Genomic DNA, 60,439 nt, shown 5'->3' with positions numbered 1-60,439 from the left:
GCACGCCCCTTCCTTTGCCCTTTATTTGATATTTGTAGAATAATCAACAGGTTTGTTGGGTGTTTTCAACAAAAATCTTCAAAGAATTGGTTATGGTTTAGCTCAACTGTAGAATAACAAATTTTTGCATGCCTTTTTATTTTTTCTGGATAAGCTTAATTCTGACATGATATTTCTTAAAGACATCAGAGGATCAAATGATAAACATACTGGTGATACAATTTGGCTCTGTCCTAGTGGCCTACTCAATTAAATTTCATATCTTTGGTTATACTGTGTTTTTTTTTTTTTCTGAATATAAACATTATATTTGGTTATATGTGGGACCTTTTATATAGCATCATGTGTGGCATTGCTTTTTTCTTAGGGTTTGTTGCTGGAGCTTTCTTAATGGCCGGTCTATTTCTTCTCTGTTACTTTGTTCGACGCCGTTCCACTTGCTTGAGAAACCAGATGAGTGCAAGGCGCCTTCTAAGTGAAGCTGCAGGCAACTCTAGTGTTCCATTATATCCCTATAAAGAAATAGAAAGAGCCACTAATTGCTTTGCTGAGAAACAAAGGCTGGGCACAGGGGCTTTTGGTATAGTTTATGCAGGAAAACTCCACAATGATGAGTGGGTTGCCATAAAAAAGATTAACCGGCGAGACACCAACAGCATTGATCAAGTCATGAATGAGATCAAGCTCCTTTCCTCTGTGAGCCACCCGAATCTAGTACGCCTCTTAGGTTGCTGCATAGAGGGAGGTGAACAGATCCTTGTCTATGAATATATGCCTAATGGAACTCTGTCTGAACATCTGCAAAGAGAGAGGGGCCAAGGACTTCCATGGACCATAAGGCTCACGATCGCTGCCGAAACTGCTAATGCTATAGCCTATCTCCATTCTGCGATGAATCCACCAATCTATCATAGAGACATCAAATCCAGCAATATACTCCTGGACTACAACTACAAATCAAAGGTAGCAGATTTTGGTCTTTCTAGACTTGGGATGACAGAATCATCATACATATCAACGGCACCACAAGGGACTCCGGGCTATGTAGATCCTCAATACCATCAAAACTTCCACCTTTCTGATAAAAGTGATGTTTACAGTTTTGGGGTAGTGTTAGTAGAGATAATAACCGCGATGAAGGTGGTTGATTTCGCTCGACCTCAAAGTGAGGTTAATTTGGCTGCACTTGCTATTGATAGGATTGGGAAGGGATGCGTGGATGAGATAGTGGATCCCTTTCTTGATCCAAACAGGGATGCTTGGACTCTTTACTCAGTTAACAAGGTGGCTGAGCTTGCATTTAGATGCCTTGCTTTTCACAGTGACATGAGGCCTTCTATGATAGAAGTGGCAGAAGAACTAGAGTACATCCGGCGCAGTGGGTGGGCAACAATGGAGGAAAATATATGCATGGAATCATCTGCGGCATCCACTTGTTCATCGCCATATAACGGAAGCGAGAAGTCATTGGGAGGTGTGACGACTAAGAAGGCTGGCATACGAAGCCAAAGATCAATTGCTTCACTAAGGGTGGATAGTTCTCTAGCTACCATGGAGGAGGACAACGACAAGGATAGCTCCCCTGTTTCTGTACAAGATCCTTGGTTCAGTGAACAGAGTTCACCTTCAACAAACAGCTTATTGGGTAATGTAGTTCACTGACATAAGATTAAGACAGACTCAACTCTTTTTGTGTGCTTAACCTCATATATATTACTATCGTATAAAAAAGTACTGTTAATAGTGAAAACCATAGAGGTATTTTTGTCTGGTTTTTGTGCTTTGATTCTCCTCTTGTTTACTCAATTATAAAGTAGAAAAATGTAAAAAAAATAAGATAAAGGAGTGCAAATTGATAAAATATGAATGCTAAACTTGTGATGTCTAATATACGGCCACCGTTTCCGCACGAAAATAAAAATTACGGCCACCATAATCTCTGTATTTGACATACAAATTTCAAATCACACATTAGTACTAAATACATTGTGGATTCATTAATAAATTGTGCATTTTGTTGGATTCAAAAACATCGCGAGTCTCTATTGTCCGTACTATTAGGCCATTATCCGAGTTTTTATTGTCCCATTTCGAGTTTTTACTTTTCCAAAGTTATTATCTGTATAAAGTATTTAGCATTTTCACATTTAATACTCGTATTATATATGTACGTACATATTTTTCATGTTTAATACACTTGTTTTTTACAAAATTTTCAATAATATAGACAAAATTAACGTATTATTCACAAAATGCTTACATATTATTGAATAAAAATAAAATATATTTAAATACTAATTATTCACTAAGTAAATAATAATTAAAACATAACTACTAATTGAAGTAATTTTAAAAGAGAAATTTAGGGAATGCTATTCAATGTGTATAGCCGCGCGGCTATACTTAAAAAAAAATCTATTTACAGAGTAGGGCCGAGCAGCTATACTGTAAAAAAATATTCTATCTAGTATTTACAGAGTATGGCCGCTTGCGGTAGTTTAAAAACAATTATATTTACAGAGTATCGCCGCGTGGCTATACTATTGAAATATTATATTTATAGAGTATAACCGCGCGGCTATACCCGTTTCACCAAAACACGCGCTAGGCGGGTCATGTGTTTTTTTTATTTATAAATAGTATAGCTATACCCCGGATTTTTTAAAATAAAAAATAGGCCATACTCTTTACATAGATATTGTGGTCGTTTTTTTTTTAATTCTTTTTTGGGTAAACTATAGTAAACCCCTCAACCTATAGGGTTATTTACGAGTGCATACTCGATTTTGGGAATATTTATGAGTACATACTCAACGTCGCGAAAAACCTACAATTTGCTCCCTTCGTTAGCGAGATCGTTAGAAAATCCGTCATCTGCCTACGTGGCATTTATGGGACCCATTTTTTAATTAACATGGACTCCACATAAGAAATAAAATAATTAAAAATCTAAAAACCCATTAAAAAAAATTAAAAAAAACTCATCTTTTCAAATTTTCCCTGCCTTCCAGCCTGACCTCCAACCCACCTCCTCACAGCTCGGCCCCACCTCCATTAGATCTGACTCTCTCCAAGCCTGACCTCCAACCCACCTCCTCACAGCTCGGCCCCACCTCCATTAGATCTGACTCTCTCCAACCCAGATCAAGTAGCCATCTCTCTCTTTCTCTCCCCCTCCCCTAACCCCCAAAACATTTCCCGCCTTCTAGCCTGACCTCTAACCCACCCTCCCCAAGCCTGACCTCTAACCCACCCTCCCCCCAGCTCCACCCCACCTCCATTAGATTTGACTCACTTCAACCAGGTCGCCATGTTAATTAAAAAATGGGTCCCACAAATGCCACGTAGGCAGATGACATATTTTTTGACGATCTCACTAACGAAAGGGGCAAATTCTAGGTTTTTCGCGATGTTGAGTATGTACTCGTAAATGTCCCCAAAATCAGGTATGCATTCGTAAATGACCCTATAGACTCGTTATATAGATACTGTGAATTTTTATTTATTTTTTAATAATTATTTTCCCCCAATTTTTGCTTATTGATAAGAGTAGTTTAGACTCATGACTTGCATTTCCTTTAAATCATTATATATATATATATATATATATAAGATATGGCTTTATATGATTAAAAAAAATAGATGCAAAAAATACAATTGCACAATGATTGGTTGCTTAAGAGTATCTTATCAAAGGATAACAAATTAAAATGATAGATGCAAAACCTTCAAACGGGCTCACGACAATTTATTATAATTATTATCATTTTGCTACATGCAAAACCATAAATTTATTATCGTTGGTGATCAACTTATAGGCAGCCTAAGCCTAAATTATTTAGGGTCACAAACTTTATGACATTCTTGTTGAGTTGGCCAGCATTCCTGGTTAATGGCGCAGCACCAGCATTGTTGTCGCTGATGAGTTACTGCACATTGTTCTGAGCAAAACGTCAGTTTGCTCCCCCATACTTTCACAACATCACCTCTCACCCTTAAACTCTCAACCACATTGCTTTGCTTGCTGCTAGTCTCCCCAATGCTGCTTTCATTGCCTGTTTAGAAACAGTGTCACATGGAAAAATTAATTAATACATAAATTAATAAATAAATCTTGATTCGAGATGTTAATTAATCTTGGTTTGACAAGCATGAAGTGGAGATAAATCATGTGCTTACATTCAGAAAGAGCCAAGAGGGCTATGAAGGCCATGCAAAACAGAACCAACTGCACCTTGATTGCCATTGATGATTTGTTTGAGAGAGTGATTTAAGATGCAAACTTTGTGGTGATATGAGGTCAAAATATTGTTGGGTTTTTATAATAAGATGATTTAAGCCTGAATTTATTAGTGAAGATCCATGGTGATAGCATAGAATCCAACAACACTAGAAAAGTAGTGAGCTAATTGGAACTACTTTAAAGTTCTTAATTGTAATTACCTTTTTATAGTAAATCAAATCTAAGGTCTTTTTTCTGTTAATTTTGGGTTAGGTGATCCCCTCCACTTGTAATGGTTTTACCTTCTTTTTTAATTACAGTTGAATGCAATTAGATGTGGATTACATGGTTACAAATCCAATAAAATCCGATTCAATCTATGATTCAGTGTGTTTTTACCAAACCTTTCACATTTCATTCATACATAATTCCCTTATGGCGTGTTCCCTTATGACACCAGAAAAAATAAAATAATATCTGTGGTGCAGTACAGAGTAAAATCTGTGGTTGAGAGGTTGGTGATCATTCTTTTTTCAGTAAAAGAAAAGTGTTCGTGTGATAAGAGCATGAACATGCATTGAGCAAGAGCCAAGAGGGTTATGAACACAATGCAAAAGAGAGCCCCTTGCACTCTGATTGATTTACCAGCCTCCATTGACGTCTATAGAGACAACTTCTTAAATCGTAGGGCAGTTTCACAAGAACTCAGATTTCAGTTTACTATCGAACAATCTGCATTCGACAGATGTCGGTTTTTTTAATTATCTTTTATTTTCCAGCAAACGGGCATCCATGGTTATATAAGTACAGAGCACTCTGGTACAGCTACAAATATTTTTAGTTTAACTCCATGCATTATGCATATTGCTCTACATATTCAGTCAGTCTATTATTCGGCATGTTATCTTACACGCAACATAACACACAAAATGTGCATCAACATGTGTTAAGTTTATGTAAACATCCACATTTTGTTGGAATTTTAAAAGGTTTTAAAAAATTTAACCGTTTTATTTATTCAATTATTTTGATTGTTATATTTTATTTATTGTGGGAGTTATACATATTTAATTTTTCAGGTATTATTTCTATATTGAATGCCTTAATTTTCTGGTTTAATGTGGTGAAGGTTACATATTATTGGATGCCTATAAAAGGCCACTCCTCCTTCACATTTGAACAAACACAATACACCATCAGAATATCACATACAACAATATGATTCTCTCCTATTCTACTTCTATATACTTTCTCTATTTATATTATTATTTTGGGCAATGATTATGTGATTTGGATACCTATATCCGTCTATGAACGTGTTCATAGTGGATCTTGAGTTTGTGTACAAGAGGTCGTATTTTGGAGACTGTCAGTACCTGCACATAGGGAGACTACAAAGGCTTTAGGACAATGTCTTTGACATGCTTCACCATACCGAACTCACCTTCTTATTTATTATCCATTTTGCTTTTACTTACCTATTAATCTGTTTTCTTCAATTTCATTGTACCTTAAAAGCTTTCCAATTTGTTTATACGTTATTTATAATATAAATATTTTTGTATTTGGCTTTACAGAAAAGAAAAACTATATTTTTTTTAATAACACATTTAATGTAGCTAATTGGAGCAAAATAATTTTGTGAAAAACAAAAACTATAAACAAATTTATAATTTTCCATTGTTATACATATACAAACCCTTTTGAAAAGTCTGCATTCAGAGAGGGGTTTTCACACATACACTACTGAGACCACTAGGGCTAAATCCCGTTTGCAATTGAATACTACTTTAAAAGTCTTAATTGTAATTACCGTTTATAGTCACAACTTGGAAATCAAAAGATTAAAGTAAACGCAACTTGTAATTACCGTTTAGGTCTTGTTGGAGAATTAATGGGTTTGTGATTTAAATTTTATTATTCTTTAGAAATGAGTAAACGCAACTTGCAACTTGTGATTACCGTTTAAGAGTAGCATTATTCAAGATTTGACTAATGGTGTGCCCGAAATGCTCTTAAATGCAATAAAACACAAATTATCATGATCAATTCCTGATTTTATGTGGGTTTCTTTTACTTTTTAATTCCTTAATGTGAAGTAAATGCAGGAATCTTCCATAATTGGAATTCAATTCATGATTAGTGAACACACCATAAATGCAATGAAACACAAATTGCATAGTTTTTTAGTGCCGCAAACATATCATAATCCTAATTCATTTGTCTCACCGTCCGTCACCACTTGGATTCAGGGCGGAGACACATGGTATCTTCTGGAGGTGCTAGAAGCGTATATACTTTAGTACGGAGTGTTGGGGGAGAACATTATATATTTCCCAAAGTTTTTCATGAATTGTAGAAAATGTTCTTAAAATTACCCGCCAAATTGCTTGACCTAACCTAAGGGCTTAATTGTAGTTACTCAATTGGCTCCCTAACACAGATAAAGTAAAGCAGAATGATCTAAGATTCATACAAAAAGCCTTCAAATGGGCTTCTGAAAGTTTATTATTGTTTTATTTGTGCCAAAACTGCGCACCAGTACAAGTCTCTGAAATTAAGTTGATAACGAAGAGCAGCTGCCTGAGCTAAGGTAGCTAGGGGTGGCAACCTTGGTCACATGCTTCATGAGTCTTCCAGCACACGTCACGGTGGAAGGCGCAACACCACCAATCCGACCCTGGTGGTCCGCTCTTACCTTCTTGAATGCAAAATGTTAGTTTGCGTCCCCTTATATCATTGTTCGCCATTATATTCTCAACACCATTGCTTTCCTTGCCTGTTTAATTATCATATGATGTCACATGGAAAAAGAAAATATAAATAAAATCTGTGAAATATAAGAAGTAAACTTGGTTAGATGTTGATCAATATTTGATTTGACAAGCATGGAGATGATAGATGCTTACATTCAGTAAGAGCCAAGAGGGCTACGAAGACGATGCAGAACAGAACCAGCTGCACTTTGATTGCCATTTGATGTTTTGTTTGAGAGAGAGTGATTTGATGCAAACTTTGTTGTTGTGGTGATATGATGTCAAAACATTGTTGGGTTTTATAACAATAAAATTTATTAGTGAACATTCATGGTGAAATATTAGAATCCAACAATACTAAAATGGTTGTGATTGTCTTAGTTTATCAGTTTCTTTTGGGTTACGGTCAATATCTAATGCAAATCCAATCTACCTGTCGTTTTACCATTTGTAATTGAATGTCTTTATTTACTAAACTTTCCCCATACAATTAAGCCCGGTTTGGTAAGTTGGATTATGTAGTTGGATAGGATTCATAATCCTAGTTAAATGTTTGGTGCCCCAAAAACAACATGGATTGGATTATTTCTAATCCTACTAAAGCCGAATGTAGTAAGATTATGAATCCTACCACACTAATTCAACCCTATTGAATTAGTGTTATCATTTCCAATCCAATGTAATCCAATGCAATCCAATTCTACCTCATATTCCAATCCAATTCTAGTCACCAAACATGGCATTGGATTAAATTTGCAAGAACTAACTAACATTTAGTCTAGTGGTATTTGTCTCTACTTGGTTGGAGGAGGTCTCAGGTTCAACTCACATGAATGACGAGGACGATATATATTTATAATGAGTTCGATACTTAAATATAAATAGCCTTATTGTTATGACATAACTTTGTAGTGTATTGGCCCGTTGTAAAGATTAATTTATGATACTTGGATTAGAGTCGCGGTGCAGTAGTCACGCCTAAGAATTTTTCTATACTCAAAACAAGCCATTGTTCGAACGCACTTTGTGTTGTCAAATTGCAAAAAAATTAAAAAGCCTGATGGCTCCCAAAATACTTTTCAAAAGTGGCTCAAGCCAGTTTATTATTTATTGATTTATTGTACCACATTCAAAAATTAAGCAAAATTCAGCCGAGGCACAAGTCTCTTTGTTGAAGATCCAATTACAGAGCCTAAGCTAGAAGAAGGTATAGCTAGGCTCAGGGGCTAAGGGGTGGCAACCTGCGTTACATTCTTCCCGAGTTGGCCAGCAGTCATGGTGGAAGGCGCAGCACCAGCATTCTAGACCTGTAGCTTCTTACATTTTTCTGAGCAAAATGTTTGTTTGCGGCGCCTGTTGCTCTCAATATCAACAGTCTTGTGGTGATATGAGGTCAAAACATTGTTGGGTTTTTATAACAATAAAATTGGAAAGATCTTAATTGTAAACAAAATCACCTTTTATTTGTAACGGATTAATTGTAAATATATACATTAGTTTTGGCAAGTGATCAGTTGTTTCAATTCAAATCTGTAATTACCATTTATGGAAAAATCAAATCTGAAGGTCACAGTTTCAGTTTGGTTTTGGGTTTTACCAATGTCACGGAATCTGCCATCCAATTCTGTTTCAATCGGTCTTATAATTTTTCTCCAGGTTGTGTTTGATTCCCCCTCCCTCAATAGCATTTGTACCAACCGGAAGAGAAACTCTGCTCAGAATTCATTCGAGGAAGGTGTATATTATTAATGATTTCTAAGCAAAGTATCAAAGTTACAATACAGGGACTCTTCCTTGATAGGACTTTACAATTGCAGTACAAATTTAACCTGTAGAGAAAGCTATGAGCTTGCAGGAGTTAGCCAATAATGCACTGGAGGCATCTGTTCAGGATCAGCAATCGCTATCATTTGCGATATTAACCTGCAGGTTGAAATTTTTCAAGATTCAGTCTCACATGAAATGCAATGGCAATATTGTCAGAAAGATTATACAACAAATATATGTACTTGGACAGCAGGGTGAACAACTCAATATTAATCTATCTCTTCAAAGACACTTGAAGTATAAGTTACTCAGCTGGACAGTTATTACCTTTATTATATGTCCTTAAGAACCAGGTGGGTTCTTCTCTAAAAGAAGTTAGCACCTATCCATGACTTCTTGGATCGGCAACTTGGTGAACCTTTCTGGCTTCAGCACTTGAAAACTGCCCCACTACACGAGCGTGCGGTATGGAGGCTTCTCCACGGGCAAGGGCATCCACATTCTCAAGCAGGTACTTCTCTGGAAGCCTGCCTACTACGTTACCCTCTTCATTGCCCTTTTTATCTAGGAATGCGAAGTGTGGAATACCCTCAACACCAAACTCGTCAAGCTCCTGTTCCCACTTTGTGTTGTCAACATTCAGCAGAACAAAATTTACACGACCCCTGAATTAAAAGAGTGGTAAATGTGAAAGATGATAACAGATCTATGGTAAAAGAAGAAACTGTGCATGAGGTAAACATTTCAGGAATGTGTGAGCTTTGAGAATCGAAGATTGTGAAGCTCTTACATATTTAGAGAATCTTAAGGATTTCAAACATAAATACCCACGAAGGAACATTCACTATTTTCAAGCTTGCAGTAGAGATGTAATTTTAATCAAGAACAAGTTAGAACTTGAAGATCATACTTATACTGCTGCTCAACTTTATAGACATCTGGAGCTAATTCCTTGCATACTTCACACCAATCGGCATAGAACTCAACAACAGTAGGCTTCCCATTTGACAGAGCCTAATCAGCATAAATACAGAAGATCATTAGCAAAAACAGCAATGATATCACATTGACGATTATGTAAAGATTCATTCACATGCATGTACATTAGGAAAACACAAATAGCTGATTGAATACACGGGGAAATAACAAATCAAAAAAAGCTTGCGTACATAACTTGAGAACTTAGAAAATATAAGTAACAAAAGATATGCCTTGCTTTTCTAAGAAAGGCATGAGGGAACCTGTTTGTACTAATTAGTGCACTGTCTAAGAGCATACAAATCCGCTAAAGTTTAAATTCCATTATGAAATAAGGTTTGAACCTCATCATTGAAATAGTTCATTTGTACTGAAATATCTAAGGTGTTGCTTGAGGTTATAGAAACCTTTTTCTAGTTCTCAACCATGCTCATCACAACCGCCTACCGACCCATCTACATAACCTGTTACACGAGACAAAGTAAAAAGAGCATAGCTAATTGAACACACCTCTTCATAAGGTAAGGCAGCAACAGATAAGTCCTTCAAAGAAACACCAAAATCTAGTCGTCCTGATAAGAAAAGTGCTAGTGCTGCAAGAGTAGAAACCAATGCTACTTGCTTGTTGGTATTTTTGTTCGGAAACTCTGGAGGGCCAGAGTCTCTTGAGGAACTTGTAGCTTGGCTACTGCTATCATTGCCTGAGCCTGGCTCAACAATCGATTTCTCCTGAATCAGAATAGTTGATGAAGATAACACTAGTCATACGATAAAATAAACTTGAAAAACTTTTCAAACAAGAAATTGAACCAACACTGGCTCAGATATACAACAATCCATGAAAACAAGGACAAGCACCATAATTCAGGAGAAATTAAGTTTTTTTTCATATATAAAGAAACAATTTTTCAGACTGTGAACTAATGGGCATGCATACATACTTTGCCAGATGATCAACTTTGCAGTTTCCTTCACTTGTGCAACAAAATTATGACATTTTGCTAAACTTAAAGCTCAAAACTTTGGATGCCCATATAGCAAAAATGGAGGCACTAAACTATTTTCAATGGCACAACTCATAAATTTCAAATAAAGTATATATAATCATAAACTCCACCTTTTATCAATAAAAAAACAACTACTTTGACCTTAACACCTGAAACCCAGTAAAAACAAATTGGCAGATATGCAGAATATTGAAAGGGAACACTTGTAGCCCTCCAACTAGTGCTTTTCAGCTTCTTCAGAAAAGATTAGAGGCAAAATTTAAGCGTACCGTTGTGGAGGTCTCGGTTGGATCTGGGGTTTGTTGGCAAGAAACGGTTCGAAATCTGCGGTGCTCGTTTCGGAAGTGAAGAGAGGTTCTAGCATGTTGGGGAAGCTGAGCAACCTGGAAACATGGCCGGAATCTATGGAGACCAACTGGGTTTGAAGCCACGCGAGCCATTGCAGATAACTGGTGACACTTCGGGTTAAATTAATTAATCACTATGCCGTACAATGGCTTCTTTTATGGATGAGCGAGCAAGCGAGACTAGAGTCTTTTCACGTTTTAACTATATTTAACGACTTTTTACATTTTTCTATAATAACGACTTTCTGATTTTAGATATTTTTTATAAAATAAAATAAAGGCTTACGGTGCTCGTCATCTTTCGTGGCACATTGAACTGCCGTACAAATTGCAGGCCGGCGGGTCACGAAAGCTCAATCTTTTTTTTTTTGGTTGCTATTTTGGTATGAACGCCAACCTGAATTTATTCTCAAAAAATTTCACGTATATAATTAAAAACTCGATGATATAAATTAAACTGGATTTAAATTTTACAAAGCCACGCAGCTAATCAGCACTATAAATTAAGGTTACAACAAGCTCACGATTTCTAACTAACTCTCTGGCCCCAAAATCCCATTCACGACCGAAGTCGCCACCAAAATCCCCACAACCTCCGCTCCCGCCACCGCTCCAGCCTGCGCTAGCCCGCCAAAGCTCACCGCCGCCTCCACCCCTTTCTCCGCCGTTTCGATCCCTCGCTCTGCTGTTTCCAGCCCCTTCTCCGCCGTTTCGAGACCCTTCTCCGCCGTTTCGATGCCCTTCTCCGCCGCCTCGAACCCTTCTTTCACTATCACCTCCGCCTCCCTCTCCGCCTCCTTCAGCTTCCTCTTCAGCCCAAACAGCCCGATGTCTTCCGCCTTCGCCTCCACCGCCACAGCCGACAGCGCCGCTGTCCAAGTCAGCGACAGCGCCAGCTGTCTCCGACCGGGTAATGCGAGTCCACGTGGCGGCGCAGGTTTGGAGGCAGCCGTGGGGGAGTTGCGGGGCGCATTGCGCACTGGGTGGAGAGCTAGAACTGAGGCTCTCGCAGCAGCCATGTCTTTTCTTTCTGTGAATTTTGTGAATTCTGATACCACACGCTAACCAAATCTTCGAGCTACTTTTCCTTTATTTTATTTATAAAATAAATTTTTCAAATGACGAATACACCCTGGACAACAAAACGCACCGTGTTGCTGTCTACATAGACGAACAAACGGTGCTCTTTCCATTTTTATTTTCCCTCTATAAAATTGGGGGTTTCTAAGCGTGCTCTGTACATTTTTTGCGCCAGAACGAAGGTTTTTGATTTTGAAACCATGGTTGAAGAAGCGTCGGCATCGGTGGGCGAAACGCTACCCCAAAACGCGCTGGAGACTCAGAGGTCCAACGAGGCCACCATCACAGATGGAGCTCAGGGAGGCGCCGAGTCTACTTGCAACAACGACAACGCGGAAGCTTCAGCTGTCACTTCCGATGGAGATCGCGAGAAGTCGCTGGAGTTTGCCGACGAGTTGATGGAGAAGGGTTCCAAGGCCATCAAAGACTCTGATTTCGGAGAGGCCACCGAGTGCTTCAGCCGTTCCTTGGAAATCAGGTTAGGGTTTTTGATTTCCATGCTTTTTCTTGCTTGCCTGATTCCACATTCTTTTTGTTTGCTTTGAAATTGAGCCCTTTTGGAAGTTATTTGTTTGTTGGGCGTCTATGATGCTGTAATATTGTTACCCTTGTTTGCTTTCCCAAACATTAACCCTAACTGTAGGTCAGTTAATTGATTTCTTGTGCTTCCGTTGCCTTGGTTTGCATAGTCTTTTGCATTTTCAGAAATTGGTATTGTGCCCGTGAGCCCCACGAAGTGTACAATTTAGTTTCCAAATCATGCATTCGTAGAGTACCAATTTCTTTATCTTTCATATCTTGTTGCATTTGCTTGGTGATACTAAGGTGTCTCGGGTTTTCGTTGGGCTCAAGTGGTGAGGGAGGGTAGCGAAATGGGTTAGGACTTGGATAGGTTCGATCCCTCCAATGAAACCTGAAAAAAACATGTTTCTAGGCTTTTTCATTAAATGTTTGCCATCATTTCTACTCTCACTTAAACTCAGTTGCTTATTAGCAGATGATGAATATTCTAAACTATTATATTTGTGTCAACAAAACCAGGGTTGCACATTATGGCGAACTTGCTCCTCAGTGTGTCAATGCATACTATAAGTATGGATGTGCATTGCTTTACAAAGCTCAAGAGGAGACTGATCCCTTGGGTGTTGTACCCAAGAAGGAGGATGAATCTCAGCAAGGATCTGCTAAGGTTGGTTCTGTTAAGAATGTTGTAAATGGTGAATCTTCTACAGCTTCTGCTTCAAGTGATGCTGAACAGGATGGTAGTTTGAATCATGAGGAGGGAGCAGCTGATGAGGGTGGTATGTCACTTGTGATGCTTATTGATTATAATCATCTAATATAGAACTTTCATCTGTTGGCAGTCAATCATGAACAAAGCTCATGCTTTTTGCAGAAATGTTGCACATTTTCGAATGTGATATCTTTATTACATATAATGCAATTATATTTTAATAATTTTTCTGTGATGACACCATAGTTGCTTACATAGTCTGCTTTACTATCATTATGCCACCTCAAATCCATTGGAATAATCAAATGAATCATTACGGGACATATCATGGGTACATTACCATCATGAGTACTACATCCTATTTAAATTTCGAGATGCAAATCTGCAAAGAACACTGTTCTGCAAATATATCAACCGGGAAAAAAAATCAACTTTATCCATTTGTGTGTGCAGGTTCTCTCATAGTCTGGTTTAGATCTTTGTGGAATTGAAGTATCGTATAATCGATATTTTAGTTTTTTATTTGGTCTGCATTTAGAAACTCATTTGACTGTCTGTTCTCGGCAAGATACTGAGAAATACTCTGTCATGCACACACATACACAAGTTTAATAAAGCACCATTACCTGCAAAAATATGGTGCAGCCTGAAAAGCATATAAGTGACATAAATTTAGGTATACAATATTGTGTAAGATGATGCTTTCTGTCCCAAAACTGATGGGTTGAGAATTATTTGATTCAAATTACCAATGTAACTATAAGTTTACAGTGTTTATCCTTATTATATCGACTGTATCATAAAACAGTTGTTCATTTCCTTTTCTGAGGCAGCTTCTGGTGAAAAAGACCAGGAAGAAGAACATGATGATAGTGATGTTGAAGACCTGGCTGAAGCAGATGAAGATGAGACTGACCTTGATTTGGCATGGAAAATGCTAGATGTTGCAAGAGCAATTGTTGAAAAACACTCAGATGACACAATGGAGAAGGTGGACATATTATCAGCTTTGGCTGAAGTTGCATTGGAAAGAGGTTTGTTATGTACTCAATTTAGTTGAATTGAGATCTGTATATCTTTCCTTTGGCGAAAGAGGTTCGTGAACTTCCACACTACACTTTTGGTGCGTTTGTTTTGAAAGCATCTTATTTGGCTTTGTTGGTATTCCTTGTAGAGGACGTTGAAACTTCTCTCAGTGACTACCAGAAAGCACTATCCATTTTGGAACGGTTGGTTGAGCCAGATAGTCGACGTATAGCTGAACTGTATCCTATTCAAGATTGACATATTTGAAATGCTCTGTTGGCTTTGCCAAAATCTCTTAAAAAGATTTTGTTCAATGTATTTACTTGGTCAGTTGGGAACTTGGTTCAAAAAAATTAGCGATAAGAAGTTCTTTTCCATAGTTTTTATTTATTACATTTTGGTTTCCCCCATTCCACTGGGCCAGCAGGGGCTCATGACCTTAACTGGAGAATTCAGAAACTTTCGAATATGTTTGTGTTTGGAGATTGGTTCCAAGCCTGAGGAAGCCATTCTGTATTGTCAGAAGGCTATATCAATCTGCAAGTCTCGTGTGCGGCGACTCATGCTCGAATCAAGGAGTTTCTCAGAATCTACGACCTCGTCGGCTGCTTCTGTATTGGAGCAGGGTGTCACGCTCTCCTCAACTGTGACCGAGTCTGATAGTACTGTGACAGATAAGCAGGCAGAGATTGAAACACTAACTGGACTCTCTGGAGATCTGGAAAAGAAGGTATTTGTTAATTTTCTAACCCTTTTTTTCCAGTTTCAAACATGTTTTTCTGATTTTTAGATTCTTGAGTTGTAGCTTGAAGATCTGCAACAACTGGCCTCAAACCCAAAATCCATTCTCGCTGAAATTCTGGGATTGGCGTCTGCCAAGGCAAAAGGCACTGAGAAGAGTGAATCTTCAGCAGGGCAGAGCTCTTCACGGATGGGAGCTGCTGACAACATTGGAGGCTTTGACTCCCCAACTGTTTCTACTGCTCATACGAATGGAACTTCTGGAGTCACACATCTCGGTGTGGTAGGAAGAGGAGTAAAGCGAGTATTGATGCACTCAGGCACTGCTGAATCAAGCTCAGCGAAGAAACCTGCTTTGGATTCATCTGAAGATAAGGGAGAGGGCAACACATGATGAAGGTTATGGATTCCGGTAATTGTATGAATAGGATTGAGAAATCTTCGTTGGATTCTAGATTCTAGTATTCTATGCAGTGATTCCTAGTTCAAACTAGTAGGCTAGTAGAGTGTTTGTATGGTGATAAATCTTACTATCTAGAAATTGAGATGAACTCGTCACTGACAATGTGTTTAGTTGGATATTTTCCATGTTATCAAGTCATGCTAGTTTGTGTCCATGAAATGGTCTGTACAAATTGAAAGGTAGCATAATATGTCTTCTCATACTAATCATAGTTCTACAAGCACTCCAGAAAAGTCATCATATACTCTTCCCTTGTGAGGTGCCAGACGATTGTTTTGGAGTGTCAATAGGAGGGAACTCATTGCACATGAGGTGGCACCATAGTGGAAAAGTGAGCCAAGGAAGCCAGGCTTTGGAGCCAGTATTGTAATATAGGCATTATCGATTGGCCAACAATGATCGATCTTTGTTTTCTTTTTCTAATCTACTTTAATTTTAAATGTTTATAAAAGAAAATATAAAATAATATATAGAACAATCTTGAGATTCAAATATCATTGAAATGACCTTCCAATGTTTAAGAATGGAATTGCTCAAATCTGGTCATATTATTCGATTCGATTTGTTATACGTTCAATCTATCACCACCGCAAGTTAGAATAACGATGTAGTTTTTTTTGTTGTTGGGGGGGAGGGTGTAATTTGATTTCAAAATTTGCAACTCAAAGTGATCCCACAAGACAGCGAGCCAGTAAGAAAGCATTAATTTACAGCCAAAACCGTTGAAACCTGATTCATTAATTTATGATGATGAAATGTGAAATGTGAAATTGGCTTGGTTGGTGGGTCCATTTCACATTTGGCTTGGTTGGATGGGGTTGGGTTGGGTTGGGTTGGGTTGTTCAAACTGGTCCTCTAATATTATTGTGTCTTGACATCTAATCATCCGGAAAAGGCATATATATATATATACAGTCCCCTTCTATATATATATATATTTTACTGCACATTAAATTAGATTTAAGCTAATTGGCTACGATATCAAGAGAACATGCGGTGATTGAAACCTAACAAAGTGATGATGGAACAAGAGCGATTGATGTTTATTGGACCTGTCAACTGATGAAGAATCCTAATTATTTCTGATAACGATGTGTTTGTGTGTTTTGTTTTGACTGGTTTAACATTAATCACCATTGAAGCCCATCTTTCATCAGCTTGGGGCTGTTTTCTTCTTAGTGAAACGAACGAAACAGCAAATAAAGTTGACCTAATTACATTGGTTTTTATGACATCACTGATTACAACAATATAGAATTGGAATTAAGCTTCAACAATCAAGCCCGAGAGGAAGATAAACTTACCTGCATTCAGAATGTCATTATAGCGGTATTTCAAGGCAATAAAGTACTGTCATACGTTCTTAATTTTCCCACATAATAGTTTATCACTAACTTGAGATACCGTCATAATCATAGCCTCATTAAGTTCATAACCCGTTCAATGAAAGTTTTCTCGTATGCGAATCATGAAAGCATCTTGACTAGGCCGCATTGTAAAATTCCAGAACATGTGTCGAAATTTCTCACAATGAATTGGTTGTTGACAATGTAAAAATGTGTTTTTATTTTATTATTCTTTATTTTTATTATTAAAAAATAATAGAAGGTAGGAGAATTACTATGCAGAAAGCGAATGAGCGATACCTTCAACACTAAGTTTGAGTGGCATTTGAGACAAAACAAGTCGATGATATCAGAGCGACATTGATTGTATTTATACCTTGAAATTGGATAAGGAGAAAGCCAAGCCAAAGCCAAAGCCAGCAGAAATCAAGAGTTTTCCCAAAACGATGTGTTTCAGAGTGGACTGCAAGCAATGTGGGAAGTACTCCTGGGGAGGATGTGGAAAGCACTTGGGCACCCTGTACGCCAGCATAGATGAGGGGAAGCATTGCATGTGCCGCTCATGGCCTGGTGTGGCCATCCCCAAGCAGGGGACACCTGCTCCCCAACAATCTGTGGCCTCAGCCGCAGGTATTTTATTATAATATTTGGTATGTTTGTGTAGCTAACCCTAATGTGATGCATGTGTATGGCATGTATGTTTTAGGGTTTATTAATTAAATAGGTTCATGTTTTCTTGTTGCACAATTTGACATGTGTTTTGTGAATTCGAACCACATGTTTCAACAACAATCAATCTTATAGTCTGACAATATAACATCGATGTTATCCTTAAAAAATCAATCACAGGCTTAATAGCTTCGTTACTTCAATATTCTCAATGAGCACGAGTGTTATAAGGTTAGATGTTCGACAAAATGCCTCAAAGAGTTTTAAGTCTGAGGCGGAGGTAGGGTAGTGGGACAAGGGCAAAGTGGCGTGCAACATGAAGAAAAAGAAAATTCTAAATCTGTCTCTTCTTGCGTTGAGTGGCTTAAATTAATAACCTTTTATGGCTGATGTAGATCACGAGCCCATTGATTGATCCTCGATGTTGCTTTGTGCAGAAAAGTAGCAACTCTGAGATGTGTCCAATGCTGGCCAGCAGTAGCCGCCTTATCAGATTGATAGTGGTGCCAGCATAAATAATGGACAGATGGGGATAATTTGAATAATGGCAGCTCAAAGCCACAAGATGAATACCGTCGTATCCATTTTAAGGGGTGTGTTTAATTAGATGTCGTCTGTCTAAGTTTAATAATAATAATGTCAGTGCTGGTGTGTTTATGGTCAAGACAGATTTGACCAATTCAAACCTGCCTTTTTTCCAGTGTAAGGATTGAATAAAACTAATGGAGTGGGGTTGCACCAATCTTCACAAAATCAAACCCTGTGACCCACATAGTCTTTTGTAGCCAACTCAATGTTCTTTATTTTTTTTCCTTTTTGTTGAAAATTTTGGATCTTTATAGCTTGGCATCTTATTGTCTTTCTTATGAAGATGGCTGAGTGGGTGTGTGCCCAAATACGCCACCTTATCCTTATTTTGTGCATTTTGTCAAATGATTAGTCACCAAACCACCATTTGTATGAATAATTCTTCTTTCACTTGAAATCATTCAAAGGCAAGAAATTACTATTAAGTCACAAGATTTCAGTCAGAAGCAAGTGGGGTGAGGAGTTTGTTTGTCTTCCCATCCCAGTACCTCAATGACTGACATTATCATCTCCATCTCCATCCCTTCTAACAATAGTTAATTATGCTTTAATTATTGGATGTCAATTAAAAACAACAGGTTTAGTAATTTCATAATAATCCATTTTGCTCAGACAGACCATTTTGAAATTTGAACACCTCTCAGTTTCCCACTATTTCCATGAAAAAAAATCAATGCACTCTGTTTTTCTTTGAGGTGTCATTAATGTTGGCATAAATGCAAAGCACACATAGTGGTTCAAGAGTAGATAAGCTGCTATAAATGCATGAGAGTTCCCTTCTTTTTTTGCTTTCAAACCTAAAATTTCATAAATATGCGAAAACAAGTTGGTATCATTATTAAAAAAACTATAGGAAATTCAAGCCATACTACTAGAGGGATAACATGATAATACGTTACGATTTTAGAGATAAATGAAATTCGAAATGCACTAATTTTCACGATATAAACAAATGAAACACTACTCTAAAACAAATGCTACTATGTTGCAAGAGGTTTGTAGCTCAAGTTGTTAAAAGCATTTACATCTGTATTCGAGGTTCTAAGTTCGATTCCTCCTCTCCAATACTGCTGTATCAAAAAAGACTACTATGTTAGTTGGGGTCTAAAATTGTAGGGTTTGTGTTTGCAGGCTTTATCAGAAATTTGGAGGATGTAAAAAAATATTCTGGTTTTCACTAGAAACCCAAACACTACAGTCCCTGCAGTACATTCCGTCACAAGCTCCAAGCATGAACTAAAGACATCCATATATACCTGATGGGGGCCTGCCAAATTGCAAGGGCGATTATAGTGTTGTGTTAAACTCACATGTGGGCAGTTGAGAATTTTTGATTTGGCCCCACTAAAAGTTAAAAACTCATAATTACTCTTATAATCAACTTTGATCAAGATTTTTAGGACATTCTAACCCTAAAAATCAACTTTGAAAGTAAAGGGTGTGTATAATTCCTGAACCAAGGAAATGAATTATGTATAATATGGGGCATGCTTACATTGGATTATCATTATTAAAGTGAGCCCCCCAAACCCCAGATTACGAAATGATCACGAATTCAATTAAAATACTCCACCATTTGCGCCAAAAAGCAAAAAGACCCAGTTACAGTTGGCATGCAATGCAATATCTAGCTAATTTTCTAATGGGTGATGGTGCTCTCTTTTTTAATGTCAAAATAAAAGGGGAATTTGCCTCAAAGACAACATACCTTTTCCTGGAATTGGAGGTGAGAGAGAGAGAGAGTGGGTGAGAGAGATCAGAGACTCAGCTGGGAGTGAGATTCTTCTTCTGATGTGATTCATTCATTCAAAAGAAATAAATAAATAAAACGATGGCATTGGTTTGGATCCCCTTTTTCGAAATTTGTTCAAGCTGAGCTCTATTTGTCCTCTCTTGGGTGTATTTGGATTCCTTCTCTCCTTTCTCTTTCAGCACTCTTTCTTTCTCTTGTTGCTCAATTGTTCCTCAGAGAATATCACAACAACAGCCAAACAATTTTCATCCTTGCATTCCATCAACCATCCTTTCTTGCTGAAAGCTTCAAGTGAAGTCAACCCCATTCCCCCATTTGTCTCTTCCAGCTTCTTCCAAGTACTATTTTCTGTTCATGGATCTGGGTTTCTGATTCCCTTATCAAAACGGTTTCTTTCATTGAAGAGGTAGATAGATACATAAATTAACTGATGGAGAAAATGGCGGCAGCAGCTGAGAAGCCCAGCTCCAAAGGACAAGCATGGTTAGTTCCATTTTTACTGCAAACAATCTCATTCAAAACCTCACCTTTTTCATTTTCTGCTGGGTACCCAAATCAAAAGCAATGCATCAATTAACCAAAACTCTCTTCAAAATGTGTTCTTCGCAGGTTCTGCACCACTGGGTTACCAAGCGACATTGTGGTCGAAGTCGATGACATGACCTTCCATCTCCACAAGGTCATTACATCAAACACATTGAGAGCACACATTGCATTTCTCTTCATCTTTCACTGACCAATTTCAGCTAACAGTTTTCTGCTTCTGGTTGTTTCAGTTTCCTCTCATGTCAAAAAGCCGGAAGCTTCACAACCTGATCACAGAGCAAGAGACGAACCCATCGCAAACCCGCCAACAAATTGAAGAGCAGGATGAGAACGATGACGAAATCGAAGAAGTTCAGTGCCAAATAGCTCTCTCTGACTTCCCCGGCGGCTCAGAGACCTTCGAAATAGCAGCTAAGTTCTGCTATGGTGTCAAGATCGACTTGAGCTCCTCCAATGTCGCGCCTCTGCGCTGCGCAGGAGAGTATCTGGAAATGACCGAAGAGTACTCAGAAGATAACCTCATTTCCAAGACCGAGAGGTTTCTCTCTCAGTCTGTGTTGAAGAGCTTCAAGGAATCGCTCAAAGCTCTCAAGTCCTGCGAACGAGTGATGCCTCTTGCAGAGACTTTGGGTATTACGCAGAGGTGCATAGACTCCATCGCCTCCCGCGCCACGTCAGCCGATCCCACCCTGTTTGGCTGGCCGGTTAGCGAAGCACCCAATGCAAATACGAATGCGATTTCTTCCTCTTCTTCCACCAAACAGCAGATTTTGTGGAATGGGATCGACGCCGGTGGTGGCGGTGGACGAAGAAGAGGCCTTTCCAAACACGCAGATTCCTGGGTTGAAGATTTGGTGGTTTTGAGTTTGCCTCTGTTCAACCGATTGATTTCCGCCATGAAATCTGGAGATCTAAGCTTGGAGATGGTGGAGACTTGTTTGATGCATTACGCTAAGAAGTACATTCCTGGAATTTCAAGAACAAATCGAAAGCCTCCATCTTCTATCTCCGCCGTCACCGCCACCACAACCTCATCGTCTTTAGCTTCGGAGAGTCAACAGCGAGAGCTTTTGGAGACGATCATCTCCAATCTTCCATTGGAGAAGAGCTCCAGACCTTCCACCGCTACTCGTTTCCTCTTTGGACTGCTGAGAACCGCCAACATACTCAATGCCTCCGAGGCCTGCAAAGCCGCGTTGGAGAAGAAGATCGCTTCGCAGCTCCACCAAGCCACCTTAGACGACCTTCTCATCCCGAGCTACTCGTACCTCAACGAGACTCTCTACGACGTCGATTGCGTCGAGAGGATCTTAGGTTACTTCTTGAACGGCTTGGATCAGAGAAACACAGCCGGAATCGAAGAAGACGACGGTTCTGACGGTGCTGTCAGATCGCCGACGTTGATGCTCGTCGGAAAATTAATCGACGAGTTTCTCTCCGAGATCGCCTCGGACGCGAATCTCAAGCCGGACCGATTCTACAATCTCGCGATTTCTCTACCTGAACAAGCTCGGCTCTTCGACGACGGTCTTTACAGAGCCGTCGATCTCTATCTCAAGGTCCGTACACAATTTATACATTACAAACGATTTCATAAATTAAGCTTGAGATGATATCAATTGTGAAATCTGAATTGTATTTTCATATCTGTAGGCTCATCCATGGATACCGGAACCAGAGCGCGAGAAGATCTGCGGAATTTTAGACTGCCAAAAGCTCACGCTCGAGGCTTGCACGCACGCGGCGCAGAACGAGCGGTTGCCTCTGCGCGCGGTGGTGCAAGTTCTGTTCTTCGAGCAGCTCCAGCTCCGTCACGCCATCGCCGGAAATCTGCTCGCAACCGACATCGCTCCCCCGGACTCGGGCAGGCCATCGGTGCTGCAACGCGAACGACAGGAGGAGGAGGAGGAAGAGGACGACGCGGAGGCACGTGCGGAGGAAGATGGGGATAATGTGGCACGTGCAAATGATAGTGGGGGAGGCACGTGGCGGGCGGCTGTAAGGGAGAATCAGGTGTTGCGCTTGGATATGGATAGCATGAGGACGCGGGTGCACCAGCTGGAGCGGGAGTGCTCCAACATGAAAAAGGTAATCGAGAAGATTGATAGTCCGGGTCAACCCAGGAGGGACGGGTCAGGTTGGAAGGTCTCGTTGAGCCGGAGGTTCGGGTGTAAGTTCAAGACCCAGGTGTGTGATTCGCACGAAGCCACGGCCGTTGATACGAGGAAAGGACGGCGACACCATCATCAACAATAGAGCTGCCCGCACCGGATCATGTAGTTGATGGCCACGTAAATAAATGAAAGCGCAGATTGGGTTGGCGAATTCGGAACCGAGAAGAACACAAATTGAGGGACACATGATATGTGATTATTGTTTATTGGGCGAGAAAGCAAAAGCGTTTACAAATAGTGCAAATGCAACCTTTTTTCTTCGTTCCTGCTTTTGCTTTTTAGCTTTTTTCTGGAATCAAAGTTAAAAAGCGCTTTGGGTATGACTTTTGGAAGCTCCAGATATAATGACTGCCTGTGTCTCTCATCTGGGGTTTTGGTAAGTTGATTGATATGATGATGCAAGGAGTCAAGGACAAAGGGTCCCAAGTGATTAAAGTCAAGCCCCAGAATATTCATGATGATTTGCTTTGCTTAAAAGATTATGTGTGGGATGGTTTCAATTTATGTCAAAGAAACAAAAACATGCACACTATTTTCTTTGGAAGGATGGAAAGTTAGAATGATTGATCATATAAGCTCAAAGTCTTGGTTTTGTATCCAAGATATAAAAGTTGTAATGGGAGTTTCTATGATTGTTGGGGTTTCGACTTTAAGAAAAAGCTACAATCTTTTAACCCTAATGAAATCTTGGCAATACAATCTCTAGAGTCTAGACCAAGTAGAGAAAGATGGTGCTTCGGATTGTACTTGGTTAGCTTTTACATATGTCACTTTGAAGAAGTGCACTAGTACCTTTGGTAATAATCACCGTTTTTGTTATCTTCTTCTTGATCTTTGAGGCAGATCCGTTGGGCTTTGCCTAAGCCTAGTAGAGTTTCTGGTAGGCTTGTTCTATTGGGCTTCTTATCAACAAGAACTTTGAAAGTCATCTCTCGAGCACCATCCAATCCATTTCAAAATTAGATTTCTTAAGCTTTTCAAGTTTCGTAAGTTATCTAGAATCATTTGAGCTACTGAGCTCAGTGACACCAACGTTGAGCATGCCCATTACAAAGGCCTTATTGCCAAGGCTTAGAACCTCATGACCAAGAACTCGTTCATAACTCGGGCACAATCACTCGAAAGAAGTCAGAAAACAACGCTTATCTTAGAGCTACAAAGAATTTCATGCTCAATATAATCTCCTAAAGAAGTACTATCCAGAGGTTTATACATATCACATACATTCACAAGGTTTGAACAAGCAGAACAAAGTTGTTCCACATAAACATGTGGTGGGCAAAAATGAGAGCAAAAAGAAGAGAGAACCCTCATTCCACAATCTTGAGCCAATGCAAAATGACTGTTCCAGCCCATCAAAGTTATGGATGGTTTGGCAAGTAGTGCACAAATTTGTTCTTCAGAGTTCAGATAGAGGTTGTGGTTCAACCATTGTATTAATAAATACCATTCAACTAGACAGATGAATGCTTATCTCCAAAAAATCCAGAAATGCTATACATATTTAGTGTTCAGATTCACAGCATCACCCAATTTCCATATCTAGTGTTGAGATTCATGAGTCATCATGACACCCAAACTTCTAAGGAGGTTAGCGTACGTTGTGGATATGTCCAATCACTTGCTTCAAGGGCATGGCTCAATTCTCGTCTTCTGCGTCTTTTGAGAGCAACCAGGAGAGGTACTCAGACTCCTCCTGGCCCAACTGGTCTGGTGGAGTCACCCTTTTTCGTACGAGCATTTCTATAGTGGGGTACTTCCTCTTACGGCCACTCCTTGGCCTTGACCGGAATTTCTCATCAGCCTCTTCAAAATCCCCCTGCAATTCAAAGCAATAATGTCCCACATACGAACTCATAATGTGGCATTGCCTGGAATGATGCTTATCCCAAAATCCAACATATGAGGGTAGTGAATGATCTAAGAATAATACTCACACATGCATAGACATGACGCCCAGTCTTCTCATGCTTATCTCTCATATGCTTGTTTGCGAATCTCATGCCACAACCTGAAAAGCTACAGACAAAAGGTTTATGTTGAAGGTGTACTGCCTTGACATGTTGATTGGAGATTTGATTTCTGAAAACGTATAAGCAAAATCAGAAATGGAAACAATAAAAAAAACTAACAATGGCAATGCAAAGAATGAAAAACTATTTTTTTTTCTTTCCAAAATAATGAAGTATGTTTGTTCTTTGTGTGCATACAACCCATTAAAAGTCAAGTCAGTAACTCACAGTTGAACATGTGTGAAGACAACCCTAACCCTTATAACTGCATTTAATTCTCTCCACTGAAGCACCTCCCCCTTCCTGCGTGTGGAGAGATGCCGTTTGATGTTCCTTCTCGGCTTCTTGATCCCACATATCTCACAGGTGATATGTTAACCAGTGGGAGGACTGAATATGGGGTATAAGGCATTACTCATTAAATAGTCCAGCCGGGCGGCTATACTCGGATTTTTCATTTTTAAAAAAGGGTATCGCCGGGCGGCTTTACTCGGTTTAAATAAACAGTATCGCCGGGCGGCTATACCCCTTTTTAAAATTTTCAATAGTATAGCCGATCGGCTTTCAAAATGGTATAGCCGGGCGGCTATACAGGATGTTTCCAATTTTTTCAAAAGAAATAGAATAGCCGCGCGGCTATACCGGGTTTCCCTTAATTTTTGAATAAGAAATAGGATAGCCGTCCGGCTATACCCTTTTTAAAGAAATAGTATAGCCAAGCGGCGATACTTTTTTTTATTTTTTCGAAGAAATAGTATAGCCGGTCGGCTATACGCGGTTTTTTCTATTTTAAAAAAATAGTATATCTTTTATTTTATCTTTTTTAATAAATAGTATAGCCGGTCGGCTATACAATTTTTTGTTTTTTTTTAAAGAAATAGTATAGCCGCGACTATACTTCCTTTTTTGTTTTTTAAGGCATAGTATAGCCGACCGGCTATACCGTTTTTTAAAATCTTTATTTAGAAATTAGTATAGCCGTCAGGCTATACTCGGCTCTTTTCCCCCCCGGCCCCCCGGGGATGTTTCTAATTTTTCAAAGGAAATGGTATGGCCGAATTAAACACACATGGCAGAACAGATTTCAAAATCGCTTCTTAAAGTATATCAAACCTTAACAACAGAGGCTCCAGTGGCAAACTTTTTCCCCAATTTCTTTGAAGCATCACTCAGTTTGACACCTGGATTGTAATCAAAGGCAAACTGCACACCGCACAATACAGTAAGCGAACCCGTTGGGGTTTTCCCGCCATCAGAGCTCAACCTCAATCCCCTCTCTCTCTCTCTCTCTCTGTAACTGGTAAAGATGAAACGCAGCGTTTCGACTACGCAATCGCTGAATTGAAGACGGTGTTTGTGGTTTCTTGATGACGATGAGATGTATGTCTTTGTTGGATTACGAGTGTAGACGCCGTAGGCCCAATATGGTGCGTTTCATCAATTTGGCCCATTCACCATATAAGGTTATCATGTATCTGTTTATGTTTCCTTGGGCCGAGTAGGCACACATGCTTGAAATAAATGAGAAATATTTTTGAAATTTGCACCAAAATGTGCATGTATTCCCTAAACTTTTTCCTTCAACAACGGGCGGGAAAGGAGCTTCGAGCTTGAAACATCTTCTAATTTTACAAAGAGAAAAAATACTAAAGTAAGAATTAGTTGATATATACTTCATAAGGTTTAAACTACGACTGATATAGGTTGTCTTTATACATTTCCAAAATTGATGTATTTTCAAATAAAGATTGCAAAACACAGTTATGGAAAAGCACAACCCAAATAAAATAGAAGGGAGTAATGCTTGATAAGCAAATTCTAACTTAATTTACAGGCAGAATCACAACAAATTTAGGTTAACCAACGGCATGCAGGCAAATATGCAGACAATAGTAACATTTTAAATTCACCATATAGCAGTTTGTCAACCCATGTCTAATTGTGCACATGAAAACAATGGAAAGTAGAGTAAATTAGCTTAATAAGCAAGGTAAAATCCTATATAAGTTATAACCCTTTAGTAATTCGGTTGGAATTTAGTGATGGGACTTATAGCTCAAGATTTATGAGCATTTATTCCAATATTTTTGAGGTCCTAGGTTCGATTTCCCTCTCCCTGTAAAAATCTAGTTGGGATTTGAGTTGTCATAGCTGATCACCCAACTTTGTCACACAACTGTTAGATGCATGAACGAAACGGGAGAGATTAATTGCAGCAGAGTCAAATTCAAAAACAAAGAAACTGAAGGGCTTTTCCTAATGAAGACAAATTGACAATTGGCTTTGAAACTCTGACTAAAGCCATGCATTTGTTGCCTTAAACCAAAAATAAAAAATAAAATTTGGGTTTTGTACAAAATCCAAATAAATTTTAGATGCCAAAATATATTTCACAAAATCTGATGCTATCCAACTCATTAACCAAAAGCTTGAGCGAACTTGATATCCCTCTTTAACTCTCAATTAAATCCCAATTTCTTTGCTTTTCCTCACCCTCAATTGCTTCTGTTTGGTTCATTTTCTGCGAGAACAAGCAATCATGGAAAATAGGGATCAGGTTGCAGCTCAAAACCATGCTTGTGCTTCCTGCAAGCATCAGAGGAGAAAATGTGATGAGACCTGTGAAATGGCCCCATACTTTCCAGCCAGCAGGTACAGTGAGTTCCAACATGCTCAAAAGATCTTTGGTGTGAGCAACATCCAAAAGATCATGGCCATGGCTGCACCTGATCAAAGACAGGCAGCTGCTGAAAGCATTCTCACAGAAGGGAATGCAAGGAAAAATGATCCTGTGCATGGTTGTCTTGGCATTATCAGAGGTCTCAATGCCCAAATTCAGGGACTTGAAACAGAACTCCATATTATGAAACAGCACCTAGAACTTTGCAAGGAGAAGGAAGAACTTGATGGGAAAAAAAACCAAGCAAAAGAAGACTTGCAGCATGATCAATCTGATGGTCTCAATTTCCCATCACCAATCGTCCCTGATCTGGTAAGACTTATGATCTTAATTTTTCTCTGCCTCCTTTTTGTTTTTGTTTTTGTTTTGTTTAACCAAAACTTCATACATATACACATAAATAACTGATATGTGAATATTTATTCTGTGTAATGCAGCCCTCTCATGTCATGGCTGAGATGAGAAAATATGAACAAGGATACAATTACTGGTCAACTTTGGAAGATGCAGAAGAGGAGGTCTTTGACATCCAGCTCATAGAACCAGTATTATTTGAATCCAAACTGAAGGGGAATGCAAGTTCTAGTGGATCAGGAAAATCCAGGTTGTGCAAAACTTTATACTTTTGTTTGATAATGTTTATTTGTTGTCTTTTTATTTATATAGAGATGGAAAGGAGAAAGAGGAAGGGGAGATAGCTAGGTGGGAGGAGAGATAACATTGTCGATAAGGAGCGCGCAATTAATGCGATAGATTTTTTAAAAATAAAAATAAATAAGAAGCGTTATTTATAATCCCCCAATGCTCCCTCCCACGCTAGCGCGGGGGCGTTAATAGGGTTATATATTACTTAATTGTCATTTGTACTCCCACTCATGACACACATGTCACGTGCAAATAGCTTCGTCTTTTAAAAGTAAAAGCTTAAAAGGAATTTTGGAATCCATTTTTGTCATTTCATAATGTGCTCCTTCGTAAATCACATTTCTTATAATATAATTGATTCTCACAATAATTGCAGAATATTGATAATCTTTCTCTAATAAAAGTGATTAATGTTTTGCGTCATTGGTAATAAGTTTTGAATTAATCATATTTTTTCTTCTATGGAATTGTAGTGCTGCTGCCTCCAAGGCCAAAGAGAAGCAACCTTCAGAGAGTTTGCAAGAGAAAACTACGGAAGATGAGGCTTGACCATCCAGAACAGACATGGAAATGGTTGCACATCAAGAATGAATTTTACTTTGTGATCAAATTTAGTTAATTGAGTTGAAAGATCATTAGACTTTATGTAAACCTGTTTTCTGCGTATCGTCAGACTTTAGCTGCGTTTTGAGATTATCAGTTTTTTCAGTACTTCGTTTTTGCTTCCAGTTCCTCCAACAGCAGAAATCAAAGACAAGAGGAGCAATGGATGCATCTAGTGTTTTTGAATATACTTGCAATAGCTCAAGCTGGTATTGATGTCTTTGACTACTCCTAAATTATTCTTTCATGGTTTACTAATTTGCATGTAGTATCTTAAGAGAAGGAAGATAAATTTGTACAGGAAAACAGAAGCATAAACACTTCAATCAGCAGAAAAGCAGCCAATCTTGTTTAAAATGACGAATGCGGAGCTGTTGTGGCGCTGTTACGTCTTTAGCAACGGTCGAAACCGCCGCTAAGCGTTGAAAATAAGATCGATTAAAATATTCTATTTAAAGGGTATCGCCGAACGGCTATACTGTTATATTCGGTTTTTCCTTTTTTGAAAAAGTCGTATAGCCGATCGGGTATACTAGGGCCCGTCTGTAACGTTTTGGAGGGTATTTTCTGAGAATATTTTCAGAGAATGAAAACAAGAAAACAAATTTGCATTTTCAGGAAATGAAAATGCGTCTGTAGATTAATTAGAAAACATCTTCAGAAAACAAAAACAATGAAAATGTGTCTGGTAATACAATTTGAAAATAATAATATGTGACTTATTTTCAATTGTATTTTTGCTAATTTCAATTTTTTTAATAAAAAAAATCTGCTATTTTTCGAAGACAAAAATTTATAAACAATAAAAAAAATGTATAATTTAACAAATAAAAAATTCTAATGTTTTTTTTAAGACAAACTATCTTATCTTATTTCTTTTTTCTCTTTCTCTTTCTTTCTTCCTTTCCTTCCTTCCCAGGCCCGTGCCCTTCTTTTTTCTCTTTTTCTTTCTCTTTTCCTTTTTTCTTCTTCTATTCCTTCCCAGACTTTCTTTTTCCTTTCTTCCTTTTTCTCTGTTTTCTCTTCTCTTCTTCTTCCTCTATATGATTCTTTCTCTTCTTCTTCCTCTCTTATTTTTTATTTTCTTCTTCCTCTCTCTGATTCTTCCTGTTCTTCTTCTCTCTTCATACCCATCCTCTCTCTGTTTTCATTTGTTAATGGTTGGTGGTGGTTCGATTGGGTGGTGATAGTGGTTCAACTGGGTTTGTGGCAGTTATGGTTCGATTGCTTTGGTGGTGATCGTGCTTTGGAGGTGCCAGTGCGGCAAACTAGACGATGGGTCTGGATCGGGGGAGATGGGTTTCCACAGTGGTGCTCCTCAGTTGAATTTTTTTTTTTTGGGTCTGGTGCTTGATAAGTAAATCACGATCTCAGAGATTTTAGAAGAAGAAGAATAGCTATGGAGAATTTCAAAGACAAGAATCGATGTTGATTGGAGAAAGAGAGATGGAAAAAATGAATTATAGTATGGACTGAAAATGAAAACGTTGAAAACGAAAACAACATAATTTCGTTTTCAACTTTTGTTCATGAATTGGATTTGTTTTTGGAAAATATTTTTAGGGAAAACAAAAACGTTCCACCGAACAGGTTTTTGCCAGAAAACAGGAAATGAAAACAGAAAATGGGCCGTGAAAACGTTACCGAACGCGGCCCTAGTATTTCTCCAAATTTTTAAAAAATTGTTCAGCCGAACGGCTTTACTCAGCTACTTTTTTAAAAAATAGTATAGCCATACGGCGATACTCGGCTTTGTTTTAAGTAGTCTAGCCGAACGGCTATACCCGGTTTATAATTTTTTCCAAAAAAATAGTATCGCCGGCCGGCTATACTCGGTTTTGAATTTATAAAAAGAAATAGTATAGCCGCGCGGCTAGACCCGGTTTTAAAAAAAAAATGGTATAGCCTAGGCCATGCTCGGTTTTTTAATTTTTTTAAAAATCAAATAGTATAGCCGCTCGGCTATACCCGGTTTTTAAATTTATCAAAAAGAAATAGTATAACTGTGCGGCTATACCCGGTGTTTTAATTTTTTTTAAAAAGAAATTGTATAGCCGAACGGCTATACCCCGTTTTTTTTTTTTTAACGAAATAGTAAGCCGCCCGGCTTTACGCTTTTTAAATTTTTTTTGAAGGAATAATGTAGCCGATCGGCTATACCCAGATTTTCCCCTTTTTCTTAAAGGAATAACCAGATAAATTAATTGATCGGCTATTGTTCCCTAATTCAACGCAGATGTCTTGTTGCAGAAAATAAATGACGAATTTTGTCTTTCATATATAACTTTTTATTAAAAATAAGAATAAGATTTACGAAATTGCTACTTATATTGCTTTATGGGCCCTTTTTTTTGGGTTCACGATGCCGTACGTGTAGTTTCTTCGTTTATTTCTCTTTTCATTCATTCTAGCCATACGCCCAAGAAGCTCAAGCTTGAGCATCTTCCCATCACCAATCGTCCCTGATCTGGTAACACTATGATCTTAATTTTTCTCTGCCTCCTTTTTTTTTTTTTTGGTTTAACCAAAACTTCATACATATACACATAAATAACTGATATGTGAATATTTACTCTGTGTAATGCAGCCCTCTCATGTCATGGCTGAGATGAGAAAAATATGAACAAGGATACAATTACTGGTCAACTTTGGAAGATGCAGAAGAGGAGGTCTTTGACATCCAGCTCATAGAACCAGTATTATTTGAATCCAAACTGAAGGGGAATACAAACTGGATCAGGAAAATCCAGGTTGTGCAAAACTTTATACTTTTGTTTGATAATGTTTATTTGTTGTCTTTTTATTTATATAGAGATGGAAAGGAGAAAGAGGAAGGGGAGATAGCTAGGTGGGAGGAGAGATAACATTGTCGATAAGGAGCGCGCAATTAATGCGATAGATTTTTTAAAAATAAAAATAAATAAGAAGCGTTATTTATAACCCCCAATGCTCCCTACCACGCTAGCGCAGGGGAGTTAATAGGGTTATATATTACTTAATTGTCATTTGTACTCCCACTCATGACACACATGTCACGTGCAAATAGCTTCGTCTTTTAAAAGTAAACGCTTAAAAGGAATTTTGGAATCCATTTTTGTCATTTCATAATGTGCTCCTTCGTAAATCACATTTCTTATAATATAATTGATTCTCACAATAATTGCAGAATATTGATAATCTTTCTCTAATAAAAGTGATTAATGTTTTGCGTCATTGGTAATAAGTTTTGAATTAATCATATTTTTTCTTCTATGGAATTGTAGTGCTGCTGCCTCCAAGGCCAAAGAGAAGCAACCTTCAGAGAGTTTGCAAGAGAAAACTACGGAAGATGAGGCTTGACCATCCAGAACAGACATGGAAATGGTTGCACATCAAGAATGAATTTTACTTTGTGATCAAATTTAGTTAATTGAGTTGAAAGATCATTAGACTTTATGTAAACCTGTTTTCTGCGTATCGTCAGACTTTAGCTGCGTTTTGAGATTATCAGTTTTTTCAGTACTTCGTTTTTGCTTCCAGTTCCTCCAACAGCAGAAATCAAAGACAAGAGGAGCAATGGATGCATCTAGTGTTTTTGAATATACTTGCAATAGCTCAAGCTGGTATTGATGTCTTTGACTACTCCTAAATTATTCTTTCATGGTTTACTAATTTGCATGTAGTATCTTAAGAGAAGGAAGATAAATTTGTACAGGAAAACAGAAGCATAAACACTTCAATCAGCAGAAAAGCAGCCAATCTTGTTTAAAATGACGAATGCGGAGCTGTTGTGGCGCTGTTACGTCTTTAGCAACGGTCAAAACCGCCGCTAAACGTTGAAAATAACAACGATTAAAATATTCCATTTAAAGGGTATCGCCGCACGGCTATACTGTTACATTCGGTTTTTCATTTTTTTTAAAAGTCGTATAGCCGTTCGGCTATACTCGCAGCAACTAATTTATTTAAAAATCGTATAGCCGAACGGCTTGACTCAGCTACTTTTAAAAAAATTGTATAGCCATACGGCGATACTCGGTTTTTTATTATTTTTTTTAAAGTTGTATAGCCGGACGGCTATACCCGGTTTATAATTTTTTTCATAAAGAAATAGTATCGCCGGCCGGCTATACTCGGTTTTGAATTTATCAAAACAGTAGTATAGCCGCACGGCTATACCCGTTTTTTATTTTTAAAAGGAAATGGTATAGCCGAGGCTATGCTTGGGTTTTTTTTTTTTTTAAATAGTACAGCCGGGCGGCTATACCCGGTTTTTAAACTTATCAAAAAGAAATAGTATAACTATGCGGCTATACCCTGTTCTTCAATTTTTTTTAAAAAGAAATTGTATAGCCGATCGGCTATACCCGGTTTTTTTTTTTTTTTTTAAAAACGAAATAGTAAGCCGCCCGGCTTTACGCTTTTTAAATTTTTTTTAAAGGAATAATATAGCCGTTCGGCTATACCCAGATTTTTTCCATTTTTTATCAAGGAGGCTGTACTCGGTTTTTTCCTAATTTATCGAAAAGAAATAGGATAGCCGCCCGGCTATACTCGTTGTTTTTCCAATTTTGTTCTACCAATTTTTTTTAAAGGAATAATTTAGCCGCGCGACTATACCCAGATTTTTCCAATTTTTTTTGTAAAAGAAATAGTATAGCTGCGTGGCCATACTATTTATTGAAAAATCACAATCTTGCATTTTTCTTCCAACAAGTAAGAAATAATCTTAGCCTCTCAAATTGTTTCATAGTTCGTAAAATACGGAATGGAAAAATACAAATAAAACATGTACGTATTTTATTCAACAAAATTTTGGCAATTTTTGTCCATCACGTAAACTTAAAAGTTGCTAAAATATCGTAATAACAAGACAAAAGATTTAATCAAGGGAACGGTAAATCTGGAAGAAAACCAAGAATAAAGCAATTGATGAAATGATAGAAGAAAATTGGTGCATTCTTTAATCAACTGATCAGCATTTAACTAAAGAAAATAAAACTTGCTTATTACTATGCCTACAGTTATGCTCTAAACTATCGTACATCACTTCAATTTGTGCTCCATTGTTGCTCACGTACAGCCTTCGGATGTTGTGTATAAGTGTACACATAATTGTGCCAACTCCATTGCCACCACAAGCACTTCCAGTTCTGGTAATACGCATATTAGTACCATATGGGATTATTGATCTTACATTCCTCTATTTAATTACTCTTTCTCTATAACTTTATCATGTTTGTTTGGAATTATATTTTAATTATTGATATTCTTTTAATTTTGGTTTTATTTGCTTGATTGTAGATAAGCGCTATGTGGAAGGTTTCGTGGATTCATGCTATGAGAGTTGCTCCAAGAATAACCAGATAAATTAATTGATCGGCTATTGTTCCCTTATTCAACGCAGATGTCTTGTTCCAGAAAATAAATGACGAGTTATGTCTTTCATATATAAACTTTTTATTAAAAATAAGAATAAGATTTACGAAATTACTACTTATATTGCTTTATGGGTTCACGATGCCGTACGTGTAGTTTCTTCTTTTATTTCTCTTTTCATTCATTCTAGCCATACGCCGAAGAAGCTCAAGCTTGAGAATCTTCAAACCATACCCGTACGTTACCAATCAACTAAAGATCTGGACAAACGGCATCTGTTCTATAATATAATCAATTTAATTAGCATCGTTTGCTGTCATCCCCATTGAGTTATACATTACTAGAAACCCTAAAAAAAACCAAACACAAGGAACTCAAAATATTGTTGCCATTATCAAATCAATAATATTATTTAGACCACATTGTTGATCACATCTATTAGAGAGGTGAGCTCCCCCATTATATGTGAGACTCATCTGTATTAGAGAGATGCTCAGCAATGCGGTCTAAATAGCAACACCAACACCCTTATCAAATAGTATATCGTTGGAACATGACGATCATATAAAAACAAATTAATATATTAAAAAGGTGTGTAGACAAACTTGGGGATGAACGCATAAAAGAATTTGGAAATCGGTTTTTGTGGATTGAATTTTCTCTAAGTAAGGACTGGAAAACAAAGAAACTAACAATTTGAAATTTTCTATATTACGCTGAGTTAAACTACAGAATCGAGTAGCTGGACTTGTTGTTTTTAAAGAGGCATGACAAAATGTTAGATTGTAATGTTCATATAGAATTAATGAAACTTAGCTTTTATTTAAAAAGAAAAAGAAAGAACAAGATTTATACATATATACATATATTGGAAAAGTTGTGAATCTATGATGTTATTTTTACATATATGTTTTGCTTGTTCAGAGAAATAACTACAAGGGAGGGGTGTCTCACACTCACACAATTAAAAATGCCGTAGGGGCAAAATAAAAGCATAGCAAACCAACTTAAGTGGGCACATAATTGTGCCAACAAAAAGACTTAATCAAATGGACTTGATGCAAATGATCTTCAAAGAAAAAGGCTCCATTACAGTCAAGATCAACTAAATCAATTAGTCACGGCAGTGGACTCGCTACTTTCCAACAAAGTTTAAATTCCCTCTCCGTAAATCAGATTAATTTAAAGTAATTTAAACTATCAGTATGATATATTTCAAGAAAAATGATAATCTGTTCCGTTCTGTTTTTTATTTGTCATGACGAAGTTCAAAGTCACAACAAATTAGTGACCAACCTAATGTTGCCCTAAATCTCTAGAAATACAAAAAGAAAATCATAGTTATATATGATTTTACTTAGAACGAGGGTCCAAGTGGTGCAACACCTGGAGCCTTAAACAAACAGTTAGGATCCGAAACCTCTCCACCGTTTTACACTCTCCTCTGACGGGAGTGGGTGAGCTCAAATCAAGGTGGACCCACACAGTTAAACTCCCAGCAGACACATCAACAGGTACAGTGACATAGATACACCCAAAGATCTAAAATTGGTCATCCACAATTTTGTTGAACAGTTATACTTTGGCCTTTGAATTTGAAGTCTGTAAACTGCAGGTGCCAGCTTTCAAATCTGAAGCAATTGAGAGCAGATATCAAATTATGGGGAGGATGGAGTATTTGGCTCTGAAGAGTAGTGATCCAGACACCAATGAGTTGATAAATTCAGACATCAATGATCTCAAGATTGCAGCCAAGAAACTCATCAAAGATGCCACTAAGCTTGGTGGGTTGGGTTTTGGGACTTCTTTTCTCAAATGGGTTGCCTCCTTTGCTGCCATGTGAGTCATCTTATTTGTTTCCTTGAGGACCAAGTTGCTTTAAGCTTTGTTTTATTGGCTGGAATTGGGTTGCCTCCTTCTTGATTTTCTAATTGTTAAAAAGGGAAAAGTCAAAAAAGTGATTTTTTCTCCCTCTCTTGAATATAATATTTCATTCCCTTAGTCTGGGAAAAAGGAAGACAATGTATCACAGTTTCCTGCATATGTTTATTTTAGTTATTGTTTTCTTTAAGATTTTGGCCTTCCTATTTATTGAAACATCCATTGTTAGTCTGTAAACTTCTTGTTTTTGGTCCACCAATATGTCAGAACTTGACCTGTTATGTTTCACACCTAAATTTTTCCTCCCCTCTGAGAAACACTTGTGTGAAAAGGGATAACACTATTTTCTTATCTCCAGTGACATGCCAAGCATGATAACTTTTCCACGTGGCAATATGTTTCATACAAGTTTTTCTGCTTCCAGAGGCCCATTTCATCCTGTCTTTAGCTGTGACCTAAGTCCCATATAATCTAAAGTTTTTATATGGTCAATAGTCTAGAAAGCCATTGATTGACATGAACAAGTAAGCCATGAATTGATTTACTTTTTGTTTTTGGGTATGAAATAAGTTCAAACAGATTAGCTTGTGGCCAAGTAGGGCTCAACAGATCAAAAATATGTGCCCCAAACCCTACTGTTTTACTTGGATGCACCAACACATAATTTTGTCCATTCTGATGTCTATTTCCATTGATGTAAGCCTATAACTCAGACTTCTGCTTGGATATCCATTCTGATATCAATGAGTTTCTGGTTCCATGGGCTACATCATTGGATAGGGTATAAGCTTTACATGAAATTCCCTCCCAAGTTCAGCCCTTTAGTGCTGTACAACATGGCAATGCTCAATTTCTAGTCCTTGCTTGGATACCAAAAGAATGTGAAACAATGAAGAATGTTAAGAACTGTTTTGGACCGTCTTGCATTTTGGTGGTGTTATTTTCACTCAGATCAGTTTAATTGTTGCTGTTTAGAATTTATTTGTTTTCTCCGTATAATTAGTCCTTGATTCAAAGCATACGATCAAGGGGCTTCAGTTGTTGACAACAAATTACTGAACACTGTCTGTGACGTCCTATCACTTGCCTAAATTGATTCAATCATCAGTTAGCAATTCCATCTGTATAATATAATATGCCCTGCATATTTGCCTCGATCGCTTCTTCCCATTGGCTGTTACCGGCTGCAAGAGCACATAAACTTCCAGGTTAGATTATGTTCACTAGTACAAAATTTGTCTGAGAAAGTATTTTCAATGCTGCAGATATCTGTTGATATTGGATCGAACCAACTGGAGAACAAATATGCTGACTTCGCTTTTAATCCCTTACATTTTCTTCAGCCTTCCTTCAGTGCTCTTCAACCTCCTAAGGTGATAATTTCTCTTATTGGTGCACATTTTCTTGTTTGCTTTTCACATCCTTCTTTTGTTCTCAATAATCTCAACTCATTGACATTTCTTCAATATAATGCAGAGGAGAGGTTGGAAAATGGATTGCTTTTATTGCTGTTGTACTGAGGCTTTTCTTCCCAAGACATTTCCCAGGTATAGGCTCAAGTCACTGCACTGATTTTTCTCTATCCTTCTCAGTTCTACATACTTATGTTGCTTTGTCCCAAATATATTAGTCTTCACAACCTCAACTTTATCAAAAAAATTATAAGCATTATGGTTTTTGTATTAGTCTTCAAATCATAGCTTTGTTCTATGATCCTAATTTCATTGCAGATTGGCTACAGATGCCCGGTTCGCTGATCCTTCTTCTTGTTGTGGCTCCGAACTTTTTCGCGCACACATTGAAGGACGGCTGGGTTGGTGTCTTGATATGTCTTCTCATTGGTTGTTACCTGCTGCAAGAGCACATCCGGGCATCAGGTGGCTTCAGAAATTCCTTCACACAAAGCCATGGAATATCAAACACTCTAGGCATTATCCTTCTCTTAGTCTACCCTGTTTGGGCATTGGTTCTCCATTTCATCTAAGCATTGTAGTAAACAACAGTTTCTACCAATTGTTCATGTGCTGCAACTTGCAAACAGCATATCTCCATCTTCTCTTTATAAGAATTGGATTTCAGTGGCAATTCTATCTGTTGATCAAAATTTGGTTTCTGCTTCTACTCCCGTAAATTTGAATATGCAAGACTGAAATATATGCAGTCCAGAAAAAAGGTCTGAAATATAGAAAGGAACATTATATCTCTGTGGACTGAGTCACTGAGTCTTCATTTAGTGAATCAGGAACATTCAAAGTAAAACATTTTTGGAATACCAAAATCTCTCAATTGTTAGCTGTTTCTGTCTTCTCCCAATGAACACCCTTTTGGACATTGCATCATGAAACATATTCCCTCCAATTGATTAATGAAATTGTCATCTATGGTTTTGTTAGTACCATACCATTGTTTTGGTCTCACGCTTAGCCCACATGCTCGTATAACGTAACACAATTTATGGGGAATCCAAATACAAACCCATGGACACAATGATTTTATAGTTTTACGAGCATGTGGGCATCACAGTTTTATCATAAACCCGGTGTTCTTGTGTGATTTTACTGTTTTATCATCGATCATCCAATTTTTGTCATCAACAAATTTCAGTCTCAATTGTATACATACGAATGCTAGAGGCATTGCATATGTGAATTAAGTCAATTAGCTTAATAGTGTGCCTGATCTCATACACTCCAGTTTAAACCCCCTTCCATTCAGTTTAGAATTCCATTTTGTCAAAAAAAATTGCAAGGCAGCTCAGCTTAAGAATTTTCTTAACTTTTTTTTCGGATTCAACTTTTGTAAAACCGCACTCATATAAAACCGCCTAAAAATGTGATTTTCTTTTTGTTGTTTATGTATTTGGTTATATATTATTTACAGGCAGCGAATTTACTTGAGGCGCCTAAAAGCGGGCAAGGCCCAAAATTTATGAGCCCATACGTACAAGTTTAAACTTCAAATCCAGGGCCCATGGTTGCGTTCTGTCAAGGATGGCATATTCGTAAATTCCAGCACCGCTAAAAACCCAAAACCCTAACCCTAAACAGCCTCACTGAGGCCTATAAAAGCAACACACGAATTGAGTAACGGAGACCATCGCAAGTCGAAATCAACTTTCTCCAATTCGCTCTTCCGTTTTGCTCTTTCTTTTGCTCTGCGTCGTCGCAGTCATAGGCTAATCATTCTGCTTTGATTTTCCATAGATGTTTGCTTTGTTATTCTCAAAATATCTTCCTCCCTTTGTTTTATCTTTATTTTGATTCTGAAATCTGAGTTTTTGAAGTGTGTGTTGGGGATTCTCGGTGATGAACAACAATGATGACGAGTCCGATCCATTCATATATAAAATCGTGACGACAAAACGAGGCATTTGTCTGAGAGAATAATGCCCAATTTACAACTCTTTTCAATCTTTCTTCCTTTTTTTAAAATAAATATTTTCTGGGTTTGTCTAGATTATTTTGTTTTGACGATTTCAAGGCAGGCATGGTGATGATGTGTATCATCTGATATTCATTTGTGATGAATTTACTTACCTCCTACTCATACTGAATGCCTGCACATCAAATTCTAATTTCCCTTCTGATTAAAGTTTTAATCTTTTGTTTTCGTGTGATTTTGATGTGAAAAGCTTTCGATTTTCTCTTTGAAAATGACGAATTTTTGTTTTTTTCTTTGTGGGAACTGGGTTTTGGTGTTCCTCAAGTATAGAGAGAGAAGGATGATGTAGCGATGATGATGAAACTCAGTATCACTCTCATGTGTACATTGAGGAGCACCGATGATTTTGTTTCAAGCACTTTTGAGCTTCTCTGTCACTCTCTCTCTCTGTTTTTGGTCTTTTGTTTTTCAGTGTTTTGTTTCCGAATCTATGATCTGTTAACAATCAGCATCAAATCTGTTACAAACCATGCAATATGGATACAAGTCCGGCGGAAACTGTCAAGAATTCCGATGATGAAATGTGATTATTCTGATTGACACCATAAATTAAAGTAAATTAATTTTAAGACCAGTTAAGAAATTAACAAAATAGATTCAAACAGAGGTTGAATTTGGATTCTAAAAATATGACATGGATGATCTCAAATCTCGAAGGTGCATCATGAGTGATCTTGGATTCCTGAAATTAAGGAGGTGACCTAAAATGATATGGATGATCTCGAATGACAAGGCTGGGATGAATGAAAACTTTTAAGAAATTAAGCTAAAACAGAACGATATCGCTAGCAAGTTCTAGGTGTGAGTCATGCTGACGAGGCCGACAACTCGTCTCAGTGTGTAATCTGTAAAAACCAAAAAATCCGTTAAGAACTCTTCTGTAAGTCCTCAAAGAGGCTACCCGATTTTGGGATGGGATAGCCTCCCTTTCCTAAACTTTTGTTCATTAAAAAAAGAAAAACCCCAAATAATTGCTTGTACCATCAGCTATCCCCATTACCCATGACCAAGTTGAATTGACTTCTCCTTTCTCTCTGGATTTCATCTGTAATGAGGAAGAATGGAATTTTCTGAAGCAAACTCTGTAGAATACAATATTACTATTTGTATGAGCAGAGGAAGATTTTTGTTACTCAAGGCCAATTACTGTAGAAGAGATCTATTAATAGCTACAATGAAAAGTATTTGTCATCAAGGCCTATTAGCTCAGCTGGTTAGAGCGTCGTGCTAATAACGCGAAGGTCGCAGGTTCGAGACCTGCATGGGCCAACTTTTTAACAATCTTTTACTCTTATAAAAACCTTTATCTCTCGTTGGGTGTGATATTATTTAGCTGAGTTGGTCTAAGCGAGCCTTTGTTCATTTTTTTATCACTTTTCTTTTCTTTTTCTGGTTTTCTGAATGATTAATGTCACATTCCCCTTCCTTTGTACAATACTCGCAAAAGTCTACATTGTAGACAAAATCAAACATTGATAATATGTGGAGTAGGAGGGAAAGGATATGACCATGCTCATCTGACCACCAGTATCTTTATCCCAAACAAGAAACTTGCCACTTGGCAAACAACACATCTAAACTCATTACCTTCATTCAACCAATGAGAGAGCAAGCCTTATCCTATCCATTATCCAACTCACTCCAAAGCCCACCAAATAACTCCCCAATTGCCACACAAAAACTCTTCCAAATACTCTGTTTCAAACACAGAGATCACATTGGAACTGCAAAACAACACCAACCATGGCAGCCTCACTCCAAGCAGCTGCTACGCTTATGCAGCCCACCAAGGTGGGCGCGCCTGCAAGGACCAGCCTTCAGCTCAGGTCCTCCCAGAATGTCTCCAAGGCCTTTGGCTTGGAACCATCTGCCTCTGCTAGGCTCACTTGCTCTCTGCAGTCTGATCTCAAGGACTTTGCTCACAAGTGTGTTGATGCCTCTAAGATTGCTGGCTTTGCTCTTGCTACTTCTGCCCTCGTCGTCTCGGTATGCTGCTTAATTTCATTTCACTGCTTGATTAGTTTCTTGCTTCATGTGCTTAGAACTGTATAAAAGAAGAACAAGGATGAATTTTATTATCTTTATTATGTATGTATATAGGGTATGAACTTTCTATGGTTTAGAGGGATATAGATTAGTTTGTGGTACCTGTTGTATATGCAAAGGTTTCAGATGTTCTCTGTGGCATGCTAGATATTTGACAAGTTATGTTGCTAGAATGACACTCTGAATGGGACATTATTTGGGCATAAGTCGATCTGATGTGATGAGTTTAGATTCACAATTTGATAACATAATCATCGGATTTTCTATCGTTGTGCGTGATGGATCTCACATAAACAATTTAGATCCACAGTTTGACAACATAATATAACTGTAGTTGTTAGATTTCATTTCAATTTTGGTGGTGATGAATGGTGATTAACATTTCATCATTGTTGGCCACCACTTGTGTTTCCAGGGAGCAGGTGCAGAGGGAGTTCCAAAGAGGCTGACCTTTGATGAAATCCAGAGCAAGACATACTTGGAAGTGAAGGGGACAGGAACTGCAAACCAATGCCCAACAATTGATGGAGGGTTAGAAGCCTTCGCCTTCAAGCCGGGCAAGTACACTGCCAAGAAGTTCTGCCTAGAGCCCACATCCTTCACTGTCAAGGCAGAGAGTGTGAACAAGAATGCTCCACCAGAGTTCCAAAACACCAAGCTGATGACCCGTCTAACCTACACCCTCGATGAGATCGAAGGGCCTTTCGAAGTGTCCCCAGATGGCACTCTCAAGTTTGAGGAGAAAGATGGGATTGACTATGCTGCAGTCACAGTCCAGCTCCCCGGAGGTGAGCGTGTCCCTTTCCTCTTCACCATCAAACAGCTTGTAGCCTCAGGCAAACCCGAAAACTTTGGAGGGGAGTTTCTAGTGCCATCATACCGCGGTTCTTCTTTCTTGGACCCAAAGGGTAGAGGAGGCTCCACTGGTTATGACAACGCCATTGCATTGCCAGCAGGAGGCAGAGGAGATGAGGAGGAGTTGGCCAAGGAGAACATCAAGAATACTGCTTCATCAAAAGGGAAGATCACACTGAGTGTGACCAAGAGCAAGCCTGAGAGTGGAGAGTTGATTGGAGTGTTTGAGAGCATCCAGCCATCTGATACTGATTTGGGAGCAAAGACTCCAAAGGATGTCAAAATCCAGGGAGTCTGGTATGCTCAGCTTGATTAAGTAGGCCTCTTAATAAATTTCCTGTATGTATTGATGTACTTACTCATTCTGGGTTTCAGATTTTGCTATAAAAGTGAAGGTCTTGCTGAACTTTCTTTGTAACCCAATTGGACATGCACTCAGATCATTGAGATCATTATCTTTCTTGTATATTATCATGCCCTATTATTATGAAAATCTCGCAATTATTCCAAAGCTCCACAGCTTCAATGATCGCAAAGTTGAGCCTGAAAATTGTGATCAAAATTATTGTAGTATGAATATTTGAGATGGGTTTGGCTTGGGATCTAGTAGGCTTCCATGGAAAAAGAAAAAGAAAAAACTGAACAAAAGCATGGCCATTCAAATAAGGTTCATACTGTTCATGATGTTTCTTTCACTGTAGCTAATTTGCTTTCTCATATCCTTTTATATGGATAGTGAACCACACAAATTGGATATTTGGGCTGAGTGGCATGTGATATGATCCATATTACTGTGTGATATTCTCTGAACAATTGTCAAGATATTAAGAAAGTGGAGCTACAATCACCAAACTTTTTCAAATGTTTGATGATCATTTTATACATACATATACATATATATATATATATGTATGCTTTTGTGTGGCAAGGCAACACTTGAAAGTTATGTATCACCAGTATTTAATTGTAAACTCTCAACTGAAAGAACTCGGAGTCTTACTATGAAAGTGACCAACAGTTAGGTATTGAGCCTTGACATACGAGACACATAAGAGATGCAAAGCAGCAGGCATTTATTTATTTAAATATTTCGTAACCATATTAAATTATACATATGGGTTTTTTTAATCTGAATTTTATAATAATACCTATTAGGAAAATTGATGCCGTTTTTGCTAAAACGTGGATGGACAAAAGTTACAAAGACTTTTCAAAATAATGCTCATACTTTTCTTTAACTAGAAAAACAATCACAATTGGCTTTCTTGCTCCAATACAAAACCTTAGAGTAGACCCTATGACCATATGTATTAAATAAATTCAAGTACCATGCATCTCTAATAATTGAAACTTAGGAATTTAAAAGTAGTATTACACCAAATGAATTAGGGGATTTCTGTCATATGAATGAAGGAATTGAAAATTACATAGAATTCTAAAATGATAGAATTTAGATTTCCATCATTTCAATTTTTGGCAATTGAAGATTTCAGTATTTTGATTTATGTATGTCGAATTTTGTAAATGACATAATTTTGTAGATGGTACTTTGAAAATTGTGAAATGAGGCCTATTGGGAATTTGATGCCCAAATTTCCACTATTTTTCTGTGCGCCATTTAATAAATTCCGCGCTTAAGTTTCCAAACAAGAGAATTGTCTATTTCTCCACTTAAATTCCCGACTTTTAGCTAAATTCTGAGTTATTTTACCTCATCCAAATGAAAGTAATGAGAAAAAAGAAGAAGAAGAAGAAGTTGGTAGTTCAACAAAAATATCTCTTAGTTGAATGTTTAGAGATGATACCATAAAAGATTAATCTAAACCTATAATTTTGAAGACAAAAACCCTAGCCCCCTCTCTCTCAAAAAAACATTCTACAACCGTTTTCACTTTGAGGGGGGAAGCCTTTGTTCCCCTCTCTTCCTCCCTCATCCTTTTTTCCCCCATTTTCAAAGACAGAAGGTTTCCTCTATTTGTTTTCGTTTTGTAATGATTTTCCTACACTCTTCATAAGCAGATACATCTCTTCGTGTTTGGAATAAGTTGCAGAAAATCTTTGGGTTTTCTATGTAATTTTCACTTTTTCTTTTGTGAGAGCTTTTTACCTCTCCTTTGTAAGAGTTATATTTGTATTGTTATGGCTTGATTTTTTCAAGCTTTATATCTTTTTAGTTGTTCTGAATTTGTACTCTTAGTTGAAATGCCTATGCTAGAGTTTCTTCGACCATGCTTGATCGTTAGTGGAGAAGTCTTAATTTTGATGTTAAATCACTCTGTTATTGTAATGGCCCTTTGTGGTTAGTGATTTTTTTGGTTGAATTATGAATGCAATCCCATAATTTCTCCCAAAAAAAAAAAAGGTGAGACCATAAAGTGTGATTAATCCTTTTTTTCTCATCAATCCTAATTTTTGTCATTTCAGTAATTTATATAATTATTTACACCTTATCAAAAAGAAAAATTATGCATTTCCAAGGCTTTTACCTTATTACTATTCTTAGTTGAATAATGTTAGAGATCCCCCTTTTCCTTCCCCTTCCCCCCCACCACACAAAGTTATGAAGGGAGAGGGGAAAACTCACACATATGGGTACTATAGGGGCTTGAATTCATGATCATTTAGGAGCACACCAAAGATTAGAACCACTTGAGATCCCACTCTTTATTATCCAAGCTCTATTAAATATGTGGTTTAGACACATAGTACAAATTGGTAATTGCTTTAAATATTTTGAATATGATATGAATTAGTCTATGAATTTTAATTCAAGTGACAAGAAATGAATAAGATGTTTGAACAAATTTTAGAATAAGTGGGAAATTAATTACCAAAAACAAAGACGTTTTGTAGGAAATTCAAGGTCCATTTCTCTTATTCAATACAATTATTGGTCCAAAAGGCCTTGGATAGTAAAATAGAAGAGAGAAGAAATAGCCAACAAGATCTAGCCCAATGAAAAAGGGTTTTAACGTATAACAAGTAATCTCAAATTCAATTCTTATGGCAGATCTTGGTAGTGAGTGTGAGAAACCTTCCTTTTTTTGATAAGGTGCTTGAAATTATCGCTTGTATTTAATATGTATATATCTGTTGATAAGGTGCTTGAAATTATTGGCATTTTGCTAATACCACACACCCAACCCAACCCATCCTGCCGGAGAAGAACATAACAATTATGCCCTCAAGAGGAAGAAGATGCCAAGGCCAAGGCCAAAGCCAAAACCCACCCAAAGCTGCGTACCCCTTACGTCCCTTTCTTTCACTATCTTTCTATTTTTCTATTCTAAAAAACAAACCTTTTCCTTCACAATTCACCAAAACGATTAGTTGCCATTTTTTCAACTCTTCAACAAGTCTTTTTCTTCTCTCAAACCCCAATTCCCGTTTCCCTCAATTGGCTGGGATTTCATTTTCTCGCATCCATTTTGTTCATTTCCCAATCTCTCTTTCATTGACAATAAGAATTTGGTCATGTGGCTGAATCTTGAATTACCATGAAGGGTCCTTGTAGAGAAGGCTGCTGCTGCTGCTGCATGCAAGCATGGACGAATTGCCAGGGTCATTGGGCACCAGTGCCAGCTTGGCTCTGCGCTTCGGCCAGACCATCTTCTCCACTGCCTCCCTTCTCTTCATGTGCTTGGACATCCAGTTCTACAGCTACACAGCTTTCTGGTAGTTTCAAAATTCCTCAACTTTGGGTTTTTTTAGTTGAATTTCATCCAAACCTTTTGTGTTCCTATCTTGTTCTTCAGTACCCATATCTTTGTTTTTGAATTTGATGGAAATTATTTTTTGTTACCTTGGTGCGCTATTGGAAACTGTCCAGATGATTGGTTTTGGTTTATTCTCTCTGAATTTTGACTTTTTGAGCAACTAGCAAGCAAGCAAATATTTTGAGAATTGTTGTAGAGAAGAAGGTGTCTAGTATTGAATTTCGAAAATTTTGACTAGACAATATGAACATGGGAAGGTTTACTTTGTCTGTATACGTTTGAATCAAAGTTAGATTGTGTTATTTTCGGTTTTCAACAGCTTTGAATTCTGGTTAGAACATTGTTGATCATTAACATATAATTATCTGGTGTGTATCCCTTAATATGTGAAATCTGGTTTACAGACAGTTGGAAGCCAAATCTTCCAGCCTTCAAACTTTGAAGTGTTAACTTTCATGATAATGCAATAAGATTTCATCAGCTATAACATCCTTTCTACAGCTTCAGGCATATATATCTGAGACAACATTTGCCAAAATTGGGGGCTTGATTTTTTTCTAAACCATGTACACTAATGTGTTTGTGAAATAGAAAGAAAGAGAAAATGGGAGAATGTAGTCCAATTTTACTACTCTGAAATTGTAACCTGAGCATTTTTTCCTGAAGAAAAAAATATCGCCAAATTGAAATTCATGTAGTTTCAACTGCTCTTAGTTGACTTTTTTCCCGTAAGTCTAATTTGCATGTATGTGGCATTGATGTTTCTAAATTCATTAATTTAGTCTGTGTCTATGTGAATCAAGTTCTAGGATCTAAACTAATAATATTTCCAAAGAAGTCTAACCCTGTTTGTACTTGTATTGATTCCCGTTCTCTTGACCTATTCCTGATCAATAGCCTCTCTATTGGTGTTGAGTGGATTCTGGAGTTTGAGGTTTAAGAATTTGTCCACCCTTAAAGCCAAACAAAGCCAAAAGACACAACATTGTTGGTTTTTTGTCTTTGCTAAGCTGTAAAATCAATGTATGAGATGAAAGGTCAGAAGAAATTCTTCTATTAATCTTAGTCACCCTTACATTGCTTTGTTGATGCTGCAGTTATTTGGTGACAGTAATGGGTTTGGTAGTTCCATGGGGCATGACTTTGGTGATAGCGGATGCCTACTCTGTCTTTGTTAAATGTTTGCCTCGTCAACCAAGAATACTTCTAATCATCATTCTAGGAGACTTGGTATGTGGCTTTCATAGATTTGTTTATTTCATGAAGAACTTTGCAGTTTCTTCATCCTCCCAAGTGTAAAACAAATGTTTGTTCATTTTATTACAGGCCTTATCGTATCTCTCACTCGCTGCAGCCTGCTCAACGGCTAGTACCACAAATCTCCTACTTGATTCCGATGAATCGTACTGCCCGGGAAAGTTATGTACTAGATATCAGTTATCCGCTGCAATGGCTTTCCTTTCTTGGTTCCTTTCACTCGGTTCTGCTCTGTTCAATCTTTGGCTTCTTCCTTCTTTGTAAAGATCCGGTGGCTGTTGTGATATACGGCAAATGAACTCTGCCAAGATTAAAAGAATTATGTCAAAGTGCAGAAATGTTGGGAGAAACAAATGGGGTCGTTGTGAGATGAAGCTTAAAGATTTACAAAGTTATTCTATTGAATTGTATTTTATTGAACAAATAGAAGAAAAAAGAAATCACCTTTTTTTGGTTTGCTTGTATATGGTAACATTTATGCCTGAAACCCTTCTCCTCAAATCTTCGTACGTGCAAATTCCCACCTTGTGTAACTATTTTGGCAAGAAGCGTTACATATTTCAGCATTAATTCCTGCCTGCCTTAGAGGATTTGATTGACATGATTTATGTTTTATAGAAAAGCAAGAAAATGCTTAATAGATGCCTTATTATATGGTCATTGTGTTCAGAACATACTGTTTATGTGGCATCGCATCACCGTATTTGACATGTTATGTTTATAAATTATAAATTTAAAATCACACATTAAAATTAAAATTCACATAATTAATTATTCAAATTAGTCTAATTAAATGACGGATTGACGAAAGAATTTCTCTTTCTAATTAGTCTATGATTAAATAAATAAATAAATAACCGTGAGTCCAAATGGCACCCCCCGACCTTTATATTTCTAATAACATGGTATATATAATTTCAAAAAACCGTTATATCTACCATTCCCTCAAAACCAAATGCCCAACCGCCATGTCCTTCGCCGCCAAATGCCCGACCGTTGTTTCCCGCCTCAAAAACCCTCTCTTTCACCATCACTCTCTGCACATCACTGTCCCTCAAAATCCCACCAATTTCACCCAAAATTTCAAGAGCCCCACCCACCAAACCCTGCACCACCTCCTAGAGCAATGCTCCTCCATGAGAGAACTCAAGCAACTCCATGCCCAAATCATCCTCCATAGCCTCACCAATGAAAACCTCACCCTCGGAAAATTCATCTCCTTTTGCTCCGTTAACCACGCCGGCAACCTCCACTACGCGCAGCTTTTGTTCGACCATGTTCATGAACCCAATAAGTTTATGTACAATAGTCTCATAAGAGGCTACTCAAATAGTGATGACCCATTTAAGGCTTTCTCGCTGTACTGCCAAATGGTTCGTTCAGGACTTTCGCCGAACGAGTTTACGTTACCCTTTGTTCTTAAGGTTTGTGCTGGCCAGTCTGCGTATTGGGAAGCTGTGGTTGTTCATGGTCAGGCGATTAAAATAGGAATTGGGTCTCAAGTTTGCGTGCAGAATGCTCTTATTAATGTCTACGGTGTTTGTGGGTCGATCCGGAGCGCTCGGAATGTGTTTGACGATATGTCTGAGAGGAGTCTGGTTTCGTGGAATTCGATGATAGGCGGGTATGCTAGGATGCATTCGTGCGAGGGAGCTTTTTTATTGTTTAGGGAGATGAGAGATTTGGGGGTTGGGCCTGATAAGTTCACCTTGGTTAATTTACTTTCTGTTTGTTCACAATCCTGTGATTTAGAATTGGGACGGTATGTGCATCTTTATATTGAGGTTAGTGGGATTGAAGTTGATCAAATTCTGAGAAATGCTCTTCTGGATATGTATGCTAAGTGTGGCCATTTGCACTTGGCACAAACGATTTTTTATCGAATGACTCACAAAAATGTGGTTTCATGGACGTCAATGGTTAGTGCATATGCTAAACATGGGCTCATTGAATTTGCCCAGGAATTTTTTGATCAGATGCCACTGAAAAATGTGGTTTCGTGGAATTCAATGATTTCATATTATGTCCAAGAAGGCCAATGCAGGGCGGCCTTGGATCTCTTCCAAAAAATGCTTAATTCTGGTGCGTTGCCTGATGAAGCTACCTTGGTTTTCATCCTTTCAGCATGTAGTCAAATTGGTGATTTGGTCATTGGAAAGAAAACCCACAGGTACATTTGCAACAGCAATATAGCACCCAGTGTAACTCTTTTTAATTCCCTTATAGACATGTATGCAAAATGTGGTGCTGTTGGAATCGCCATGGACCTCTTTACTCAGATACCAGAAAAGAATGTAGTATCATGGAACGTTATCATTGGGGCCCTTGCACTGCACGGTTGTGGATTCGAAGCAATTAGGATATTCAAACAGATGCAAGCAGGTGGAATCTGGCCCGATGAGATCACCTTCACTGGATTGCTTTCTGCTTGTAGTCACAGTGGTCTTCTAGACATGGGGCGATATTACTTTGAAAGAATGGAGTCTATTTACAGAATATCACCTGAAATTGAGCACTATGCTTGTATGGTTGATCTGCTGGGGCGAGGGGGGTTTTTGGAAGAAGCAATTAGGCTGTTAATAGGAATGCCAATGAAGCCCGATATTGTTATTTGGGGTGCTTTGCTTGGTGCTTGTAGGATCCATGGAAATGTAGATTTAGGCAAACAAATTCTGAAGCAGCTTTTAGAGTTGGAAGGACATGGTTCTGGACTTTATGTACTTCTCTCGAACATATTTGGTGAAGCTCACAGATGGGAAGATGTTAAGAAGATCAGGAAACTAATAAAAGATGGTGGAGTCATAAAGAGTAGAGCAGTGAGCTCCATTGAAATTGATGGCTGTGTTTATGAATTTATGGTTGATGACAAGAGACATGACACTTCAAGCAGTATATACTCCATGCTTGATCAATTAATGGATCATCTAAAGTCTACTGGGTATGCTCCAAGTGCATTTTTGGATATAGAGGTATTGTAGTACTGCTGTATCAGTAAGTTAAAACCCTTAAACCCTCTGATATTTATTATACTTTTTAATGACTTGCAAACAGGCATTGACTGCTTGTGTTTTTTGTACCAAAATAATTGTGGAGAAACTCGCATTAACTACTTTGCTTTTGGAAATCAAGTTGAAGATTTCTTCGTATAGTGTAAATCGTGAAGTGATTAGCTACTCCCAACTGACATGAAAAGATGTTGGTCTAGTTTTTAGTTACTGACTGACTGTATAGAAGTGGAAATTCAATCCTTGGGGTTCTTAAGTTGAGCGTGTGAAAAGTAAATGTGCCAAGATATTAAGTTGCAGCTGATATTATGCAATTAAAGGTATCACAGAAGTAATGAAAATCCTACTTAACTGAGTAGGACATATGTTATGTAACAAGAAGAAATATATTCTACAAGCTGGTTTCGTCCTTTCAGGATGTTCGGTGATTCATGCCATGTCCGATGATCAAGATATGCGGAAGATGGGGAGGCTTGCCTCCTCGTTCCCCTTAACCTATGCCAGTGTGGAATTAAAATTACAGAACAGAGCTTGAGCAGCTAAATTCAGACTATTGCTAGCTCAGGAAAAGAATCATTAACATGGAAAACATGCAGCAAGAACCTGATACTAAGTGATGCATCATGGTCATCGCCAATAATGTTAGAAGGCGAATTCAACAAATGTGAAAAGGCATATTGAAAACTATGAGTGCGTAGCAAAACTTGGAAGGATGACCACAACCAACATGCAGGTCACAAATTTTTCCGGGTAAGTTTATAACCAGTTGCGACCACTTCTATTCCCTACTTTTTTCTTGACGAATGAATAATCTGTTTTCCTTTTTATATGTTCAGAGCTTCAGTCAAGCTGCAGCTCATAGGTTGTGCAGCAGCTACAGACGGATGGGAACAACTAGAACTTCCTTATAAGTTTTATTCAATATTATCGAATGCATTGTTAGTAATACTAATTCACAGTATATATTTGTTCCTTTTCCCTCTGTCAAATTGTGTGTCAATTTATTAAGAGAAACTTTTGGATTATTGGGCATTATCCAATATCTTTTTCTCTGCAGCTATATAGCCAAAAGAAAATCCAAAGTACAATCTTACAAAGCATACTGAGCCAAACAAGGAAAGAAGAAGGAAGGGCACATCCAATCCAAGGTATCTCCTTTTTGTTATATTTTTAATGGTGTCAGTTGTCTTGTCGAATACATACGAGTGATAGGGGACAAAAATTCCTTGTATCTGTTCAAAATTTGTGCATTATTTAGCATTCAACCCTTTGATAATGCAGAACCAATTTGACCATGGAAGGGAGGTCTTCCCAAATCTTGAGGGGCTATAAGAGGTGGGGTCTTGACAACCATGCATGGATAAAGTGCTCTGGATCGAAGAACTTTCATGGTAATGACATTGACCAACTTTATTATTATCAAATTCTGCAATGATAAAAATATATACTAAAGCGATATGTTGTCCGGCCTTTAAAAGTTTAGTATTAGTTAGATCGGATTCTTTTCAAGGGTTTGTCTGAATTCATAATCCACACATAATTGAGTAGGATTTGCTTTTATCCGGTTGCTAGGGTTCATTGTTTGTGTTGCCAACATGTCTGCATCAAATATAATTGATTTAGCAAACAAGAAAAAAACGTCCAAGCCAAAAATAAAATAAGATAGTTTTAAATTCATACTCATTAATGAATCAGATTTGATTCATGCATGGAATGGAAGTCTCCCTGATAATTCATAAGCAATAGTTTATTATCAGAAAATTAAGTACACATACATCTGGGCTAAGCCCAAATGAAAGTAGAGCCCAGCCCAATAGATGGCAGAAAAGGCATTGGTGATAAGACATTGTTTTTGTCGAAAAAACCATGATTTTGAAAGCACCTACAAGGCTGCATGCACGTGTATTGTAGAATTTAGTGGGGTGATGGGAGAGCTGAAGAAGCTTCAAGGAAAGAAAGGTTAGGGTTAGGGAATTGATGTGGGACATGTCAATAATTAAACCTATAAAGTAGCAGTCATGTATTAAGTATTATTAAAATAATGCTGAGAACAATTAGTCGCTAATCTTTCAGACAAAGCATGGGGTTTAGATGTATTATATTATATTAAGCATACAAGGGGGCCAACTAGCGAGCTCTTCCAACTAAAATGAAAAACATAAACATATCTAACAAACAATTAACAAAAGACATCACATTCCACGAACTCCATTGCCTGTGTGGTTTTGTCGGGAGTTTGAGCCCTTGGAGACAGTTCTATAGAATATGTTATTTCAATTACTTGGTAGTAACAGGATCCATAATTGGTGATCATTCTCTCTCTCTCTCTCTCTCTCTCTCTCTCTCTCTCTCTCTCTGTGTAATTTTGACAATTAAATTGAGTCCAATAGAACATGATGCATGACAAAATGGCATTTTTCTTCTTTTCTTTATAAATTTATTAGTTTGGATGTGTTGCTAGTGTCTGAGGGATTACTGTGAGCACATGAATAATTTGATTTGTCATAATAGCTTCTTACAACCTTCTCCCCTATCCTCCAATCACACTTTCAATTGCAATTACACTCTTTTAGCTCATCAAAGGGTGATGTAACAATATGCTTAGAGATTCATTCTCAATGGATATATATGACAATCATATATCTCCGATTTACGGATTTATAATGTTATCTTATTTTGAAAATTTTGACATGTTATGTTGCGAAACTATTAATATAAAAAAATGTGCGTCGTTGATGCAACGTGATGATAGCATGTTGATCTTGATGAGGACAAAAGGACATCGTTTTTTGTTAATTTTTATCATGTATAGATACCATATAGCACAATGGACATTAATGTAGAACTGTAATTAAATTGCAGGAAGTAGTGTGTAGGCAGCAGGATAGTAGAGTGAAGTAAAAGCATAGCTAGCTAATAGAAACGGTAAAGGGCGGCCGAGTTTGGATGGATTTGAAGAATAAGTTAAAACAAAAATAAAACAAAAAAGGAAGAAGCTTGGCACCGGGATACATGGAGCATGCAGATTGCAGAGATGGGGTTCGAACCAGCAGACCCCCCGGATCAGCTTACGCCACCCTTTGTCGGATTGTTTGCAAATATACACATAATTTTGCTACTTGTTGATTGAGTGTTGCACTTTCCAAGGCCCTTCTTTTCCACGTGCCCTTCCTCATGCCTTGCAGCGAAGCACCTTGCACCCTCCTCACTATGCCACGTTTTCCCATTTCTTTCTTCTTTTCATTCTTCCTTTCTGATTCATGCCCTTGGAGTTGTCCCAATTTTCCCCTAATCTGCCACTTGCAGACGTTGCAGTGTAGCAGCCACTCAAATCTCTTTTTACCACCAACTTTATATTCACTCTTTCTTTCTTTCTCTGTTAAATTACCCTCTTCCTCTTCCAATTTCACCTGCAGTTTTGTCCGTGGATTTTTGAGTGACAAGGCTCCTCTCCTCTCACTCAACTGCTCCCGTGTGAAAAATCTGTATGGAATGGGATATTTTGTGTCTTGGCAATGTGAATATCGTGTGACAATTAGAAAGTGGTTCTCGATTTTACAATTACAATCAAGATTTTCCATCTTTCTTTTACTTTTCTTTTACAATGGCGATATTCTACACTACTTGAATGTACGAGTTCAACCTCAGATGCAATAGGAGGGACACACTACATTTGCCATCTTTCTTTTGGTTCTATGTAAAACGTTATTAGTGTTGTAGGGCACTCTAGATTAGTATTGCCTTTTGCCAAACATTTCAAGAATGTATAAAGTTCTTTTTGAGCAGTGGAGTCCAAGGTTTACGAAAAGAAGACAAAAAAGTGGAAGCGGGAAAATAAAAGGGAAGGTAGCGCATTTGCCCAAAGTTTTAGTGACCAAAATCTTCTAGGCTAAGAAAGGTTCAAAATGAAAGAAAATCCACAAGTGCAGTTATTTGGAGCAATTGCTCTTCTTCAGGAAAGGTTTTGGGTTCGAGTCCTAGTTTCTGTCAAATATGTGAATTTAGTATACTATCGCCACTCTCAACAGAAAAAATCCTTTTAAAAAAAGTTAAAAATCCACTTGGAACATGTTTGGTAAGCGCACATTATTGTAGGTATCGCTTTTGATGTGAGCATCTCTTTTTTGGTCTCCTTTCCGATGGACACTCAAAACCCATATAAAATGACTGTTTTGCAAACCCAAGGGAAGAGATGGTTTTCACATTTCCATGTTCTGGTTTTCAATTTTGAGTAAATAAAGACGATGATTATAATATCAATACACTTGGATTTGTGCTTTGAAAAGGAAAATTATATTGATTTCATCACAAAAACTCTCCCACACCAACACAAAGGGGAAAGTGGGAAATATAATTGGAGCCATACATTAATATTTGTACAAAAATATAAAGTTGATAATATTATTAGTACCATCAAGGTCAAGATAAAGATCAATATCATCATGCTTAGGTTAGGTGGGTCTCCCATGATTCGTGAAAGGCCTTCCCAAGTTTAGCAAACCATTTTTTTCTCCTTTTTACAGTATCTTTTGACATCACTCCCCTACTTATAGAAACTGCACTATTCAACACACAGTGAAGCACAGAGGGTAGTGGGCACTTAGTTGGAAGTCGTATCGTTCACTCCCAATACCAAACCATCATAGGTGGTCCAATAACACCAAAACCATAAAACAAGATAGTACAAAATGAATTGCAAACATTATAAACCCGAATCTTCGCCTATGTAAAAACATCTGAATGTAATTCGTTTTCACATGCATTGAATTTATATGATATGATTCACTTTCATGTGATTGTAATTTGTATATATCAAATTTTCCCGATTGATTGAGACAGTCACTCATACACGTACAACGCAAATTGTGCGTGAGCGACTGTCTCCAGCATTATCAGTCAGATTTGACTGATATTTTCTTTGTTACTCGAAAGATAATATCACATGAATCATATCCTTTTCCACAGTAAAAATGCCATAGCACAGAACTAGTCTCTATACAACGGAGGCTAGTCCCTGCCGTTGTAATATTATCATGATAGGGGGGTCATTTCTGAAGTACCCGAATTTCTTAAGTCTCACAAAATCGATACAAGCTGTCACCACCAACTTACAGCCTGGCTTTGGCCAAGGCCTGCCCACTTATCGAAAAAAACATTGCTTAGCTACACGACAAAATTCCGACGTGGCATCCTGGTTCAAATTACGAGCCCCCCTCCTCTCTCTATATATTCCCCCTCTCTCTTCTCCACACCTTCCGTGCTTCTCCAAATATCTCTCTCTAATCTCTCCCTCTCCTCTCTCTCTCTTTCTAACTCTCTGAGAATCCAAACTCAAATCCGAAACTTCCAAGACCCGATTTCGATCCAAAATGGGTATTTGCAGCTCGTCCGGGTCGACCCAAGTGGCCACGGCCAAGCTGATCCTACAAGACGGGAAATTACAAGAATACCCGTACCCAGTAAAGGTTTCCTACGTGCTTCAAAAGAACCCCGCCTCCTTTATCTGCAACTCGGACGAGATGGACTTCGACGACATCGTTCAGGCCGTTAATGAGAACGAGGAGCTCCAACCGGGCCAGCTCTACTTCGCTTTGCCACTCAGCTGGCTCAAGCATCCATTGCAGGCGGAGGAGATGGCCGCATTGGCCGTCAAAGCCAGCTCCGCGCTTATGAAGAGTGGGGGTGAGAAATGCGGCTGTGGCCGCAATTCGTTGTCGCAGGTGATAATTTCCGGCGAGGAGGTCAAGGATCGCCGGCGAGTGGTCCCCGCCGGTGGTGCGTCGAGGAGGGGGAGGGGTAGTGGAGGAAACAGACGTGCGGCGTTGTTGAGTGCGATTCCGGAATAGGGGTAGTTTGGGAATTTGAACAAAGGTTATTTGTGTAAATACATTGTAATGATCTGTGATTAGCGGGTCGGTAGATTTACTGGATGGTATTTTTGTTTTGAGAGCTTTATTTGTTCTGTCAGCCATTTGGGGGTCGTGTTACAATTTTACCCCTGACTGGTTTTGAGAAAAATGAAAAAAAAGGCAAAAAAACAACCATACAGACAAAATTACTTGGCGTCCAAGATTTAAATTGACTGAGCAGATGCAAACGATTAAATTTGGGAACAATGCGTACGTTACAATCACCAAATAACTTGTTTTTATTTTTTATGGCGATCACACGTCACTACTATTGACAGGAATATAGAAACTTCTACTTAATGAGGGAAATATTTTCCTTAAAAAACGTTTGCTAATAGAGATATTAACTCTTTCGGGTTGTTGACGTATATGCTCTTGATAACTTCAAATTTTAGAAAAAAATCATTTAAGCTCAATACTTTAAAAAAAACACTCTGGTGCACTTTTAAATGGAAAAATAGTAACACACCAGTTGAGGATATTTTTCTCAAAGTGTTTTTGTATCAAATATGTAGTTGTCAAGGTGTTTTTCTCAAATTTACTAAAATAAAGAATGTGATATATCAAAACAACCAAAGGGCACTTAATAATTCACTTGATGATTTGAACTGTGTTTTGGATTCTTTCTTTTGGGGTGCTTTTGGTACTTTTGATAAAATTGCAGCAAAGTAAAACCATTTGCGTATACATAGGCATTCTGTGAGGTGAGTTGAAAAGTGCTTTTAAACAAGTTGAAGGAAGAAGAGAAAGAAAGTGACAACGATGTTTAATTTATTAACAAGAGAGGACCAAGGTTTTTTTTTGACTTCTCCATGGGGTTGAATAATATCTTGATGTCAATCTCATCTGTGAGTGTGTTATTGATAACGGAAATAAAGAAAGTGCTTTTTCGACAAGTGACTTTTACGCGGAAAGGGTAGGAGGAGGATGAGAGCAGCAGGAGGAGGTGTATAAATTAATTTGGGAGCTAAATTCCAGGGTCCAAGCAGGCTGCTAATTAAACAACGCGGTATTGGTTTATTTAGATTGGAAGTAACGAAATTCTTTACAGCTGTAGACTGTAGTAGTTGATAGTAGTACACCATTAATCATCATCATACAATGATGTGTTCTAGGGATTTATGACACATTAATTTCCTTAATTTCTTCTAGAGTTTTCAAACACCGTTTGTATGCGTTATCTCGTATTGATAATGTTTTTTTTTACTAAATATGGTATATGAATCGGGTTTCTATAATTCATATTAACAATCTGATTTGCAGAATGTGTATTATTATCTCAAAACAGGCTTACCTCATCATTGTTATTCAGTAACGCACTTAAATTTATTATCTCGAATAATATTCTCTTACTAACTTATTTGACATTAACGGTTCAAATTTACAGTCTAATTCACAGCTAACAAATTGAAGGACAATTTTTGCAATAACATAATTACATGTTTGATGTTAGAGGTTAAGAGAAATGATGATGAAGCATGAATGTGTATAATGGCATTGGCATATCATGTCAAAAACCATGCATGATGTTGAATTGATGAGTGCAAAGAGACAAGACAACGATATGTCATGGGTCATGTTTTTATCTCTTGGCCTCGTTCATGGGGTGTGTTTTGTTTGCCATATTGTTTGGATGTTAAGTTTGTTGAGAGCAGCAGAGTTGAGGAAGCTCACTCACGACAGTGAGTGGGTGTCTGCGTGTGAGCTAGCTCCACCATTTTTGCATGGGATGCTTTGTAAGTTTGTACAGAGCTGACAGCTGTAACAATATGCTTCGTCCCAATTGGATCCACTAGGGTTTCAAAGTTTGATGTGCTCATCAATCATGCACGCAAGTCTAGTAAGAACGATGGGCTTGAAGTTTTCAATAATTGAAAGTTACTTCTTGGCATCCTCTGGGGTAGGTAACTACGTACGTAGCTGGCTAGGTCACAATTGCCCTAACAAATATATAATCTTTTATTTTGTTTATGATAGTAGGACTTCGTAATTGTTTTGTAAACGCTGGAATTGGACTTATTAAATTTAATACTCATGCTCGCCTATTGTATTTTATAAATTTCATTTAAAGAAACGAGGCTCGGACTAATTTAGACTAAGTTCCAATTCAGTACCAAACCATTAAACGAAATGGAATTTTATGCTAAATACGAAATGTGAAATGTAAACAAGTTCACCAACAATTAGCAATTAATACATACAACTTACCATGTACAAGTGGGGAAGAAAAACCCCAAGAAGGGGAACAGCTTGAACAATCATCATCATTCTACAAAGCTTATTCGGGGGACCATTGACCAATCCCAACAAATTATCATCATTATCCAAAACCTAACAAAGTGGTCCTCAGCAAAGTAAAGTAATTAACTTTGGTGGTCCTCCTGATCAGGTTCTCGTGAGTTGGTCCATTCATGGTGGTGACATAGATAGTACTGTAAAACTATACATAGAATATTAATCACACTATAATTAACAATGTTTAAATGCATATGCACGGGTGCCCCTGTTGTTGCTCCTCGATTTCCCCATTAAGAATCTTTCTATGAAAAAACAACTAGGCAACTGATGATGAGGAAAACTCGTTTTACTTACGTGTAGTTGATGTGGCCGGATAATTGGTAGACTTTTCCAAATAATTGATCAAGCTTTGAATTGAATCAATATTGATTACTTATATAACTAACTACTTGAATTTGGTTAAATTTATATTTAAGATATGTTTGAGTTTAAGATAGGAATTCTGTTTTGCGAGATGTGAGATAGTTGGGCGACTTGCACATGTTAATCGCCCAGCTACACTCACGTCCAGAGGGGATTCAGCTTCTGAAGTTTTGCCTATATTATTCGCCAATAATGTAGTTCAATCTCATCCAACAATTTGGTGGTTTACAATTGAACGATATGCAAGTACAATTAGCCATATTGGTGAAAATAATGTGCCCCATTTCCCACAAGTTTGTAGGCAATCAAAATAACACTACACAAACCACTAAGAGTGGCCCAGTGGTTTGTCCGTCATTTGGGTAAGGCTCTGGGGTTCGGTTGGGTTTGCTTCCCAATTCAAGTCCCAACAGTTGCAACACCTGTTGGCCAGCGACAAGCTCAGTTCCGTGAGTGGGGATTAGTCGAAGTGCGCACAAACTCACCTGAACACCTCATGGTACTTACAAAAAAAAAAATTATCACTATACAAGTTTGCAACTCGTGCCGATCAGAGTCCAAAGTAGAGGAAAATAGAGGTTTTGGTTAAAATCTCAAGCACATTATATGTTACTTCCGCACCAAGAACAAGGAACAGGACGATTTGGAATTTAGTATAGAGGCTTCAAATCGCTGTCCTCCACTAAAAAGCTTCTTTTATGTGTTTGTTTGAGAGTGGGAAGATTCCAAGCTTGTTACTTTTAACTCCAATCCAAAATAGCCCTATGCATCTATGTAAGTAAGCCTAAGCATGAATTTCATTTTTCTAGCTTTGACAATCTACTTATTTTAGCTTGCCTCCATTATTTTCCAACTTCAAGCTTTTGGCCCACACTCTCTTTTCTTTTCCCTGTGTGCTTCAATTCACGGTTCACATTGCTTTGATAGTAGAGCCCTTGGATCCAGCTGTTGATCACAATATTCATGTACTAATTTGACTAGAATTTTTGTAAAATTTGTACTCCATTTCCTGCCTCTACCCACCAGTACCGATTTTTCTACATTACGAATCGACCAACAGATAGATGTGGATGGAGACAATGACAAGAGCAATGAAAAGGAAAAGTCTCATGACTTATTCTGTTATCATATATATAAAGTGTTAAGATAAATTTCGAATACGTATAATCACATGTAAATCATACATATAAAGTAAGTTTTGAATCATTTTAATATATATGGTGGTTCAAACTTAGAATGTCTGAATTTATAATTAGCTGGCTTTGTGCTCGCCATTTTACTATTGGGTTATTAGTTTAAGTGTTGATTATCTTTTAGAAGTTGCATATGTAAATTCATCACTCACTTCTTGCATATGTAATCGTAAATGTGAAATAGATATTGTAATGATCAATCATTTTCTCATTTCTTTACAAGATTTTTCCGGTCAATTTTCTCTCAAAAATATCTGAATAACAACTATTCTGTATAATTATTCGTGGCGTTTTTTCTTAGCAAATGAAGATGCACAACTGTTCCCAATCTAAAGCAAGAAAGGGATAGGAGAGGTGGCTAACTCGAGCAGTGAATCTCAAAGTTAGACAAAGGCATAATTTACAAAAAGTAACGAAAGGAAAAGGTGTTAACACAAGAAGTTCAAAGGGGGGAAAAAATAGTTTTAAGATGTACTTGGG

At 37.8% G+C, this 60,439-nt stretch overlaps 10 protein-coding genes, 2 long non-coding RNA genes and 3 other non-coding genes across 20 annotated transcripts in view; 11 read left to right on the top strand and 4 right to left on the bottom strand.

The window, feature by feature from the left end:
* LOC103340007 (Protein kinase superfamily protein) overlaps positions 1–1,770 on the top strand; it is a 6,304-nt gene extending 4,534 nt beyond the window's left edge. For both annotated transcript variants that reach the window (XM_016796377.2, XM_008243369.3), the window contains one exon: positions 368–1,770. In XM_016796377.2, coding sequence (XP_016651863.2) covers positions 368–1,662 — 1,295 coding nt within the window. In that variant the 3' untranslated portion in view covers positions 1,663–1,770. The remainder of the gene's footprint in view (positions 1–367) is intronic.
* A 6,929-nt stretch (positions 1,771–8,699) lies between these two features.
* On the bottom strand, positions 8,700–11,269 carry HCF164 (Thioredoxin superfamily protein). Its single transcript, XM_008243371.2, has 5 exons — positions 11,000–11,269; positions 10,234–10,452; positions 9,656–9,759; positions 9,073–9,410; positions 8,700–8,901 (listed from the first exon to the last, which is right to left on the bottom strand). The coding sequence occupies exons 1-4, from the start codon at positions 11,168–11,170 to the stop codon at positions 9,128–9,130; spliced, it is 777 nt and encodes a 258-aa protein (XP_008241593.2). The 5' UTR covers positions 11,171–11,269; the 3' UTR covers positions 8,700–8,901; positions 9,073–9,127.
* Positions 11,270–11,505: 236 nt separating this feature from the next.
* On the bottom strand, positions 11,506–12,096 carry YCF37 (homolog of Synechocystis YCF37). Its single transcript, XM_008243646.2, has one exon. It carries the CDS (start codon positions 12,094–12,096, stop codon positions 11,611–11,613), a length of 486 nt encoding a protein of 161 aa, XP_008241868.2. The 3' UTR covers positions 11,506–11,610.
* A 257-nt stretch (positions 12,097–12,353) lies between these two features.
* LOC103340009 (Tetratricopeptide repeat (TPR)-like superfamily protein) lies at positions 12,354–15,780 on the top strand. Its single transcript, XM_008243372.2, has 6 exons — positions 12,354–12,635; positions 13,199–13,458; positions 14,225–14,425; positions 14,566–14,656; positions 14,874–15,147; positions 15,223–15,780. Exons 1-6 carry the CDS (start codon positions 12,358–12,360, stop codon positions 15,550–15,552), a joined length of 1,434 nt encoding a protein of 477 aa, XP_008241594.1. The 5' UTR covers positions 12,354–12,357; the 3' UTR covers positions 15,553–15,780.
* Positions 15,781–18,072: 2,292 nt separating this feature from the next.
* Positions 18,073–20,074, bottom strand: LOC107881755 (uncharacterized). The gene is made up of 2 exons (XR_001678376.2): positions 19,933–20,074; positions 18,073–19,294 (listed from the first exon to the last, which is right to left on the bottom strand). It is a non-coding gene; the product is annotated as an uncharacterized LOC107881755 (long non-coding RNA).
* Positions 19,761–23,134, top strand: LOC103340010 (Phototropic-responsive NPH3 family protein). The gene is made up of 4 exons (XM_008243373.3): positions 19,761–20,460; positions 20,587–20,656; positions 20,754–22,082; positions 22,177–23,134. Exons 1-4 carry the CDS (start codon positions 20,408–20,410, stop codon positions 22,777–22,779), a joined length of 2,055 nt encoding a protein of 684 aa, XP_008241595.2. The 5' UTR covers positions 19,761–20,407; the 3' UTR covers positions 22,780–23,134.
* An 848-nt stretch (positions 23,135–23,982) lies between these two features.
* On the bottom strand, positions 23,983–25,047 carry LOC148914630 (uncharacterized). 2 transcript variants are annotated; one of them, XR_016122857.1, is made up of 3 exons: positions 24,938–25,047; positions 24,635–24,779; positions 23,983–24,516 (listed from the first exon to the last, which is right to left on the bottom strand). It is a non-coding gene; the product is annotated as an uncharacterized LOC148914630 (long non-coding RNA). The 2 variants fall into 2 exon arrangements; XR_016122858.1 differs by having other exon boundaries at positions 24,635–24,716.
* Positions 25,048–35,352: 10,305 nt separating this feature from the next.
* Positions 35,353–37,961, top strand: LOC103340011 (cold-regulated 413 plasma membrane protein 2-like). Its single transcript, XM_008243375.3, has 5 exons — positions 35,353–35,509; positions 35,611–35,834; positions 37,142–37,249; positions 37,353–37,423; positions 37,607–37,961. The coding sequence occupies exons 2-5, from the start codon at positions 35,656–35,658 to the stop codon at positions 37,858–37,860; spliced, it is 612 nt and encodes a 203-aa protein (XP_008241597.1). The 5' UTR covers positions 35,353–35,509; positions 35,611–35,655; the 3' UTR covers positions 37,861–37,961.
* Positions 37,962–39,173: 1,212 nt separating this feature from the next.
* Positions 39,174–39,259, top strand: LOC148914629 (small nucleolar RNA SNOR75). The gene has a single exon (XR_016123021.1). It is a non-coding gene; the product is annotated as a small nucleolar RNA SNOR75 (small nucleolar RNA).
* Positions 39,260–39,357: 98 nt separating this feature from the next.
* On the top strand, positions 39,358–39,428 carry LOC148914628 (small nucleolar RNA Z105). Its single transcript, XR_016123028.1, has one exon. It is a non-coding gene; the product is annotated as a small nucleolar RNA Z105 (small nucleolar RNA).
* A 1,084-nt stretch (positions 39,429–40,512) lies between these two features.
* TRNAI-AAU (transfer RNA isoleucine (anticodon AAU)) lies at positions 40,513–40,586 on the top strand. The gene has a single exon. It is a non-coding gene; the product is annotated as a tRNA-Ile (tRNA).
* Positions 40,587–40,877: 291 nt separating this feature from the next.
* Positions 40,878–42,624, top strand: LOC103340012 (oxygen-evolving enhancer protein 1, chloroplastic). The gene is made up of 2 exons (XM_008243376.3): positions 40,878–41,303; positions 41,779–42,624. The coding sequence occupies exons 1-2, from the start codon at positions 41,061–41,063 to the stop codon at positions 42,532–42,534; spliced, it is 999 nt and encodes a 332-aa protein (XP_008241598.2). The 5' UTR covers positions 40,878–41,060; the 3' UTR covers positions 42,535–42,624.
* A 2,769-nt stretch (positions 42,625–45,393) lies between these two features.
* Positions 45,394–47,761, top strand: LOC103340013 (CASP-like protein ARALYDRAFT_485429). Its single transcript, XM_008243377.3, has 3 exons — positions 45,394–45,893; positions 47,032–47,164; positions 47,261–47,761. Exons 1-3 carry the CDS (start codon positions 45,763–45,765, stop codon positions 47,453–47,455), a joined length of 459 nt encoding a protein of 152 aa, XP_008241599.1. The 5' UTR covers positions 45,394–45,762; the 3' UTR covers positions 47,456–47,761.
* Positions 47,762–48,060: 299 nt separating this feature from the next.
* LOC103340254 (pentatricopeptide repeat-containing protein At2g22410, mitochondrial-like) lies at positions 48,061–53,787 on the top strand. 4 transcript variants are annotated; one of them, XM_008243649.3, is made up of 6 exons: positions 48,061–50,182; positions 50,613–50,946; positions 51,033–51,134; positions 51,254–51,344; positions 51,478–51,587; positions 53,059–53,787. In XM_008243649.3, exon 1 carries the CDS (start codon positions 48,061–48,063, stop codon positions 50,167–50,169), a length of 2,109 nt encoding a protein of 702 aa, XP_008241871.2. In that variant the 3' UTR covers positions 50,170–50,182; positions 50,613–50,946; positions 51,033–51,134; positions 51,254–51,344; positions 51,478–51,587; positions 53,059–53,787. The 4 variants fall into 4 exon arrangements, with proteins under 4 accessions (XP_008241871.2, XP_088899722.1, XP_088899721.1 ...); XM_089043596.1 differs by having other exon boundaries at positions 48,061–50,516; XM_089043597.1 differs by having other exon boundaries at positions 48,132–50,160.
* A 1,657-nt stretch (positions 53,788–55,444) lies between these two features.
* LOC103340016 (HTH-type transcriptional regulator) lies at positions 55,445–56,251 on the top strand. The gene has a single exon (XM_008243378.3). The coding sequence runs from the start codon at positions 55,566–55,568 to the stop codon at positions 56,040–56,042; it is 477 nt and encodes a 158-aa protein (XP_008241600.2). The 5' UTR covers positions 55,445–55,565; the 3' UTR covers positions 56,043–56,251.
* Positions 56,252–60,439: the final 4,188 nt, after the last annotated feature.

This window comes from Prunus mume, linkage group LG8 (genome assembly GCF_029339155.1).
Source record: "Prunus mume cultivar Tortuosa linkage group LG8, ASM2933915v1, whole genome shotgun sequence".
NCBI lineage: Eukaryota > Viridiplantae > Streptophyta > Magnoliopsida > Rosales > Rosaceae > Prunus > Prunus mume.
The sequence above is the reverse complement of the archived record's forward strand: the minus strand, read 5'-3'. Positions and strand labels throughout refer to the sequence as shown.

Excerpts from the sequence above, each read along its gene's own strand:
- LOC103340009 (XM_008243372.2), top strand. The coding sequence starts at position 12,358 with ATGGTTGAAGAAGCGTCGGCATCGGTGGGCGAAACGCTACCCCAAAAC. Across the intron at positions 14,426-14,565 it reads TGAAGTTGCATTGGAAAGAG|AGGACGTTGAAACTTCTCTC; the intron begins GTTTGTTATGTA and ends TATTCCTTGTAG. Across the intron at positions 15,148-15,222 it reads CTGGAGATCTGGAAAAGAAG|CTTGAAGATCTGCAACAACT; the intron begins GTATTTGTTAAT and ends CTTGAGTTGTAG.
- LOC103340254 (XM_008243649.3), top strand. The coding sequence starts at position 48,061 with ATGGCACCCCCCGACCTTTATATTTCTAATAACATGGTATATATAATT.
- LOC103340013 (XM_008243377.3), top strand. The coding sequence starts at position 45,763 with ATGGACGAATTGCCAGGGTCATTGGGCACCAGTGCCAGCTTGGCTCTG. Across the intron at positions 45,894-47,031 it reads TACAGCTACACAGCTTTCTG|TTATTTGGTGACAGTAATGG; the intron begins GTAGTTTCAAAA and ends TTGATGCTGCAG. Across the intron at positions 47,165-47,260 it reads TCATCATTCTAGGAGACTTG|GCCTTATCGTATCTCTCACT; the intron begins GTATGTGGCTTT and ends ATTTTATTACAG.
- LOC103340011 (XM_008243375.3), top strand. The coding sequence starts at position 35,656 with ATGGGGAGGATGGAGTATTTGGCTCTGAAGAGTAGTGATCCAGACACC. Across the intron at positions 35,835-37,141 it reads GTTGCCTCCTTTGCTGCCAT|ATATCTGTTGATATTGGATC; the intron begins GTGAGTCATCTT and ends TCAATGCTGCAG. Across the intron at positions 37,250-37,352 it reads GTGCTCTTCAACCTCCTAAG|AGGAGAGGTTGGAAAATGGA; the intron begins GTGATAATTTCT and ends AATATAATGCAG.
- YCF37 (XM_008243646.2), bottom strand. The coding sequence starts at position 12,096 with ATGGCTGCTGCGAGAGCCTCAGTTCTAGCTCTCCACCCAGTGCGCAAT.
- LOC103340012 (XM_008243376.3), top strand. The coding sequence starts at position 41,061 with ATGGCAGCCTCACTCCAAGCAGCTGCTACGCTTATGCAGCCCACCAAG. Across the intron at positions 41,304-41,778 it reads CTTCTGCCCTCGTCGTCTCG|GGAGCAGGTGCAGAGGGAGT; the intron begins GTATGCTGCTTA and ends TTGTGTTTCCAG.
- LOC103340010 (XM_008243373.3), top strand. The coding sequence starts at position 20,408 with ATGGAGAAAATGGCGGCAGCAGCTGAGAAGCCCAGCTCCAAAGGACAA. Across the intron at positions 20,461-20,586 it reads AGCTCCAAAGGACAAGCATG|GTTCTGCACCACTGGGTTAC; the intron begins GTTAGTTCCATT and ends TGTTCTTCGCAG. Across the intron at positions 22,083-22,176 it reads CCGTCGATCTCTATCTCAAG|GCTCATCCATGGATACCGGA; the intron begins GTCCGTACACAA and ends TCATATCTGTAG.
- LOC103340016 (XM_008243378.3), top strand. The coding sequence starts at position 55,566 with ATGGGTATTTGCAGCTCGTCCGGGTCGACCCAAGTGGCCACGGCCAAG.
- HCF164 (XM_008243371.2), bottom strand. The coding sequence starts at position 11,170 with ATGGCTCGCGTGGCTTCAAACCCAGTTGGTCTCCATAGATTCCGGCCA. Across the intron at positions 10,453-10,999 it reads CAACCGAGACCTCCACAACG|GAGAAATCGATTGTTGAGCC; the intron begins GTACGCTTAAAT and ends ATTCTGATTCAG. Across the intron at positions 9,760-10,233 it reads CTGCCTTACCTTATGAAGAG|GCTCTGTCAAATGGGAAGCC; the intron begins GTGTGTTCAATT and ends TATGCTGATTAG.